This window comes from Protomyctophum bolini (assembly GCF_963924005.1).
Source record: "Protomyctophum bolini genome assembly, chromosome: 6".
NCBI lineage: Eukaryota > Metazoa > Chordata > Actinopteri > Myctophiformes > Myctophidae > Protomyctophum > Protomyctophum bolini.
The window spans coordinates 22,107,585-22,179,673 of record NC_137867.1 but is presented as its reverse complement, the minus strand read 5'-3'; the positions used below and the strand labels follow the sequence as shown (position 1 = coordinate 22,179,673).

At 42.3% G+C, this 72,089-nt stretch overlaps 2 protein-coding genes across 10 annotated transcripts; both read right to left on the bottom strand.

Annotated features, from left to right (window-relative positions):
- Nucleotides 1–4,951: 4,951 nt before the first annotated feature.
- Nucleotides 4,952–18,957, bottom strand: ndc80 (NDC80 kinetochore complex component). Its single transcript, XM_080765198.1, has 17 exons — nucleotides 18,836–18,957; nucleotides 17,936–18,034; nucleotides 17,266–17,349; nucleotides 16,837–16,963; nucleotides 14,849–15,021; nucleotides 12,632–12,734; nucleotides 12,401–12,496; nucleotides 11,999–12,092; nucleotides 11,723–11,823; nucleotides 9,638–9,782; nucleotides 9,263–9,468; nucleotides 8,867–9,019; nucleotides 8,382–8,471; nucleotides 8,030–8,122; nucleotides 6,894–7,024; nucleotides 6,448–6,550; nucleotides 4,952–5,591 (listed from the first exon to the last, which is right to left on the bottom strand). Exons 1-17 carry the CDS (start codon nucleotides 18,841–18,843, stop codon nucleotides 5,463–5,465), a joined length of 1,935 nt encoding a protein of 644 aa, XP_080621324.1. The 5' UTR covers nucleotides 18,844–18,957; the 3' UTR covers nucleotides 4,952–5,462.
- Nucleotides 18,958–23,532: 4,575 nt separating this feature from the next.
- Nucleotides 23,533–69,553, bottom strand: nipbla (NIPBL cohesin loading factor a). 9 transcript variants are annotated; one of them, XM_080765212.1, is made up of 49 exons: nucleotides 69,193–69,553; nucleotides 67,403–67,466; nucleotides 66,252–66,398; nucleotides 65,859–66,024; nucleotides 59,533–59,633; nucleotides 59,301–59,415; nucleotides 58,871–59,055; nucleotides 56,300–56,448; nucleotides 56,038–56,128; nucleotides 55,594–55,815; nucleotides 55,147–55,398; nucleotides 53,036–53,796; nucleotides 50,980–51,193; nucleotides 43,083–43,259; nucleotides 42,430–42,621; nucleotides 41,715–41,876; nucleotides 40,828–40,928; nucleotides 40,576–40,662; nucleotides 39,933–40,164; nucleotides 39,562–39,713; nucleotides 39,309–39,389; nucleotides 38,770–38,870; nucleotides 38,433–38,562; nucleotides 37,631–37,713; nucleotides 37,093–37,225; nucleotides 36,244–36,387; nucleotides 36,046–36,132; nucleotides 35,326–35,546; nucleotides 34,859–34,961; nucleotides 34,387–34,485; nucleotides 33,650–33,796; nucleotides 32,992–33,126; nucleotides 32,425–32,523; nucleotides 32,280–32,333; nucleotides 32,061–32,169; nucleotides 31,740–31,870; nucleotides 31,202–31,342; nucleotides 30,235–30,328; nucleotides 29,853–30,007; nucleotides 29,526–29,622; nucleotides 28,619–28,792; nucleotides 27,415–27,605; nucleotides 27,181–27,288; nucleotides 26,478–26,678; nucleotides 26,138–26,284; nucleotides 25,635–26,008; nucleotides 25,348–25,522; nucleotides 25,046–25,243; nucleotides 23,533–24,770 (listed from the first exon to the last, which is right to left on the bottom strand). In XM_080765212.1, exons 3-49 carry the CDS (start codon nucleotides 66,313–66,315, stop codon nucleotides 24,408–24,410), a joined length of 7,698 nt encoding a protein of 2,565 aa, XP_080621338.1. In that variant the 5' UTR covers nucleotides 66,316–66,398; nucleotides 67,403–67,466; nucleotides 69,193–69,553; the 3' UTR covers nucleotides 23,533–24,407. The 9 variants fall into 9 exon arrangements, with proteins under 9 accessions (XP_080621338.1, XP_080621341.1, XP_080621342.1 ...); XM_080765215.1 differs by having other exon boundaries at nucleotides 37,631–37,710; XM_080765216.1 differs by having other exon boundaries at nucleotides 58,880–59,055.
- Between the last annotated feature and the right edge of the window lie 2,536 nt (nucleotides 69,554–72,089).

Sequence of the window (72,089 nt, the reverse complement as noted above, 5' to 3'; positions counted from 1 at the left end):
ACCACTGTACTAAAAATGAGCAGAAGGCTGGGCCTGGAACACGCAATGTTTATCCAAGCTTTTATACTTAAATCAACTGTATTTCAGAGTGAGTCTGACAGTAATTAACAAAATAGAAATTAGTCTTGTTCTTAGAAAAATACTGGGTACTGTGGTACCAGATGCTGGGTATACTGACTGCCACATGTTTTCCTTTTTATTCTCCAAGGAGAAATACATTGCCATGACTTCTCTGATGTGGGGATGGGACATCTGGCCACATTAAGCAGAGAACGTTTCTAACTGCAGACCAAACCGTATTAGGAAAAACATCATATAGGCCTAATTTGCTTCTTGTTAAATGGAGCCTATATGAAGTAAATCATGGTGAGGCAGGATGAGCTGGAGGAACACTACAGCATACATACAGTATGCACTCAAGTCACTCAACAAGTCTTTTATTCCCCGGGAGAGACAGACAGGTTGAGTCCCTGATTACAGCCTTTCACAACAACACAGGAAACTGTCATCATGCTGTACAACCACACAGGAAGCTGTCATCCTGTCAACATGTCATCAACAGACTCAAACAAGGAGAAACCATTGATCTCAAACACGCACAGGGAGCTGTCTACCACATGCAGAATGCTGTAGGCACAATAAATGAAGCATGTAATAGAGCTAGACCACATGGATGGACATGCTCATTTAGCAGTGTTACGCAGAGGTACAGAGCTGAACGAATTTCCCCTTTAAAACAGTGACAATAAAGTTGGTCATGGGAAAGCATTCTGGTGCAGTCTGGTAGGTTCTGTAAACCACGCAGAGAGAGGAGCTGCAGTGGAGACCTGGGGATGATGGACGCTATTTTATCTGATGTGAAAACATTCCAAAGTGTCACACCAGCTTATCACACAAGTCTGACAAATGAAAACAAATAAACAAAGAACTGGCTTGATGCATAATCATGTGATTTGTTATTTATTGAAGTTCATGTTAGGCCTAGTCTGATTCAGGATCTGCACGTAATTCCGACGGAGCATTAGTCCAACATGCTTGTGGTTATGGTTAGGTTAGGGTTTGAGGTAGGTTGTCGTTTGTCGGACCAATGACTAGTGAGAGCGACTAAATGCCATAATAACTGTAACTTGTACTAGAAGGTGATGCAGCACCTGCTAAGATTGTCTAGTTTGTCACCTGTACAGAAAAACAAACTACAAAATCAGCATATACATACACCTTTAAACAGAAACACCAGAGAGTGTTCCCCTAAATTGCGATTATTACATTTTTATTTATTTTGGCAGAAATATATTATTTAAAAAAGAAAAGACTGACCAGACCATCCCACATCCCATGCTATGACAAATTAAATTAAGCCTGGGACAAAGGACAAAAAAAAGAATAATTTCCAAAATATGGGTTTGATGACATGTACTGTATGGCCAAGATTAGGCAAATGACTACAGAGATAATGTGTCCCGTTTTTTGTGAGTTTTGGAGTAGTAGTGAAAAGTACAATTTTTTTTACATACTTTATTGACATCAAATGCCAAAAAAGTAAGGTAACTACATACAGGACACACACACACACACACACACACACACACACACACAAAGATAAAACAAGGGGACACATACTGTAGGTGATCGATGACCATCGGAAAGCATTGATAGTTATTAGTCCAATAGTGAAAAATGCGCAGTTGCACCATAGCAGCCCGATATACAGAACATAATACTCAACTATTGTCAAGCATTGCCAGGAATGGCATCCACAATTTTTGGAACTTAAGCTTGTGTATTCTGTCCATTATGACAGATTTGTTCCAGTTTAGCAATGGAGAGCATCTCGTTGAGCCATCTCTTGAAACATGGAGAACTTCCAGTTTATCAGTATAGTTTTTTTGGCAGCAACCATACCTGCAAAACATGATCTCCGGCCTTTGGTCTTCCAGCCTGGCAGAGATCATATAATAGGCACATGCTAGCTAAAGCAATAAAAGTAATGTTAGCTATGCCATGCTGTTGCTTGGCAATACCTGTTACACCCTCCTGATGAAGGCTTCAAAGCTCATAAATAGCTGCGGCTATCACTGCGTTTAGTTATGCCACGCTTGCCAATTGTTACACTATACTGATTGATTTCTTCCATTTGTGAACAGAAATAAAAATGCCAGAGCTAGTAATAATGAAGACAGATTTCAGCCACATTACACATTTTGCACACAGACTAACCCCTGATTTGTACTCTGTTGCACACAGTGTCTCTTGAGTTGATATACAAGCTGACAACGTATCACAGTGCAACAAGTTCTGAGCTTGTACATCTGCTTTTTTGTGCGAGACACTGGCGTGCAACTAAGAATAAATCAGGCTTAAGAAGGCTGGAATGCGATGTGAGCGGTGAGAGAGTGAGCTTTTAGGGAGACAGAACACGCTCTCTCTAAACTCCCATCTCCCACATCTGCAGAACAGATTACTTCTTGTGGTGTATGGGTAAGATTAACCCTTAATAAGACTCTGCATTAACACCTAAGTCCTCTGCCATGACAAATCCACTCCCAGAGATGACATGGCCTTATGGCGCTCACTTGCATGGGAAGCAAGGGAGATCAACTTTGGATTTACAAGCTATGTCTTAATGGTGCCCCTTTTTTGTGAGTGAATCTTGCTTTCACTCCAGCATGACCACACACACACACACACACACACACACACACAAATCACATACAGTCTTCCTGACAGACTCGTGCACACACACACACACGCGCACACACACACACACACGCACGCACGCACGCACGCACGCACGCACACACGACGCACTGCACACACACACACACACACACACACACACACACACACACACACACACACACACACACACACACACACACACACACACAATCCCAATCCCTTTGAGAGTTACATTTCTGACTGCAGCTGCAACATATTGACTTCCAATGTGTGAGGGCAGCAAAGTACAATGTATTAAGAATTCATGGTGCACATCTCGGACTCCAGCGAGGCAGAATGCCACAAAGAAATAGCCAATACTGGAGGGACACATACACACACAAAGTCCTTGTCTTGCAGGCATCCACATATATGCCTACTTTTGTTTATGAATGCTCTAGTCTAAATAATAACAATAACAGGCACTCTATTTAAAAGTCAGTCACATTTGTGGTACACGTTCATGATGGGTGGACTGGACGCACGCACACACACACACGTACGTCAGAAGGTGTGTATGGATGTCGCTTGTGGTTAGATCACAATAACAAATGTAAGAAACCAAGCCCTGAGGTTTAGTTGGACTGCATTTCTGCAGCTATTAACACATTAACACGTCATGGGCCTTCCATGCCTTTCTCCTCTCTCCTCTCAGGACATGGGTTTCCTCTACTTGAGGTGGAAGTTATCCATCACCTTCTTTTTTTCATTCCCTCTCCCTTCATGGAGCCCCTCACAATCACCTCATCTTTCTTCATAACATCTGCCAAAACATTTCTCTCACGCTTCTAACACTCCGAGGCTTTCAAGAATTCCCCCAAAGTAAAGTTCTGGACCTAGTGACAAAGGCCTTGCATGCTTAACATTTTCACCATATGAACATATTTGATTTGATAATAAGCAGGCTTTTATGTAAAATGCACCAGTGGGATTCTACTAATAGGTGTTGGCCAACTCTCAGGATGTCACTTCCTTCGTGCTTGCGTGCTTCAAGCAGTTGTTCAAGTATTAGTGAACATCACAGAATTGGATATGGTACAGTTCCACGGAACTATCAATCAACATCACCATGTCCAAATGGAGGGGAGCTAAATCGGAAAACAGACATATTTATTTGAAAGGGAGCCTTTGGGACAAGTGTCACAAAAGACAGACTGTCAAAAACTGGCTGAGGGGCTAAAGATATGAGACATCATTCACATATGAAATGGACCTAAAAAGACAGTAGCATTAGGCCTAGAGGCTAGCCTATTACACCAGTGGTTCCCAAACTTTTTCATGTCAAGGACCCCCAAATTGACACTTATTAGCCTGTGGACCCCCATTTGAAAAGATATGTCAGCCAGTCGCCCGGGCGGTGGATTCAGATTTTACGGGGGCCAGTTTCGATTTTGCAGCCGTCTGTAGGTGCCCTTTGAGAGCGGTAGGACATGGGAACGTCTGTTCTTGCATTTACTGTTCCTTAAAACTAAAACCCGTTGCCAAAAGGATACAGCTGCTGTGGCCTACTCACGTTAACAAGGCGCCTCAAGTGGCCTCCAAACGTCTTCCACCTTCTTGTTTTTTGTTTTCGAGACACCGTCGTTGGCAATTTGGTAGCGTTAGTTAGCACAGCACAAGTGGCTATGGCTATGCCATTGACTCTACAGTCTATGCATTGACTCCGTCAAATTCAAAGGAAAAGAGGGCGCTGTTTTTCCCGTTTTGACAATCGGTACCCAGATTGATGCCATTCAAATGGAAACGTGAGTCACAGCCAGCTATAGTAAAAATGGTCAGAAAGGTTCTGCATCTGATATTAAAAAAACACCACACCTGGTCTTCAAGATTCGAGGCATGATTCTGTACTGTACGTGCTTACCGTCAGTGTAACGGTAACTATAGTACACAATTACATGTAAACTGTAAAGTAACCTACTGTAGTTAAACTACCCTTACTTCTAGCTACTCCACTATGTCGATCCAAATATTGTACTTCACGCCACTACATTTATTTGAAAACTTAGTTACTTTGTAGAACATGTATTAACCACTTCAGCCCTACACCTTTTGACCGATTTTGGTATATTAAGTACATTTTACTTTTACTCAAGTACATTTTTACATTGCCGTATTGATACTTTTACTTAAAACATTGTAGTACTACTTTCACCATCACTGGTTACCGCAATTACAAAGTAGTACAGTAGCCTATGTGGTGGCTAAGTACAGTATGTGGTCTCTCGGTTGGTCTGAAGTGGTGACGGCTACCATCTAGTGGCCATTTTAAGAACTAGTAGCAGTGCTGTATAATTATTTATGAGCACCTATATTACACTTACATTTTAATGTTATTTTTGAACAAAATACAACAAAGCAATAATAAACAATTGGTCAATATATAAAAGCATGCAAAAGGGGGAGAAATAGAGAACAAAACAAGGGGCTTGCTAAAAACAAACTGGACAAATTAGAGGAACAAATAGATCCTAAATCTTATAAATTACACAGTGGTCTTGGTTTGGTACCAAGCAATAAACAAGTTGTGGGTATAAAAAAAATAGTATCAGTACATCTCTAGGTGCAAACATTGATGACAGAAAGTTAAGAGAGGCAGCGACAGTGTCCTCCCTGTCCCTCTTCTCATTCCTTTCTGTCAAGGGGGCAAAAAAAGATATAGCAACAAATAATATTTACATATATACACAGACACTGTGTGTATGCCCTTGCAATAAAATGTAATTAGCTGGTTTATAGTACTAATTCTATACACCATTTGCTTTGGAAATGAAGGCTGTGATCATTTCCCGGAGCTGCTGGAGGTATACTAGGTTCTCTTCACTCGCCTTTGAAGTAATACGCTGCATTCTGCTGCATTGATCCTCCAGAAATTTCTGTATAGGATGGGGTGGGAACTTAGATTAGGCAAATTACAAGAAATCATTTTTATAGTATTTCAGTAATGCATTTTTAACCACATGAACATCCCATGTTCATGGGTTGAAGCAAAATAACATCCCAGAACTAAAGTCTTTTGTGTTTCCTAAACAATTAGTACAATAATATAAAAACAATTCTAGTATTATTGTTCTAATCATCTTCTTGCTGTTCAGTTCTACAGTGCATACAACCAACCAGTTGAAGAAATTCCATAAATTGAGGCTTTATAACTTTAATCCAAGCATAACTCATAATAGGCGAATATTCGGCAAAAATAGCTAATCTGCAAGCTCATGTTGCAAGCTTGAGGGAAAAAAGTAGGGAACCAAATATACTCTTCCAGGACCCCAGTCAACAAAGTATAGGGTTACGTGGTTGGTTGGAGATAGATATAAGTTTTTAGCTTATACTGAGCTTATTTTCTGTGGCCAATGTTTATTTAATGGTAGCACTCAATTAATTCAGTAATGCCTTAAAAACAGTAGTTATTGTATTATTTACTTCTTTCTATAAGAGATAAATATAGAAGACTTTATTAATCACTATAATTTAATTTAAACTTGTTTGTATTTATGTCACTGGAAGAAATCATGGCACAGTGACAAGTGAAAGGTAGGATTCATATACTGAAAACCACATCATTTGACACCTTACTTTCACAGCTAGCAGCTAATAGTCTCTGGTGTTAACTTGTCTGTCGATTACAATTCCCACTCAAATCTATGTAGTTTGCTGGTTTAGTTAGATTAATACTTCCCAGTGACAGATGGATTTCAAGTTATTAAATTAGCTAGTTAAATAATGTTGTACCTCTATCATGAATACGTGGTTGGTAGCAGTGGTGCAGACAGAGGCCAAGTTGTTTGTTACTGTTCGTCTCTCCTCACTGGTCTCCTGCAGCACCAGGTGGTACCTTGGGTACACAGAGGAATACACAAGTCAATGTCTCCTTCCATTATAAATACTCATAAATATAACTGAATGTTAGACAGACAATGCTCACACACCAAGTAATCCTTCCACATGAATGTTTCTCTGAATAGAGAATAGACACTCAACCACAACCATGCCTTTAGTTTGAAATATAATACGGTTAACATAAACATTCAATATTATGGTGATGTATGCATGAACAACACCAGGTGACTCATCATTGATCATCCCCTCCACCACAAACGTTCAGTCTGTTAAGTGTAATACAGTGGATTTGAAGATATAGCTCTAATGGTGAAAGGTAGATAAAGAAAAACACTAACTGCTGTTGCGTTGCCTTCTGTTTCTGCACAGCATCGTCATAACCATGAGTAACGTTGTCCTCAAGGATCTTCTGGTGGTTTTCAATTGAGTCCTTCTCGGTTGCAAATTTCTGCTCTTCAAGTGCCGTCTCCTACACACACCCCCACCCCCACACCCACACACACAGTTGAAGGTTGTTAAATCAATAATTTCCCCCAAATGCAACCTGCTCATTAAGTCAGTAATTTTCAGGTGTTGACGCAAAAACCTAATCAAATGCTAATAAAAGCAAGGCTTTTGCACACCTATAGGCGACAGGTGTGTAGGAGAAGGATAAAGGGAAAAAACTCACGCACACCGTCTTCAAAATGCAGTTGAAAAGATGAAGGGAAAAGCAACGTTTCGGTCTATTCTATTCAACCTTCATCAGGCTCTTTATAAACCAGACAGTCTTTTGTAGGCCGTCTAACCTAAGGTGGAACTTTCGGGTCATATGAAACTCATTTAAGGTGACAGTTATTCCAATATGGATAAAATTAGAGATAGCACGTTGTTGCCACAAGGGGTCACCAAGGCACAATGTGCATTAGTGACTGCAGGTCTTATCACTGCAGCCAGGTTGACACTGAAAAACTGGAAGAGCTCAGCTACACTAGAGATCACATTCACAGACTGGACCAAACTTATGACTAAAACTGCATCTTTCGAATACTCAACTGCCGGGAGGAACAATGTCAAAGGAAAATTCCATGAAACATGAGACTATTTTTATTTGTATATTAAAGGATGGTTGCATTAACAATTTGTAATTGTAATACATTACAGATGATATAATCACTATCGTCAACAACAGAATGTGAGGGGTGTTGTCCATTTGGGGTAGTTTTTGACTGCTAGTTGTGTTTTGTTTTTTCTTGTCTTTTTCTTTTGTGTAAGGCATGTGTAAAAAAAAAAATTAGTATTAATAAATCAAATGTTAAAATAAAGTTGTTGAGAATCAGTATGCTCAGGGGAGCTGCTCTGGATGAACAACAGGTATCAATCAGCCACACACCAAGGCAGGCTGTATAGCGAGTGGAACAATGACCACATGACTCCAGTGTGATTCTGGCGAGTTACATTTCTACCTTCTCTTTGCGTGCATGATATACTTTACCTGCATGTCTTGTTCTGATCGTTCATCCAATTTGTGAATCTGCTCTCTCAGCTGCTTCAGCCGATTGTTCTTGTCCAATATGTTAGAGGTCATCTGAGAAACGCATGTTATTTCATTACCGGATTCAAAACTAACTGCAACACATTGTTGGGATTATCAGGGTTGACCAGAACAAGATGACAAACTCTGCCGGATTGGACAGTTTGTTAAAAAAACACAATGCATACATGAGTCATGCCGAGTATACACTGTGACTGTATATCGATACAATTGTATTCCTTCCAGAGCAAATACCCGAAAGAGGGAGAGAGAGAAGAAATCAGCACAATGCAATAAATTGGCAACATGTTACCTGCTCAATAGACTCCTGCACGCAGAGCTTCTTGTTGGCCAGTCGACCGCTCTGCTCCTCCATGTCAGTGATCATCTTCCTCAGGGGGATCTAAACGTGCAGCATACACCAGTATGACTAGAATAGCAAACTCTAGCCATTTTCTAACACAAGGCGCATTAGATAGGAATAAATGGAGGAAGTCTCTACAAATGCATTTACGCTCATGAGCCTATGTTGTGCTTGTTCTAGTTCTAATGACTTTCAAATGTATGCTGAAATGAGTCAAGAATACCTATAATAAAATGCTAGATACAGGTACACATCAACTGAACAAAAGCTACACAGTACCATGTACAAAATCCACAATAAGCATTAAGCTGTAATGAGTCGATATTAATATTCAGTAAATTATATTATAATAATACAAAGATAGGTAAAGCAAGGAATATCAATGTGTCTTCAAATACAGTAAAGCTATGGTATTAGACCAAATCTAAGTTTACCTGTATCTGTGCTTTATACTGGAGCATAGCACCAGGTTGATACATGGAGGTGGTCTTCATCTCAAAATCATGTCCACAGGCATTCTCTGCAGATGCTGGGATGAGCTTCAATTTACGGGCCATCTTATGGTACTCTGCCAGCTTCAATTCAACCTGTGATGTTGTGGAAGGAGGAAATGAGAGGACTAGGTCTAGGTAACCATATTTTACTCATGACTCTTAATTTGTAAAGACTGAAATGTGAGAACTAAAGTCAATGCATACATATCACAAAATATGAAAAGGTGAATCACTGAGCTAAACTAAAACACCACCACTATGGCATCTAGTCATTTTGTCATACCACACGGTTACAAATGGAATTCATGCTTCTGCTCATGTACTGAATATACACACTTTCTCCTTTATTGTGGCCAGAGCCATCTCTTCCTGCCACACGTGTTTCTCTGCCTCTTCCTGAGCCTTGGTGAGAATGGAGATCGTCTGCTGGAGCTCTATCTTCTCCCTGTTGATCCTCTCTATGTCAGCTGGAGTGTACTTCTGATTATCCAGGAGGTGCTGCAGTTTGGCCTGCTCCTGCTTTAGAGAATCCAGATGACGGCCTGTATATGTACAAAAATCTATTTCAGCAAGGGGAAATAGACCTTTGGAAAATACTTTTGTACGATTTTCTGGTATCGAGGTGAGTGAAAAACACTGAAAACAATAAAGATATTGGTACTACGGAATGCCAAGAAACTGGCTAATTAGACGTTCTTGATGGCCATTTACCAGTGGTGACCACCTCTTCGCCTAGTCTGGCATCCTTGGTCTCCAGACTGGCTTTGTAGGTCTCTAGATTGCTGTGGTAAGTGTCCAACTTCTGGAGTTCTGTCTGCAGTTTCAATTTCTCCATCCTCTTGTTCATGAGAGGATCCTGGTGGAGAAAAGGTGAAGAAGTTGATTTATCTTCATCTTGCATTGGGAAATGTAGTGCCGTGTACAAAGATGAACTCGGTTACATCTTGTGCATCTCATCATCTGAAATCAGTTTTTGAGCACACACAATATTGGACAATGGCTGTCTGACTTGACAGATTAATCTCAACATCCCTCTTGTATATCTTCACTACAGTGGTTTAAGTCAAATTCCAGTTTAAGGTATCTAGGCTCATATTATGAGAACATATGTGATACCTACAGTATGGACATAATCAGTTTAGACTTTGGAGATCATCACATCCTAGAATTTACAGTCAAACCCAAGGACCATGGGTTCTATGATTTAATTATCATACATCCAAATTCTAAACATTTAGTTTCCAGTTTTGTTGCTGCCTTTGGGGCGTCGGTGGACGCGTTCCAAATTCCAATATCAGATGAGTTGTGGGAGGAGGGCCTGTCTAGTATTCAGAGTTGCTCCATCAATTCTGGATATAGATTGATTCAATTTAAAGTATTGCACAGATTGCATTACTCTAAAAACATAGTAACATTTACCCAGCAGTCTCTTCTATGTGTGATAGATGTGGTTCTGCCGAGGGTTCTGTCACATCATTTCTGGCAGTGTCCAGTAATACAAATAATAACCAATTTCTGGGTAAATATATTCAATTGGTTCTCCAGACAACTGGGAAAGGATATTCACTATATTCAGCCAGATTGCGGTTTAGCAATATTTGGTTGCTCTGATGCTTCTCCATGTTTCAAGAGATGGCTCAACGAGATGCTCTCCACTGCTAAACTGGAACAAATTTGTCATGACGGACAGAATACACAAGATAAATTCCAAATAATGTGGATGCCATTCCTTGCAGTACTTGACAATAGTTAAGTATATGTTCGGTATATCTGGCTGCTATGGTGCAACTGTGCATCTTTCACTATAGAGCACCAAAGTCTGACGTCAATATCGGTAGAGGGCACAAATCCACGGTTCATGTACTTTATTTGCATTGTAATCCCCATAGGGGGATTTTAGTTTCTTTCATAGAAAAACTGTGTTTGAAAATGTCATCCCGGCCGTTTCACTCATTAGGAAATGAAGAATCAACTGACTTAGGGAAAACGCTATAGTTACTGCTACTGAATTAGTTGCATTTTCGCTAGAAACAAACGATACAGAGACACCTCCCTGATAATAACGCTGAGACAGCTTGTTTCTTTTTGGACCACAATGCTTATAGAGCACCGAAGTCCTGATGTCACTGTCAGTAGAGGGCGCAAATCCACAGGTTCGTGTACTTTTTATTTGCATTATAATCCCCATAAGGGGATTTTAGATCGCCTCATATAAGAACTGTGTTTGAAAAATAAACTGATCAACCCGGCCTTTTCAATCATATGGATATGAAGCATCGACTGAAGGTGGAAATGTACAAATATACCCAAAGAGTAACAAAATAAGCGCTAGAAACGAGTCAAACAACCCAGAGACTACATTTCCGGGTAGTCGGAGTGGCTGCAGCTGCCCGTCGCACAACAGAAGCTGAATGTTAATTACGTTTATTTTTATTTTATTGATATTTAATGTTTCGTGGTTAGTACGAGTTGAGTCACTGCCAACTGAGCTTATGTCAACGAGGAATCTCAGGAACGCAATGCGTTGACAGCTGAGCGTGACGTATATTAGCAGCGACATTGCTTTAATAATTAATATGTAGTTTCAAGGCTTTTTCCCCTCTCTCTCTCGATTTTAAGATGACCTCATGTTATTTTCCATAGAGAAATTACTTCCATGAACGAGGCAGAACCAGGGGATGAGCGAGTGACGTCAGGACTTCAGCGCTCTATTGGACTATCCCTGCCCTATCCCTATCCTTGACAAAAAAAATCTAAATAAAGTATGTACAAAATTGAATTGCAATGCTTGCTTACCGATTGGTTCTCTTTCTCCAGAAGCTCCACCTGTTCATTCAGCATCCTATATTTCTCCTCCGATGAAAGCAGCAGGCTGTCATCCACATTGTAAAGTCTCTCTATGGGAGACAGGCAGACACACCAACCAAATTGCTATAAAAGTATATTTATATATTTAAAGACCTCTGTAGAACAAGCTGTAAAGTTTACTATATTAAAAACTGTTCAAACATGAAACTTCAATAAACAAATATACTTCTTTTTACAGGTGTGTAACATCCCCTGAATACTTACTTAATCTATTTAAGTGTACATGATCCTCCTCTTCAAAAGTGTCTGATCCCTGCATAAACTTGGTGTATGTCTCACCTATGTAGTCCAGGTAGAGCTATATTTTTTTAGAGAGAGAGAGAGAGAGAGAGAGAGAGAGAGAGAGAGAGAGAGAGAAGAGAGAGAGAGAGAGAGAGAGGCAGAGGAGAGAAAGGCCATCCTCTCAATACAATTCTGACAAAGCGGAATGAAGAGTCAGTGATAAGAAGCAGACAGGGTGTGATAAGACATTAATGACATAGGACAGTTTGGGAATTTGGAAAGAAATAAAAAATAAAACTATGAGTGGGGAAAAACATCTTACTGTGATATACACAGTAGTTATAAAACTTTGCCACATGACTTTTATTACAGTGTAATGCTTACCTTGTTACGCTCAACGCCATCTTCAACATTCATCCGGTCTTCAGAAAAGCCCTTGAAGAGCAGGTTGTCTCCCTCGTTCACACAGCTACAGTAGATCTGACAAACACACCATATTTTTAAATGAATTCCAGTACTGCACCAGACTAAACACAAAATCCAGGCATCATCCTTTATATTTGAATCTCGTCTCTCTCCTCTAATTTCTATGGTACGGTACAAGATGCTGCTTACATTGACTGTGTCGATGAGCCAGATGAGAGCGCCCAGCACCTGAGGCCAGGTGTGTGGAGCTCCAACGGAATACATGGAGCTCTTAGATAGAGCAAATGGATACCTAAATCACAGAGAGACACAGATGGTCAAGGAACTGGTTGGAATAACGTGTTCCTTCCACGCGCTACGTCCAACCAGGTTAACTCCCCCCTGTCAGATGTAAAGGAGTAACTTGGACACTCAGGCATGAAGGAAGCATGAGTTCAAGTCCGTTGCTCTCCCCTTGTCCCCCATATATGGGGACTAGGTTGGTGGAGGGGGTGTAGAGCCCAAGATCACATTAGATGATTGACACAGGGGTGAAAAATGGGTTACAAAATCGTGGGATAAAAAAATATATATATATATATAAAAAAAGACATAACACATGCTGACAGTTTTACAATGTAGAGGAAACCTAATATGGAAAAACCAGGAATGCTAATAATCAAATCAACCTTTATTTATATAGCACGTCATAAACACAACCAGAGTTGACCAAAGTGCTTCACAACAAAAGATAAAACAGAATACATCAAGCATAAAAACATAGCATATAGAAACCAGCGCGAGACATGGATAGTACTGTACAGGAGTGCCTAAGTATGTTAAAATCAGTTCACATTGAATGCCAGGGAAAAAAGCTGCATTTTAAGAAGGGATTTGAAAATGTCAATGGTTCGAGCAGCTCTAATATGGGGGGGTTGTTCCAAAGCTCAGGGGCTGCCACCGCAAAAGCATGGGGGGGCCAGGCCGTTGAGAGATTTAAAGGTGAATAAAATAATCTTAAAATCGATTCTCTGTTTAATGGGGAGCCAATGGAGTGAGATTAAGACGGTGTGATCTGGTCATACTTTTTGGTACCGGTGAGGAGGCGGGCAGCAGCATTTTGTACTAATTGGAGTGGTCTGAGAGAGGATTGGGTGATACCATAGTACAGAGCATTACAGTAGTCTAGCCTTGAAGGGGTGAATGAATGGATGACTGTTTCAAATTGTTTGGGGGGAGGTAAGGTTTGATCTTGGCAAGTAGGCGTAGGTGGTAGAAACTTTTATTTTCTTTTTTTATCCCACGATTTTGTAACCCATTTTTCACCCGTGTCAATTATCTAATGTGATCCTGGGCTCTACACACCCTCTGCCAACCTAGTCCCCATATATGGGGGACCTGGGGAGAACAACGGACTTGAACTTCTTCAAGTCCGTTGAACCTCTTCATGCCTGAGTTCCTTTCCCCTCCATCAGGTGCCCCGGCTGGCCAGGGGGAGGCAGTTTAGAGACCAGGATTACAGCATGTTTTTTGTGCACCTACCCTAGGGGACACGGGGAGAACATGCAAACTCCACACAGAAAGGCCCTTTCGCCAACCCCGCCACGGGCACCGATGACGCGTGCCCCCTAGAAACTAGTTTTAACAACCAAGCTGACATGAGTGAATGGTAATAAGCACCAGTCACACTGAGCACTATAACTACTATCATATTTGTTTTTATAGTTGGTATGTTTAATGTAACTCTGCCATCCACTTGACATAGAATGATTTTTAAAATGATATTTTCATAGTTATTGTTAGGGCTCAGTGTGAATGGCCCTTTAACCAGGTTAGCCTGGGGGAAAGGATTTTGGTTTTGCATTATATTTGTATTATTAATTTATTTAGCGAGAGACAATGCACATTAAGTAACATCATTATGCTGTGATGTAAATGTGCCATGTTTAGATAAAAGGCTTTCATCTGTTGACCCTGAAAAGCTTGATGTTAAAACATATAAACATATAAACTTTATATCTCTTGATTGTTTCCACACAGTTCTAGCACTTATCGAGTTTAGATTTCCAAGCAAGCAAGCAGAGCGTGCAAATACTGTGGTCGGCTGCGTATGTATGGTATGCATGGTATGGTATGTATTGTATGTATGTACTATGTAGGCCTGTCCTCGGTGGTCCTCGGCTGTTGATGGTGACGGAATTACTTGCGCAAGCAGAGCGTGCAAGTAGGCCATGTATGGCCTATTTGTGTGCAAGGCGCAAGTTGGCACCTCAACAGAGTGCATTTCTAGTTTACTCTTGTTCAGAGTTTAAGTTAAAGCCCTGTTAACCTAGTTAACCGACAAGTTCATGATAACGACAATTTGCAGAGAAATTAATACTGTGATAGTTCTATTACACATGTATGAAAAAAGCCAGACTGATTTACCCAAGGTCTTTTAGGATCCGTGGTACCTCTTCCTCTACTTTGGATTTTGGCAACTGAAAGGTTGAGTCCAGCTGACTGTAAATAAACTCAAACAATTTGAGGAACTCCTTGGTGGACGGAGACTGGAGGGTTTTGGTAGACACAGCCCCTGGGAAGCCCTTTTCTGACAGGAACTACAAAGAAAAAAAGACAAGATACAGAACCAAATAAAAGGGTCAAATACAGGCCACTTTTGAAATAACTTTCTGTCCTCCATCAAGCATACACAGTACTGACAGTCAAAACAGTCCCTTTAATGTTGGTCCACAAAATATAAGTAAACTTTGTTTTTAGGCTACACACTGCACGATATTTGCTCCGATTATGCTGTCTGGGAGCATTTTGGCGCTCGCCGACAAAACCCCCAATCTGACACAAGATTGGGCTTTGATCGCCACGGTTTTGCTCGTTATGTGTGAAAGGCTCTGCGGGAAGATCGGGAGTTGTTAAAAGTGATCGCCGATACATTCTCAAGCGTTTCTGAATATCTAGCAGGTTTGATATTTGGCTCTCTCACAGACTGGACATCATGCAGTATGGACGGGGTTGCGGCTGCAACCTGAGAAGGTCTGTACTACAGCCAATGAGAGCACAGGACAGCTGTGTCTGTGAAGACACATATTGGTAGCTATATTATCCTAATATTGCTGTTAAAGTTGGACCATGTGCACTGTGTGTGCGCACGCTCATACAGAGAGGGAGAGAGAGAGAGAGAGAGATAATTATTTCATGAAAATTAGCCTCCTGTCTTGCTCTAGCGTCTAGCGCATGTAGGCTATCACATACATTTCGCCCTGTGTATTCCAGTGTGTGTGCACAGAGAGAGAGATGACAGCCAATTTTTTTAAAGACTCCTGTAGTGTGAAATACATAACGATCTGATGACTTTAAAAGTCATACAGTGTGTAGGGTCATAACTCAAACACTGAAAGGTCAGAACTCAGAAGGGGTGGCCTAGTAAGAAGATGAGGGCTCCTGAATTTCAGTCCAATTTAATTAAATTGTGATTTGTGGAGTAAATTCATGATTCTGGATTGGAATTCAATTCTAATTTAAGAAGAGGCTAAAGGTGGACAAGCCTACCCTTGAGGAATTTATTCTCAAAGCTTATGTAGCCGGCTGGAATTGAGCCTTTGGGGCCACCATAGACTGGCTGCCCTGCCACTTCCTTGTCAATCAGTGGTGACTATTTAAAGGCCCTGCAGTCTAACAAACACAGGTTTCTTGGTGTTTGCTGTGGGTCCTGCAGAGATCATGTCTTAATTGTGTTTTATCTGTCCCTGCCTTGGTGAGTAACCTGATGGAGAGATGTTATTTAGATTGTACTAAAAAAGTGTTACTATACTACCCTACCCAGTGTGAGCTCATGTGCCAGAGGGGCCGATGAATGAACACAGACTCAAATAGGTATATACATCATATCAAATTGTTGTTGCAATGATTTATTTGTTTAACTTCATAGTGTACTAAATGTTTTGTTTTAATTTCCTTATAGATGTCACCACTGCTGTTTTGTTTTGTTAGTTTAGACTGATTTTAGTGTTTGGTTTTATTTAATTGAGCCATTTCCTCTTGTTTTGCTGCATGCTGCGTGATTCAGTGCGTGTGTTTAGTTGTGTTCTTAGTTTTTTAAGATAATTGCTCACATTTTACTGCATTAGCCTATATATATGAAATTGGACATTGGTCTAATAAATTTGTTATTCCTACTGTTCTTAAAAGTTTAATAAATTCCTGTTAATGAACTCAAGTCTCAAGTCCTTATAAATGAACTTGCATTTGTTGGGGAACCCAGTTTACTGGTCTATTCTAATTCCTTGAACGATCTCAAGGTGGCGTAGTCATACAAAAGTAAATCCTTTGGTACACTTGGTTACACTTAGATGTAGTGAATACTTGCATACACCTGTACATAAACGCATTAGAATTAGAAAAAGTTTATAGAGTACCTCACATAACTTCCGGATGCACTGCTGTACAAAGGATTTATCATGCAGAGGTCTGGTGTCCTTCAGCTTCTCAGCTCCTCCAAGCCCTCCAAAGGTACTGTTACGATGGACACCCATTCCACTAGTCCTGCAGTGATGAAGTTAAATATTCATTATTATCATTCGAGATTAACTTGGATACAACAGAAAGAATAATCTATACCCATTTTAAATCAATGTGTAAAAACACCCCAAGGAGTGGCGACTAAATTGAGCAGTTGAGACAGTAATAACATAACAGTGACTCTAAGTCCATATAAATTATCCATGTCAGGACAGATAGGCCATTTTGGGGAGGGGTCAGAATAAATGATGGACTTAGATTGTTATTAGTCTCAACTGCTCAATTATTATGATTATCTTCCTAATCCTATTCATGGATGTACATACCGAGCACCAAAGAAGGTGGTCCGTCTGTCAGAGGTCGCTGATGGGGGTTTGGTCATATTGAGTTTGCCAAATGAAGGCTGTTTACTGTAAATAAGTCAAACCATACCTCAAGTCATGAACAATGGCAACAATTAGAGCTGTATGTAAAGCACATACTTGTGATGTATCAGCACAACAAAAAAGCTGGAAAAAAGAAGACTATGCTTCATAGTAATATGAAGCAAAGTCTTCTTTAATTTCTTTAATATGTTACCCAATCTCCTATAAAAAGCCTCCATGTGTATGTCTAAAATCAGAAAAAAGTAGTTAACGCAATGTCAGAAAATAGAACAGGACACGCTAGTATACCTGCCTGGTGTTACATTGATGAATGTGTCTGAAATAACTTCCTAAATATGGCATATAAAATCATTCCCTCAGGTATGTAATGTGATATAATGCACCAACAAATAATAACATGGTTCTCAATGTGGACTCCCAAATGATTTGTGAAAAAGACGACTGCTAAATGGTTGTTAGGGACCAAATTAATGCTGTAAAGGGTCTCCCAGAGATAGAAATCATATAAAATGGTGTCTGTGAAATAGAAGGTTGAGATTCATCCTGACGTAGACAAGAAATTAAGAACTAATGGGCTGTGGCCGATTAAAAGTAGGGTGTGCTACGGTACCTCTGTGGTGTGGTATACATGCTCATCCTGTTGGTATCAGCCACGCGTAGAGGCATCATATCTGATGGTCTACTGCTGGACGCTCGGTTCATCCTCCCACTAGAAGTGATGGCATGACATGTAAAAACATATTATAGCAGAAATTCTCAGAAGTGGGGTTCAGACATTTCAGGGACCCCCAGGGCTCCTTGAAGGGATTCCAGGGGGTCACCACTCACCAGCAAAGTCAGTGAATATAGCTTTAAACCTGTATACAAAATAGGCAATTAAAAAAAGTATATTCACAAGCTCACTAGATTGCATTGTGTAGATATGCCATTTTGAAAGAAATTGTGAAAAATGTTAACAGATCTTGTATGGGCCGGGGTCCCTGAGTTCTGGGAATGAAAAGGTGACTTTACACATATTGATGTAGTTAGTTCAATGACATAATTTGTTTAGAAACTATTGCAAATGTCTGCTTGCAGCATAGCCCCAGTATGTTCCCTCAGCACTACGCTTATTCTGTAGCTCCGAGATGAGCTACAGAATGAGCGTAGGGACTAGGGAGATGGCACATATGGGGCTACTTGTAGCCCCGCTCGTAGCGCCACAAGCAGAACCCAATGGTAGTAAAGTTTCTGACATTTTTAAGACTATAGCTAAGCTTAAAGTCCAAATTTCATAAAAGCTTTATGGAGTGTTCCGAGAGGGGCTACCCCGCTCGGAACCCTGGGGCTAGGGCTACATGCAGTGTAGTACAGCACAGTGCGGATAGCTGTTTTGTTAGCATGGCTGACAAAACAAAACGCTGGAATTATAACCGCCACAATTCTATATATAGTTAATTCGACCTACATTACAAATTTTATCACAGCGACTTAACATTACATTGTTTTATTAGCTTAATTGTTTACATACCGATCCATTTCTTCTGTTCTGTATAAAGTAATCCGCCCTTATTAATAAATGGATAAAACACATTCAAAAAACTCCGCCAACACAAAAGGCAGCCAACGGCAGTTATTTGATGACGTCATAACATCAGGAAACGGAAGAGCTGCTTGTTATTCTTCTTCTTCTTGTAGGTTTCCGGCAGACTGGATGCCTTATCGGCACATTGCTGCCCTCCACAAGTTGAGAGTAATTTGGCAATGGCAATGACAATAAAGTGGACTGTGGAATACGTTATTATAATACAGGAGGAATATATATGATGATGCCCGGTATGGACTACCATCAACCAGGCCCCGATTCAGGCGACCAACGAGCGGACCACTCGTTGCCGTGTGATGAGCCCTCCCAAGCAATGCAGTACGGTGGGATGTGGAGTGGTTAAGGTCACCCAACGGGACAGCTTTGTGTAGGATGAGCCTCCATGCGGGAGGAATAACTCCTGGCCGTGGACCGTGTGGCAGTGGCACACACACACCAGTGTGGCGGAGAGAGACTGACAGCTGACAAACACGGCCGACACGTCACCTTATAAAGCCAGCTGGGACACTCATCAAGCCCTAATCAGTGGGCGGAGGACGGGCCGTGACAGCGAGGGAACGCTCACGCCCATCCTGCCGGTTACACACCGGCATTCCGACGCATCGCCATTCCGATCATTGACTTCTATTGATCGGAATGGCGGGGTTTCTCCCCTTTGGTTAAGACCCCGCCACTCCGACGATTAAACACATCGCTATTCCGAACCCTATTGATCGGAATGGCGGGGTTTCTCCACTTTGGGAAAGACCCCGCCTTGTCGACAACCATACAAACGTTTTTGAACAACGCTTATATATCCACCCATGGTGCAGACCACAAGACGTGAATGTAGCTGCATTCTGCAATGCATTATACGGCATAACTTTGCGCGGCGGCGCATACTAAAAAAAAAGCTAACATTCGAATCTGTACATATGGCCTATATGTGTCGATAGCTTGTAAATCTGTTATTTTTTCCAGCATGTTAACTTAAAACATTGAAATGTGCTGGCTTGTAGAGGGTACTGTATGAATAAGCAAAATTCGTTACTTAGTAGGAACGAACAAACCAACAGCCATGCAGCTTAAAGCTGCTCAGAGAGGAATCTCAACATAAGTGGATTTCATAATGTGCAGTATAGGCCTACATGTGTCATAATAATTAGTAAATCAGTGTACACAATCTGAAGAAAACCTGGAGACTGACATTCAGTATAGGTTAATAAAGATCAAATATATGGACTGTACAGTGCAGTACACATCGCTGATACACCTTTAGGCTTATGCTGCATAATATAACAAAGGCCTACAGCAGGGATACTCAAATAGATTTACCTGTAGGCCACATTACAAAAATGGCAAGGGGCCAGGGGCCAGTAGATAAAATTACGACATTAATGATACTTGATAACTTCTCTCTTTCAATTGCTTTATTTTCGCAAAATGTATCAAAGTACAATGTGCATGCACACAATATGTAAATAAATAAATGTGTTACATTTTCTTGCATAAACACAAAGAGCTGTTTCCATAACTGCACAAATTATTACACATAACATGAGTAGCTGTTATAATAACATAACATGAGTATAGCTCTTTGCCTGCCTGCCTGTCTGTCTGTCTGTCCATGAGTAGTTATTTGTCTGTCTGTCAATGAGTAGCTGTCTTACTGTCTGCCTGTCTATGAGTAGCTGTCTGCCTGCCTGTCTATGAGTAGCTGTCTGTCTGCCTGCCTGTCCAATTGTCCATGAGTAGCTGTCTGTCTGCCTGTCTGAGTAGCTGTCTGCCTGCCTGCCTAATTGTCCATGAGTAGCTGTCTGTCTGCCTGTCTATGAGTAGCTGTCTGCCTGCCTTCCTAATTGTCCATGAGTAGTGGTCTGTCTGCCTGTCTATGAGTAGCTGTCTGCCTTCCTGCCTGTCCAATTGTCCATGAGTAGCTGTCTGTCTGTCTATGAGTAGCTGTCTGCCTGCCTGCCCAATTGTCTATGAGTAGCTGTCTGTCTGTCTATGAGTAGCTGTCTGCCTTCCTGCCTGTCCAATTGTCCATGAGTAGCTGTCTGTCTGTCTATGAGTAGCTGTCTGCCTTCCTGCCTGTCCAATTGTCCATGAGTAGCTGTCTGCCTGCCTGTCCAATTCTCCATGAGTAGCTGTCTGTCTGCCTGTCTATGAGTAGCTGTCTGACTGCCTGCCTGTCCAATTCTCCATGAGTAGCTGTCTGTCTGTCTGTCTGCCTGTCTATGAGTAGCTGTCTGTCTGCCTGCCTGCCAGCCAGCAAGTTGGTTAACAGAAAATAAATTGTTATGGCTGAGTAAAATAAAATACAATAAACACAATTTGCCTGAAAATAGATTACCCAGCTATTACCTTTTTCATGAAAAAAAATGAGTAGTGATATGGCTGACTGAGTAAAATAAAACAATCTACCTGAAAATAGATAGCTATAAGTGAAGAGCAATTTCCGCAATTACCATTTCCGCAATTTCCGCAATTTCCATTTCCGCAATTTCCGCAATTTCCATTTCCGCAATTTCCTCAATTTCCATTTCCGAAATTTCCATTTCCACCATTTCCGCAATTTCCGCAATTACCATTTCCGCAATTTCCATTTCCAACTATTAATGGCAGCTGGGTTTCATCATTCAAATAAAATAGAATTCTGTCCGTTTAGCTATAAAATTATGTCAGGGAATAGGGATACACAGTATATGTCTTTCATTTGCATTGCATCTCCCCCCCCCCCCCAAGCTTTTATTTTCGTTCGAGTAATAGTACAACTCTAATAGTATTACTTATAATAATGTAATTAAAGATAACTTCATTCAGATTTATTTATTTTTATTTCATTTTCCAGATTTTTTTTTCTTCTTTTTTTTAGATTTTCATGGTGGGCCAGTCATAATGGTCCCGCGGGCCTGAGGTTGAGTATCACTGGCCTACAGTGTGGCACATATAGGACTTCACAGAGCGCTTCCACTTTTCACCGTCTTTGGTCATCTTTTTCTTTGTTTCCCTTCTGGTGCGCAAGTCAAATTTACTATAGGCCTACCTATGTTGCAATGACGTGGTGACGTGGGCACATAATTGAAGACACACACACAGTCACACACGCAACAGATATGTCCAGCATGTAATTATGCATACAAGTTCAGTTTTGCTAAGAAGCAAAGAATTACAGCCAGTTCAGATTTTTTATATGTGTATGAGACAACATTAAACGATAGAGCCTACACTGTTCAAAAATTGACATGCAGCCTACAGTGGGAATATATGAAATTAAGTGGGCTGTCCTATCAAAGTATCAATCATAGAAGAAGGCACTTTCCCGGAATTATTCAGCTTCTCGCTCTCTCGCTGTGCGCAAGGCAGCCTCCCTTTACATAATTACATTCCTCACCGGTTCCGGAAAAAAACGGAATCTCTCTATTCCAGATGGCAGACAAAGCAAGAATAAGTAATAACAGGCGAGACAGATGTACATCATGTATAAGTTTATTTGTATTTAATAAAAGGATAGAAATATGACCTGTATTTAAAAAAATCGTCGGAATGCCGCTCTGTTCCCCATCCGGCCACACATGTGAACGGCTGCTCTTTTGACATGTGCTATTATTGCTATACTGTCTTCCACCTCTGCATTTGTCAAATAGAGGAGTGGTCATCTTTTAAATGATTCTGCATCTCTGCATGTGTTGATTTAAATTAGAGCTGGATCCTGATGTGTTGTGTCAGTGCACCGTGTTGTCTGAAGGATTTATCACACACATTGCATTTGAACGGCTTCCCTCCCGTGTGGCTCCTCAGTCATGTGTATCTCCAAATAGAAAGGTTTGCCAAAGCATTTCCCACAAACATCACAAACCTTTGCAATCTCATTCTCGTGAGTTTTCAGGTGAAGTTCAAAATCCTCCTCTGTATTAAAGTGCATCCCACACAGCCCGCAATCATCTTTAGGGTGACTTTCCAGATGATTCATCAATGAGACTTTGGAATGAAAAGCCTTCCCACAGACCCACACACTTTACATATGATTTGAACCAGCTGCTCTTTTGTGACCACCTCTGCATCAACATCCCCATCGTCATAGGGTATTTTCTGCGTTTTAAATGAGTCCACATGTGTTTTCTTAATGTAGAGTAGGCTACCTGATGAAATGTTCGCTGCAGATGGTGCATACGTATGGCTTCTCCCCAGTGTTATGGGAAGCCGTTCAGGCCATAAATGCATAGTCAACTCGCACATACATGTATACTTCTCTTGCACCCGACCACGGCAATGACCACAGCCTACTATACTATACGCCCAGAGAGAGAATCAAGATAGCGTTCAGAGGCAGAAAAAAACTGTCCGTACAAATACACGCAGTTTTCAAATCAGCCTCATGGTGGCTACAACAGGCCATGTTGCGTCTCTCTCACTCACACACACACACACACACACACACACACACACACACACACACACACACACACACACACACACACACAATTAATACTGCTGTGCATTGTATACAAGTTGTATGCGATGGATAGTCAATGGCTGGGTTACTGGTTCAATAATAAACGTCAGTAAAAAAAGATATTGCTGTATGTTCTGCAGCTATTATCGAATGGAAAGGATCACATTTAACACTTTCAGCAGACAAGTGACAAAGAGAAGTAGAAAATTTATTGCAGTATTTGTTCCACCAAAAGGGGTATGGATCCCCTTTCCTCTTATTTCTAGGGTGACCTAATACAACAAAATCTACATTTACAAAATATCCTCCTGCGATAGGCCACATATACTGCATGCGTAGTTCGAAATAGAATAAATTATATCCAGAACTCTGCCATTGTACAGCATGGACAAATAAAAGTGAACAAAAATAAAAATTCAAATTTTTTCCAAAGATCTAAAAGCTAAAAGGAAAAAACCATCAGGGTGCTAATAGTATAATAAACTCCAAAAACACTTTTTAATAAGAACATCAAAAAGACTAATTTCCAACATTCACTTAAGGTTTTATTCTTTTTTTTACAGCTTTTTTGTCTTCAGAGATATAAACATTTTAGTTTTTTGTCGTGTTAAACTATGATACAGTGGGAGTAGAAATGAGCGACTAGAATCTGCTGCACAACAGCGAAGGAGCTCCCACAACAATGTTGACATAACATTTCCCTCCGGTTCTCTTCTCTGATAGCCTTTTTAAGGAATAATTTGAGCAAATTATTCCTTTAATGCCTTCTGGATTCTATCCTCTGCACTTGTACACAAACAAAACATGAGCAGTCTCTCTAATATAGTAAGTCTTTTGTTTTTTTTGTTTCATTTTCTTTTTTGCAAGAATAACGCATGTAAAAGTATGTAGTGTCAAATATTCTTGCCCTCTGTTTTCTTATAAAAAAGGAGGGAGAGGAGGAGGGTAGGAATCCAGTGAAGTTTGGCTGTGTTGTCGGAGGTGGCAGGTTGAGGAGGAGCCGAAGCAGGGAGGAGAGGTGACTTGATAAAGTAGAAACGGGGAGAGGGAAGTTGGGGGTCATTAGCTAGCCCCTCCCTCCCGCGCTGCATACAGCGAGCGTAAAGTCTGTACTACTTTGTTGCTCAGTTTATGGTTGCTGGTCAAGGCAACCTTTTTGCAGATGATGTCCGACTCCTTAATAGTGTCCACCCAAGGCACAAGTTTGCGGCCATCCCGTTTCTTGGCCTCGGCCCAGGGTCCTGTGTAGGAGCCAGCCATCCAGTGGATGCTGTATCCGTTGGAGGTCTTCTGAGTGACCCTGGCTAACTGCGGCCTGTCCTTGTACTTAGGGCAGCACAAGGCGATCACATCCATTGATTCAACAGTTTCGCTCATACGGCCCGGGTCCGAGTCGCCGCCCGATCGCCTTGATCTTCGAGAAGACTGAGGAGAGAAATATATTTATATTATTTATATCCTACACATACCCCCTTCAGATTAACCACAAACCCTAGCAGCTCTGTTCAGGTGCAGAAATATAGTGAAAATAGCTTTTACAACCTCACAATGTGACGCATAGTAAGCTTTCAAATGGGATATTTTCAGCCAAGAGATTTGTTGTGTACAGGGTAAAAATGAGTGGACCAAGTATAGATCATTTAAATAGTTTAAGTGGTTAAATGTCTCTTCAGTGTTTCTATGAAATGGACGACTCTCACCCCAGGGGTCCTCTCATCCCCATCGCTGTAATCATCATCCGTCTCTGGTCCCGCCTGATTCCGTGGGCTGGGTCCTGCCATGGGCCCAGGACCCCCCAGCAGGGCGTTTATGGCTTTATTTCTGATGTTAGCACTGGCAGACGCTTCTCCTTCCTCATCCTCCTCGTCTGGGTCCAGGTGTTCCATCAGAACTTTGAACTAGAGATGTAAGAGTTGAGAAGAATCAACACAACTCAATAAAAATACAATACAACAATTGATGTATACATTTTCAATCGTGGAGTCAAGTGTTACAGACTTACATCTAGGTACTGTTTGACTATCCGTCTTTTGATCTCATCCGTGAGCGTAGCGTGGGCCATATCATTGGCGATGAAGTCAAGGGTCTGCCGGGGGTTGTAGTGAACATTGCTTTTCCTGTTCACCGCCTTGTCATACACCTTTGCAGACTCCGTGGGCGAGTACTTCTGGATTTTACTGTGTGAAGATAAAAAAGACATACGAGTTATTCCCTTTCTCCCATAGCCTAGTGGTAGTGAAGGTTGAATACTTCAAATGAATATCTCGTTATATCAGCTGTGCATCTCACCTATCAGAGAATCCGTACTGGTTCTTTAGGTGTTGTTTGAGTACCAGCAGCAAGAGGATGCCCTGCACAGCATTGGAAAAGTCCCGGAGTGCTGTGGGGTTTTCTGGGAGACGTCTCATCACCTTGTCCACATCCTCCAAATTCAAATCCTCCAAGTCTGAGTCTGATTCAGAGTCCGAGGTCTCTGAATGCGCCACAGGTTTTCTGGCCTTCTTGGGCCGCCGTACCACATCTTCATCGTCTTCGCTGTTCTCTTGGTCACTCCTGCCAGAGTCGCAGTTCATCTTCTCCTCCTCGTCCTCCTCCTCATCAGAGCCACGCTTCGTCTCTTTCTTTACCTTTTTCTCCTTGCGACCGGGCTCCTTTAGCAGAAACTGGAAAAGGGAGGGAAAAGTGACAGGCGCAATTAGCAACACAATATGTTTGTCCTTCTAATTTTCATCAACATTATGAATGTTAAGTGCACATTTTGACACAAACACCTTTCAGGAATGCTACCTTACCTCTTTGAAGGTTTGCAGGAGGTTGCTGCCAGACACTGACAGGGTGATGTCTATGTGGTGCATGATGAAGAGTGGTTCCTCTTGGCTCTGGAAGGGGAAATATGCCAGGTTGTCTGCGATAAACAGCAGCATGTTCACTGCGGTCCTCTGTGTAAGGGAGGGAGACAGAGAAAGGAGGAGTGAGGGAAGGAAAAGAAAAAGACAGAATGGAAAAGAGTGGCATTGGTCAGCAGAAGCAACAAAAAAAAACTATTCTAGTCACCGGAAGGAAGCCGAGCAGAAAAAAAGCATGGTTTGAAATTGGAGACTCATCGAGCCGAACTAGTGCGATTTAACTCACAGAGCTGTCATCAAACAGGTTGAGCAGGGAGATGAGGAAGGCTCTCCGGTGCTGCCGGTTCCCCCTGACCATGCTGAAAAGGTGTGAGCAAAGCGCTGTGTTCGTCTCCTCCTGCCTGAACCCTCTGATGATCGCCTTACGGGATAACACGATGGCCTGCTGTACTTGGAATGACATCTTCAGCCCAGCAACTGCCTTCATCTTTTTTGGAGAAGACAAAAAGGTTCGAGTTCAGGCATAATGAGTTTGAATGATTTGGTAGAACTACACAGTTCAATCAAGATTTTAGTTGTGGGAAACCTGTTATGAAGTAGAAAATGGTGAGACTAACGTGTGTTGTTGTAACCATGTACCGTAACTAGCCATGTGACTTGCATTGTTGAACAAAAGGCTGAAATCTTTGCAAAGCCAATCCGTTGGCCATTCAAGTACAAGTTGTAATAGACTGGACGCTTTGATTAGTTGCTTGATTTAATACTAACAAATAGACAACCGACAATGACTTTGAAGTATTTCAGATTCACATCATTGCACCTTTCATATTGGTATCGCAAGGTTCTAGTGCTGAGATGTACGAGCAGGCACTTGTAGGTTAGCAAGAATTTTTCATTCAATTTGGTAAATACATTCTGTCCAAATAGAACTTAAATAGGACTTGGATAGGCTTCATTTTTAAATGAGCCTGCCTGCAACACCAACTTACATGGATAAATCCTGTGTACTTCTTATCGATCTCCACCAGTTGCGTGTCTGCCTTGTTCCTCATGCTGAGCTCTGGGTCTGTTCCCATTGCGACGAGGTAGGGGACACACTGCGAGAGGTGACACAAGAAGATGACAGCTGTCACATGAATGTTTTCCATATGCTGCACAGGGCACAGGGTTGCATTTTAATTTGCATACGAACATTTTCCGTCTTATTGCCTCCCTCCCCTTACCTGTACAGGGTGAATGAGGCCTTGGTTGAGTGTGAGCGCAATGACGCTGAGAGCATAGTGCCGTACGCTGGACTGCGTGTGGAAGAAGGCCTCCAGCACCTGCTTAAGATAGAGCTGCATGATGGAGCTGCTCATCCCTGATGAGATGTCCCCCATCTCCTTCAGATCCTCCTGCTTCTCCTGCTTCTTCCCTACGCCAGCACAGGACAGAACAGGATTTAAACCAGGCACTCCGATGAAGATTATGTAGGACAAAAAGTCTTGACATTAAAAAGCAAGTCAGAACATAATACCAAATTATTATGTTACGTTTTATGTTACCCCAGATTAACAAATGATGGCCTGGAATAGTGTTTGTTTTCTGTGTTGCTGTAGCATAGAGGAGAAGTAGCATAGCTGTCCCCAGTCACAAGGTTATCCCATTACATTTAAACCCTAAATACTTCACCAGTTTCCGATCAGCCATCAGCCGATCAGCCATTTTCCATATATATTATATCGCAAATGTTTGCGGATATTTCCTTCAAGAATGGGGAGGCTAGGGTTGAAGAGGTTAGTTACAAGCTAGTCTCATGTAGCCAGACAACTATTCCACAATCTCCGAATGATATATAGTCTGGAACTACACCTCCCAAAAACTGAGTAATGATATATAGTCTGGAACTACACTTCCCAAAACCTGAGTAAACAATGATATATAGTCTGGAACTACACCTCCCAAAACCTGAGTAAACAATGATATATAGACTGGAACTACACCTCCCAAAACCTGAGTAATGATATATAGTCTGGAACTATACACCTCCCAAAACCTGAGTAATGATATATAGTCTGGAACTATACACCTCCCAAAACCTGAGTAATGATATATAGTCTGGAACTATACACCTCCCAAAACCTGAGTAAGGAAGCTGCCATTTCCGTTCGCAAAAATATATTTGCAAATATCTTTAGAGCTTATTTTTTCATTTCAATTTCTGCTAAGCAGCAAGCTATATATGCTTCGATGATTTTGATTTATATTAGGATAAATATGCGCGACTGTAAAGACAAAACGGAAGTGGGGAGGAGGCTCTACTTCCGCTTTAAATTTCACTCATGACAGAACTTCCGTTGTTCCAGACTGTATGATGGAAGCATTTGTAAATTGCGAGAGGCAACGGTCTGGCAACGTGAGACTAGTTACAAGCAGGCCTGGACGTACATTCTCTGTCGGCCTCCTGCATCCGCGTGTCCTCCTCCTGCAGGTATGTCTGCAGGTTTTTGAGGATCTGGATCTTGAGGTTGATGGAGGAGCTGCTGTCTGCCAGAATACCGTTGTACAGGGACTTCACCTCAGGCACAAACATCTGGCTGGGATGCATGATGACGAGGAAGCCTGGCAGCAGAGAATGACATAAAGAATATAAAAGACCAGTTAATTAACCCATTTAGGCCTGACCTCGAAATTTAAAGTTTTCAAAAATAGACCTACAAGCTCATACAAGCTTGCTCATAAAAGCTCGCTATACAAGCTCATAGTGCGCCACCGTGTGGTGTGCTATGAGCTTGTAGATCTGCTATTTTTCAATAGCTAAATTATAACAATGTGTTATTCTCTTTTCAAAGAAAGACTATAATACAACTAAATGGAACCAAAAAGGCTGGACTGGAGTTGTTCTGGTTTAATCTGTGGCTACTGATAGTGAGATGGATTTTTATTTACACTTAGTACAACAGTGCAATTTGCAAAAGTTGTAATATGCATTACAAAAGTCTAAAAGGATCTGCTGAAATAAATTGAGTTAAGAGTTCAGTTGATGAGCATGCAGTTAATGTATCTGCAAATATCTAGCATGTACTCAGCGATGCTGTCACACATCTGTGCATGCAAAATGCCGTAGTTAACCCATTCTGGTCTTCTACAAGCTCGTAGCGCGCCACTACGAGCTTGTAGTTCTGCTATTTTTGAAAAATCGTGAAAATATTTATTTCAGAAAACTGGTGGATTTAGAAGATTCTTTTTAAATTTCGACGTCAGGCCTAAATGGTTTAATAAACCTTTTGAAAAATGTCATATGTGAGGTAACCATTTCAATAGTTCAATCAGATATAGAAGACATTCTTCTTACCTAAGCCAATGATGGCTTTGCTCTGGACTTCTTCATCCTCATGTTTGGTGAAGTAAAGCAGCAGCTCCAGTACCTTCTCTTTAATCACAAACGCCTCCTGGACATAACAAGTACCACAGCCAAGTTAGACAGTGTTTCCTCTACAATCTGTAGTGGCAGTGATAAGCTGATGCCATTTATTTATTTCATTATCTTCTACTGTGGTGAAAAAGTATTGTGCAACATGTCGCTTGATAAGAATGAGTCATCTTTCTTGATCTTTGTCAAGGGACATGTCACAAGGCACTTTTTCCACTGAACATAAATGAAGAGTCGACATCCTCCTACTTTGTTAGGGCCTTTAAACTCCTCAAGGTCAAAGTCAAAGTGTCGCCCCAGGGCACCCACAGTGAAGAGTGATCGCAGCAAGAAGGACTTGCTGTTTATCAACGTGGTGCTGTTAGGATCCTCCTGATGCTGCCCTTTCAATTTGTTCAGCGCATCTAGGGGGAAAACATGTTGATGTTGAAGGTAAAGACTAAAGCCTGATTTATACTTTGTCTATGACAGTTGTTTAATTTTTTTTTATAATAAAGTATGGATGGACTTAAGCACAACGTAAACACAAGCTCCACACAGAAAACAAACAATTTGACTATTTAAATTGGAATATTGTGGGCAGGTGTGAAGTAATAATTGAGTGGCTGTTATGTAGATATGTGCAACTTACTATAGAACTTATTGAAGCAAGCCCAGACAAATTTGTAGTTGTGAGTGACCCTGTTCACAACAGCTCCAAGACAGCTCACACAGTGCTGGACCACCTAGAAGAAAGACAGAGGTGTTGAGTGGCAGGGGTGTTGAGTCTTGATATGTACTGGACTACCCTTTAAATATTAGCCAACTCCATGACAGTCTGAATAATATCCATACACAACTGTAAAAGGTCATCAATGTTGTACAGTGTTCGTGCCAGCTCTAGAAGCACACAAGTTTAGAGCATTCCTCTAGGCTGGCATTTTAAGTGTAATGGAAAAAAACAGAAATTAGGCGTTAGGTTCCAGCCTTCCATTGTCTGTGCAATGTGCATTAAATAGCTTTTAATATGCAACGGAATATACTGAAAAGCCTAAAGAACTAGCTAAATGTGTTTCTGGATACAAATGTAAAAATCACACTTGTGTGACGTGAGGGGCGCTCTTATGATCATACATCATCCCATTCCGGCCAATTACTTTTTCCGTCCTCATTTTTGTCCTAACTCGTGTCACATTTGCCATTGACAATGAAAGGAGTCATATGTGTGTGAGAAAATCTGCTTTTTGTGCTAACACAAACATTAAATGCCATTGACAATGAAAGGAGAATTTACGTCATATGTGTCTGAGCAAAACAACAATTTATGTTATGATGATGTACGATGATAAGAGCTCCCCTCATTTATCCTCAAATCCTTGATGCTCAGCCAATCAAATCATCGCAATGGGGTACACACAAACACAGACAGCTGGGCATAGGAGGGGCTAGCGCATGGGGGGGGCATGCTTAACCTATTTTGGGCGGGAACCCCTTTTGTGTTTTAAACATTATGTTATAATTTAGCTATTGAACAATAGCAGAGCTACAAGCTCCGAATGGCGCACTACGAGCTTGTAGGTCTGCTATTTTTGAAAAATCGTGAAAATATTGTTACCTACCGTCATGCCATATTTGATGATGAGCTTCATAAGGTCTTCTTCTATGGTGGCCAGGAAGGTCTCACTAGGGTGCTCCATCAGAGGAACCACCAGCTCCAAGATCTTTGCCACGTTACAGATAACCATGAAGTCATTGGCAGTCTGCAGAAAATAAATCATGTCAATCATAATTATTATTAGTAGTCAACAAGAATGCATACAGTAATGTGCAGATTTCCACCAACACCTAAAAAGCTCCCAAATGTAATCATTTGTAAAGTTTGGCCTGATAGTGGCTCTAAAAGAAACACCATGAGCTCATTGCTAGCCTGAGGGGAAACATGGGGTTGCAAGCCATTTCTTTTCAGTGACAACATGACATTTCGCCAGGACAGCGTGATGCACATGGAGGTTACACCATCTACCCTGCTTAAACCAGCAGGTCAGTAGTATCGCAACAGAATGAAATGTGTGGGTACAAGGTCAGAACAATTCCCATTTGTGCAAAGTATATAATGTAATCCATGTAAGGATGGATAAGGAGATGTAAACAACTTACATTGCACTTTGTAGTCAGGTAGGGTTGCATGGTCATGGCATGTTTGACCATGAGCTGGGCCTTGATTTTGCTGAACAGGTACAAGGTTGTGATACAAGCCACCAATCTGGTCGAGTTTACACCCTTGTTATCTATATGGGAGGGACAACAAATATGATATGCTGATAATAATACAGCAATTAATATTGTTAACTGCCGACCTCAACATTTGGAGCAGACATCGTTTCGAAACTTAAATGATTAATGTTCTGGGCATTTGTTCATAAATGTGCTCAAAGAGTGGCAGCATTTGAGGTGGTAGTCAGGGGAGAGCCTATATACCTGAAAGAGATTCTTCGTATTTGAGGATGTGCTCCACCAGATTGTCAACAAGCTGACCACAAGCCTTTTTGGCTGGTTTGTAAGACGCGTCCTCTTCAGACTTAAAAAGCTGTAATGAGAAATATTCAATTTCAGGAGACAAAGACTTGGTGAGGACTCTGAGGAGTAGTACACAGATGTACTCTGCACAAAGTGATTCCTCGACACAACAGTACTTACGTTCTGAAGAAGCTGTTCCAACCAGTCATAGCCAGTGTCTCTGCAGGCAGAAACCTGAGAAATAAAGAGCGCGAGTGACTAAATACCAAACACTCAGGAATAATGTTTCTATAAACACAGAAAGGCCTTTAAAGATGCTACTCACCACATCCGTGATGTTGAGGATCTTTCTCGTCATGGTCTCTTTGTCGTGGCCGGGCGTTGGAGTAAACCATAGCTTCTGGAATGTCTCATTTACCAGTTTCTGCAAAGGACGCAGAGCAATGCATCAGGATACAAAATTACAGTGGGAAGCTGTCAGCTGGTCACATTCCCAAAACCCTGAAGAGACCCTGAAAAGAAAGCTCCCCCTTCTGCTTGTGTGAGTGGACCTATATACCTTAATGCCCTCCTTGTGTGAGTGGACCTATATACCTTAATGCCCTCCTCCTGTGAGTGGACCTATATACCTTAATGCCCTCCTTGTGAGTGGACCTATATACCTTAATGGCCTCCTTGTGTGAGTGGACCTATATACCTTAATGCCCTCCTCCTGTGAGTGGACCTATATACCTTAATGCCCTCCTCCTGTGAGTGGACCTTTATATATTTATATACCTTAATGCCCTCCTCCTGTGAGTGGACCTATATACCTAAATGCCCTCCTCCTGTGAGTGGACCTATATACCTTAATGCCCTCCTCCTGTGAGTGGACCTTTATATATTTATATACCTTAATGCCCTCCTCGTCATTGACCCTGCGGATCATCCTAACACACATCTCAGTGATCTTGCTGAATGTTGGCTGCTCCAGACAGATATCTCTCAGGATCTTGATCACACGCTTCCTAACACTGATACCAGTGTCCTGGAGATGGGGAAAAATAATGAATAAATAAATAAATAGAATCAGACATTATAGGGACTAAACTTAGCAACAAAGTACACTTAGCAACAAAGTATAATTAACTATGTCGGCAACTTTGGTTACACATTCTGACAACAACACAGGCCTATTCTGCTCAAACACACAAGACAACACAACACAGTGCAATACATATATTTCACCAATAGGTGGCAGTGTAAGACCATACAAAAAGCACTGAACTTTTGATGAACTCTTCAGGCCATTTCCATGACAACAGGCACAACAATTTCCATGTATTTACCACCAAGGCAGCATGTACAAAGACTAACAAAACCTTGTGCTAGATAACGTTTGCTAAATCAAGCCATCAGTGCCACAATAAGCTGCATCACAATGTACCAGTCTTAAACTGCAATGCATATTTAGTGGTTTCCTTATCTTTAATCCCTTAAAGGCAAGTATTTGATCTAAATCACCAACAAGTGTAATAAAATGTACAATAAAGCATGCATGTTCCATTTACCAGTATTCTTTCTATGAGCATATCATAGTACTGCTCTGTGAGTTGGGGTCTGCTGAGCACGAAGCGACCCAGAAGCTCCACAGCTGCCTCTCTCACACTGGTGGAGTTGTCCATCAGTCGACCATGGACACCACGCTGCATGTCCGACTGCATGGGAATGGAAGAGGACAGTGGAATGTTATACAATATAATGCAACATACAAGGGTTTACCCAATTCTGGGCGGGAACCCCTTTTGGTGTTTTAAGAATTATGTTATACTTTAGCTATTGAAAAATAGCAGATCTACAAGTGCAGCACCGAGTGCCGCGCTACGAGCTTGTAGGTCTGCTATTTTTGAAAAATCGTGAAACTGTGTCGCAAATCTTTGAATATAATATATTATATTCTTTCAGAGCGAACATTTTTAACTAAAATCTTTGCTTCTGGGGCATCCCTGGAACTACATATTTTCAGATGGGGCCAGTAGCCAATTACATATAATCTTGGGGGTCCTTGACATGAAAATGTTTGAGAATGACTGACATAAAAACATAGGTTTTTCAGAAAACTGTCAGGATTTAGAAGACATTTGTAGAATCGTCCTTAGGTCTAAATGGGTTAAATGTTCATTACACATTTTAGTTGACTAGCATAACATATAGTAGACATCTATGAACAGACGCAATGTTGTATATAAAGGGGGTTGACATGAGTGTCGAATCAATGCGCAGACACAATTCAAGTAAACAATCCTACCCTTGCTAGGATGCTGGGGTCCACGGCCACCACCTCAGACAGACACTTCATGGCTTTAGTCCTGACAGCAATGGCATTCTCCCCAAGGACTCGCAGAATCTAAAACACAATTAGGAAATTGCCATACAATATAGCTGTGAATGTATAATAAACACACTACATTAGGGCTGCAAGATATGGTAAAAATAATATCTTATTGCGATTAGTTTTGACAGATATAATGACTGCGATGTGATTCAAAGTAGTATTTTAAATAACAGTTTAAAATGGTGTGACATTTGTTGGGGTCTGTACCAAATATGTTTTTTTCATTTTACATTTTGAGAAGACAATTTGTAGGTCAGGGCAAACTCACGACACATCAGCTATTTTCAATGGAGGGAATAAAGGAGGGGGACTAGTACAGACCCCTTTGGGACTCTGGTCAAAGAAGTAAATGGGGCTTTAAGTGTTTAAAAGTGCCATGTCTTACCTGTGTTAAATAAATATCAAAGCTCTGAGCGAACGGCCTCATGGAGGCCAAATAACGCACGATCAGACAGGAGTCGTCATAGTCCACAGTGTCCGAGTTCATTCTGGGAGAGACGTGAGACAATTAGGACATGTTCAGGATAATACAACCACCCAACCCAGAGTGAGATTGTAACAAACTGGAACTGAAGTAAAACTGTGACATGCCAGTTGTGTCTAGTATTATCAATGAGCCAGCAAGTGTGTGTAAGAGGTGAGTGTGTGTGTGTGTGTGTGTGTGTGTGTGTGTGTGTGTGTGTGAGAGGTGAGTGTGTGTGTGTGTGAGAGGTGAGTGTGTGTGTGTGAGAGGTGAGTGTGTGTGTGTGTGTGTGTGTGTGTGTGTGTGTGTGTGTGTGTGTGTGTGTGTGTGTGTGTGTGTGTGTGTGTGTGTGTGTGTGTGCGTGCGCGTGCTTTCATCCATGCTCTTACTTTAGTGTGGTGAACTGAGCTGGCGAGGTCTTAATGATATTGCGGAGGAACTTCTTGCGCTTCTCAGCACGCTGCATGATCTCCCCAGTGGTCTCTATGTCCTTGGCATGGTGCGGTCCATCCGATGAGTCGTCGTCCTTCTGGTTCTGGTTCCTCATGGACTTCTCAGCCTCCGTTGTGGCGTCCCGGAACCACTGAGCGATGTAGAACTTCCGGGCAAACTGGGAAGAAAGATGGGACCCGGGTTTCGGATGAATCCAAGTCGAAGGCTAACTGTTTACCATTGTTGTTTTTTGAACAAAGACCCATGCAGAAACAGTGTTATAGGGAATTATTTTCAAGTTGGCACTGCTTTTTCTGATCTGAGGTATGAAAGTCCTTAAAATCAATTCACTCTCAACTGAAACCACAGGGTCAGTCAGTAAGTAAACTTAACACACAATGAAAAATAAATAAATTCAAAGGAACTGAAATAATTTAGATATATTCTTTTTACCATCTTTATGCTTTATTTCATGTAGGTCAGGGTAGAGAGACAGGAAACCAAGGGCAGAGAGGAGAAACATGCGAGACAAGATGGGGGTTGGATTAGAAGAACCTAACGTCCTCCAACACACCGCATGACCATGTGTGTTTAAGACACCAGAGGACGAACATTCAGTCTGTGCATTACATTTGTGAGTGTGCTGCTCATGAGCTCAGTACGTCTGGCAAACATACCACCAATGAAGCATCCGTCTCCGCGTTCTCCTCCAAGTAGTCCAACAGGGCCTTCTGGAGCTTCTGTGTCTCATCGTTACCAGGGCTCTATAGGAAGACAGAGCAGCCAGGACGTCATTAAATTCCATAAACTCCAAGATGTACAGCAGGGTAGTCTGAACCAGAATTCAATCTCCCATGTTTCCAGGCATTCTCTACCTCCGCCAGGATACGGTCTATGGACCTCTGGTCCATTTTGCTGGTCACTGCATCCTTCCTCAGACGGGCAGCCACTGTGCCCAAGTAGTCTAGAGAGGCCACCCTCAGGGCCATTTCTGTCTGCTTGTTACTGAACTGGTGCACCTGTGGGCCGGCGCATAAGAGAACAGGATGAGAAACATGATTACCACAATATGCTACATTTCCCTAACATACACTGAACCCTAAAACCATTGGAGAAAAAATAAAAATAAAAAACTGCAAACAGTGCAAATATGTATTATTCCTTTAAGAACAATTACACATGTCCATGCCAGAAATTGCTTCTATTCAAATTGTGTCTCTTTTGTGTAAACTCTAACAAATATATCATCATCCTGACTCTGGGCCTGGACAATACAGTATAAATGCCATGACTGAAACCTGACTCCTGAAAAAAGCACATCCTTTCCAGCATGCACCCCTAGTGGCCATTTGTGGAACTACAAAAACAATGGCTCAAAACAAGCTCCTCATATGGGAACATTCATTCAGTCTCAGTGCTGTGGACCATTATTTTACCCATCATCTACATTGCTCCTTCATAAGCAAAATAGATAATATGATGTGTATCTGGGTTCAACTACCTTAGTCTAGTCTAGTGCAACAGCACAAGATTCTGATATTTTGTGCATTTTGTATAACCACAAATACTAACAAGTGTCAAGTAAGACGCGCAAACGCGGGAAGCGAACGCAGCTCGTACATATTTGCGTTTTGGATGTATAGCTGCTTTGGGGACTTGACATTTATACACACATTTGTCCAGTGAATGGTGTGCTAAGTAACAAGTGTACTGGTGAAACTAACCAATAGTCTGCCAAGTAGACTGAGGAGAAGCTCTGCAGCAGGCCACTCTGGTTTGTTGACTGTTGACAGCAGGTCTTGGACAAAGTTCTCAAACAATGGCCGATAGTCCTCCTCTCCCTGCTTACTTCCACATCTGAGAGAAATAGAGGACGGAGGAAGACGAGGTGGAAGATTAGATGGAAAGCGGGAAGAGATGGGGGGGGGCAGTGACGTTGAGATTAACGGTAAAGACAAGAGAAGGTCAACAGGAACAATGGGAGTACAAAGTTGAGAATTTGACAAATCGGTAGTAAAATCTAATCAGTAGTCATATAGCATAATTCTAAAAAAAAAAAGAAAGAGCTTGTGTGATCTAATTTGATAAAGAACACATTAAAAAAAATCTAGGGCAAATGAAATGCTAGCAAAACACCAAAAAAGAGAATACATAAAGATGGAAATCATACAGTAGAGTAGACTGTGTTCATTAGAGCATGGGCAGCCACAATACAAGGATATACATATATATGTTTAAAAGTAGAAAAGAACATGACATTACTTCTTGAGGAAGACTGAAAGGAAGTTCTGAGCGGTACGCATGGCTGTCTCATAGGAGTTGGTAATCACCAAATCCTGATCCTGCTGAGGGGGGAAACGCAACCATGGGATTAATTTCTTAGCAATGCTATGCGTTTGTACATGAGATACTGCACGTAAGCCTATTTCCACCATGATTAATGTTTACTTCAAAGTATTACATTATTAAATTAATTTCTTTGTATATTATACATTATTGCGAATGCAGTGAGCACTTACTATGAGACCTAGCAGATCATGTCTGTCTGTGTGTGTGTGTCTGTCTGTGTGTCCCACCTTTGTGCCCATATATGGAGCTGAGTGATTTGTTTGTGATTGATGCAACACACTCCATATTTGGACGTATAGCTGCTTTGGGGACTCCTTATATGGTTATGGCTAAGTTAAAAACTTAACTTAAAAATAACTTAACTTAAATATGTACGAGCTGCGTTCGCTTCCCGCGTTTGCGCGTCTTACTGGTGTATTATGTATATTATTATTTGTCATATCTGCCCTGTGCAATTATTATTTCCAAAGCTTCTAAAGCTAAAATAAGTATTTAATCACAATAAATTGGAAGACAACTAATCATCAAGTAACCCATTAAGACCTAAGCACAGATTCTACAAATCATCAAATCAAGACAGTTTTCTGAATGTTTCTATATCAGTGGTTCTCAAACCGTTTTATTTCAAGGACCCCAAAAATTATACATGTAATTGGCCACCGACCCCCATCTCAAAATATTTTGTTTCAGGGACCTCCAAGAAGCTTGTCTTTACCTTGCTGTCGTACTCCTCCAGCGTGTCCTTGTCACAGGCTAAGTGGACCACACACTGGATGAGCTGAAGCACCAGAGCTGTCACCATCTGGATGTACATTGGCTCACCCTCCTGGTCCGAGCTGTTCAGCCTGGGACACAACGGGCCAGAAAACATCATGATGACGTGTTGTTCACTATGTGCCATCATGCAATGAGCATCAGGCGTCTTTCTTTAATACTTATTAATGATTCTAGACCGGCTGCTAGGACCCCTGCATATTTGACAGTATGTCTTCATTGCTGCCTAGTAATAATAAACATGCAAAACCAAGTCATGTACACATTAAAACACATACCGAAAGTTCCTGAGGGACCGTTTGCTGGTGGGCAGTCTAGCAAGAGAAGTGAAGATCTCTTCCAGGATCAGTTGCCGATGTTTCTCATAGCGTGAGAACACCTGGAGATGGAAGACAGGTGAGGTTCGTCTTAAACTTAGTAAAGATACTTGGTAAAGAAGATAGTTCATAGAAACTGCTTGATCATCTGTTCAACCATTCAGCCCAAGTAATGTAACAGACCTATTGACAGACAATACATATTAAGCGATACATTAAGAACCTTCTTTTATTCTTTTCCAATTAATTTGACTTGAGCCCTGCGCTGTGCCTTTTAGGGAAAACCTTGAATTCAAAGTTTACAAACATAGTAACTGATCATCATCGTGTTGTGTTCATCTCTGAGTTGTCCACACAGCACAAATAAAGTTCAGATAGGAAAATACATTTCATTGAATTTAGCTGAATTAAATTAGATTTAATTCCTTTGCTTTTAGAGGTTATGAAGCACCAAGAAAGTTTCAGCACCAGTGCTCTGCTATACTTGGCACAATACTTACTGCTGTAACCAGTTTGATGCCACACAACTGAAGCTCACTGACATTCTCCACAAAGAATGGAGTGATCCCCATTGAAGAAACCTAGAACAAACCAGAGGAAATAGATGAGAAAGGAGAAAGCCAAAGAGTAAAATAAAGAAGAAAAGTTCAGCAGAGAGAGGTTAATATTATATCATCTGCTTTCCATTTAATGTCTGTTCAGACAAACAATTGATGAAATAAGTGCCGTCATGGTATTGTGCCCAGTAGTTACCTGGAGGATGGTGGTATCTGTGAGCAGTTGAATCTCCAGCAGTTCAGAGATGTTGCTGACGATGTCACACACTTTGTTGTACAGCATGATGATCACACGCTGCTTATGTGTAGAGCATTTAGCTCGCTTCGCTCTAGAACTCAATATACCACCTGTAAGCGTAATAGAAGTCATTTTCAAGCGTAGTTGCTCTGGACAAACAGAGTACCGGTAGACATTTTCTAGACTACTCTGTAGGATGCTCTGGTAATGTTTTTTTTGGGTTAATAGCTATATAATAGCCAATCTGGGAACCCATCTGCAAAAAAAGACAATATTGCACCCCGTTTTCATTTGAATTGGGGAAAAATTGCACTTTTCCCTATTCTCACCTCCATGAGGGTCAACCCTGTAGACGGGGTCATACTGCGGATACAGTGTGTTTTGCAGGTGAAACTTGGTGTACTGCAGCACACGCTCTATAACGTCTTCTATGTACACGGCCTTGGGCATGCGTGTTGAGGTCATGATGTTGAGTGCAGTCAGACAAGCGTCAGCCGACTTGGTTACTCTTTCCATGATCAGGTCTCTCCAAAGCCTCTCCTCATCTTCCCCATCGTGGTCCTGAGCAGACGTAAAAACTCAGGTAAGAAATTGTTTAACCTTTCTAGTCTTTGATGCTATACATTTTGCTATACATTTTGTGTAAAGGATCTGCCCATTGAAGTCCAGCACACCCACCATCCACACTGCAGAATGTGCATTATTCTATTAGTTGTGTAGGTTACAGACGCAAAACAATACCACATTATAAACAAGATTATGCGGGGGGGAAAACAGAACAATTAGCCTGGTACAAATTTTCTTTTGACGGACGTCAATTTCAGTGGGCAGTGTGTAAACGTGTTTGACACAACATGAGGTCGTATTTCTTTTAATGTGCAACAATGTCAGATGAAACATTGGGGCTCAGTGGGCACGCTCCTGTACAAAGAGCAGTGTAGTTAATGTAGATAAGAAACAAGAGGAGCTCACTGGGTTCATCAAGGTGCTGAGCTTGGATCCATCCTGGATGTTCTTCTCCAGAATGTTCAGTAGCTTAACCAGTTTGTCTGATGGGATCTGCAACAATAGAGAGGAGTTAGGAGGAGGTAGCCTGACATCTGAAGCACTACCCCTGAGCAAGGAGACATCCATCTAACACAGGGAAAATAAACACTAAACACATTTTTGCATTTTGCTTAAGTAAAGAATAAACAAATACTTGGATCAGATAGTAAATAGTACCCTGCTGGAGATGCCCATGGCCTTAATCTTGGCTGACTCACTGCCCAGCTCGCTCAACTGGTGTTTGCCTAACAACAGTTCCTGAGGGATGTCATCGTCATCTGTTAGACAGACAGACAGAACAGACACACACACACACACACACACACACACACACACACACACAATTGGAATTGTTCAGAGTGAATGAAATCAAATGCAATATGATAAATTTTATTATAATAAACTCTTAAATCTTTTTCTTCTATATCCGTACCTAGCAAATAACGTCCCATAGCTGGGGGGTACGTATGTATACGATGAAATAAGTGCCGGGTACATATACGTACCCCCCAACTATGGGACGTTATTTGCTAGGTACGTATATATTCATACCCCCCATATAACTCTGTGTATATAATGGGTGAGCTCCAGAGCAGCTTTTAACATTGATCCGGTTGCTATGCAACGCCTCCGTCACCACTAGCTATGGGACGTTACAACTCTCCATTTACTTCAGCGCAAAGCAGGATTTTCAAACCTCCATAACTCGGAAACTAAGAGAGCTCTCCTTGGTGATCATCAGCCATCCAAAGTTCAGATTTGTTTCGTGTCGCTCTCGACATGTAAACATTTCTGACGACAGGTAAACAGTGTGCGCTAATGCTAATGATAGCCAATGGTTACAGTGAGTGTGTGCATGGGGCTGCAGCGGGGAGGAAACCGAGACTCTTAAAGTGGATGCTGGCACAGCTTAACTACATTTATGCTAGCAGCTAACAGCAAACAAACATTTAAGCTTTACATGGTACTTTTATGAAACATGAACTATTCAACACAACAGCACAAATCTATTGGCGTAGATATAATTTATGATTGTGACTAAATAACGTATCAATATCATTTACCTGCATTAGTAAAGTCCATGTCCTCAAGATTCTCCAGTATATTATCGATACTGTTCAAGAACCTCTTGAACGTTGAGGAGTCCATCAGTTCTTCTTGGGTCAACTTGGGCTCATATGCTTTCCTTTTCTTCTGCTTCTGCTTCTCCTTCATCTTTCTGGCAACTGAGACATGACAGATGTTTGGATTTATTACTAGATTCTGTGCATTTGATACAAGATCCATTTGATAGAAGACCGCACACAGTAACTTCGTAAAGCTCCCTGTCAAGGATGAATTGATTAAAGTTTCGACAGTCTTCATCAGACTGAGTCTTCATCTCCATTTTTTGCTTTTTGCCTTTTATTATATATAAGTGGAGATGGACAGGAAAAAGGAGAGAGACATGCAGCAAAGGTCGTCATGAATGGGACTCGAACATGCGACGCACTAACAGGCCAAAGCCTATATGTGGCATGTGCCTGGACCGCTAGGCCAGTGGGCGCCCCCTTCATCTCCATTCTGATGAAGAGACTCTGTCGAAACATTAATCAATAAAGTTACAGTGTGCAGACTTCTATGTTTTATATTTCCTTATCCACTGTTGGTCTTGCACCTGCCGTCCAGTGGATGTGCCAGTTCTATTCTTTCTTTAGCGTCAGCCATTTGACATACATGCCATATTAAATGCAATTGGAAAATGAGCATAGCGGTCATGAATACTGTTTCGACACTGACCTTCACTCATGCTGGGTGGTGGCGACCGGGATTCCTCATCGGAGGAATCCCGGAAGCGACTGCCTGAGCCTCGCCGGCTGTCTCGGAACCCTCCGCTGCTTTTCCGATGCTCCCCTGAACCCCGACGCTCCCGAGGCTCCTCAGTCTCCCAGGCCTTGTCCCCTTTGTCACGACGATGGCGCTTCCTTGCAGCTGCAAATATAAAAATAAAAAGGTCAGGCTGTCAATGAAGTCAACAATTCGCATTGGGAACCGTTTTTACCTAATGGACAAATAATCAAAATCAAAATGAGGTTGAGGGGCAAGCGTAATCAAATTAGTGTAGTTTCTAAAATGTCACATTTCAGCACAGATAGGCAAACAACATTGCACACACATTTCAGCATTTCACAGTTTCTATGACACGCGCACCGCGGAAGTGTGCACCCAGACCACACTCTGCAACCATAGACGCATATAAACACAGCAGCGCGGAGCGCCTGATAACACCGGGTAATGTTATGAGCTAACTGCATAGCAGGGGGACAGATGCAAAACGGAGACAGCGCTTGTTTCAACTGACAAATATGGCTATGTCATAATGTCTTGTTTCTCCAATACTTGAAAGACAATAACATCAAGTTGATAAAATCACGTTTTAAGCAGATACTCACATTCTCCGTTGGCGTCATAGTCATCATCTGAGCTGACCTCTGCATACTTGGGCTTCTCATTGACAGTACTTCGTTTCCTCTTGTTCATCTTGACCCTTTCACAGAGTGGCATGGTGGACTCAATTTCTGCCAGCAGTTCTGGGGGAAGGTCCTTCAAAACACTTGGGTCCATACCACCTGTTGGTTGAGACAGGATGTCAAATGTAGGTACACATACGTGTCAAATTCAAAGCAACTTTGTTAATCGTAGGGGCAATAATTTACGGGCAGCTTGTTTAAAGAGAAACTCAGTAATATACAAATACACCAAACGGCTAAATGTAGAATGTGTGTGTGTGTGTGTGCGCGGCTGCGCGCGCGGACAGACATCTGTGAATCTGACGAATACACAGACCCCCCCCCAGGGGATGCTTTGGTCCGCGAACCACCTGCCTAAAAATCATACTATAATTCACTCAATGTCTGTCTGAATGAATGAATGTCTGAAACACTGTCGCTGCTCCTCACTGCCTGCACCAATCGCCTTCACTTTTCACACAGGCATTGCCCATAATATTATGGAGGTCTTAATGAAGCCCTTTTTTAACAAATTATAAATGAATAATTACTTCATTAGTGAATAAAAATGTCTCCATCTACTTACATGGGAAAACGAGCACCCTCACACCTCCGCCCCCTAGCGACCCCTGCATGACAGGCCACTGTTCTCGGCGTTACCCCACTGTCATGCTTCCTCTGCTACCGCCACAACACCACACATTTTGTGCCTGGCCCAGCGCCACAGCGACACATTGTGACGCACGCACTAGCCACTCAGTGGCAGCCAAGTGCACATTTTGTGTGTGCGTGTGTGTACGTGTAGCCAGATGCACATTTTCAGTGGGGCACTGGGGCTGCAACAGTCTTCAGTTCGCTAAAACATACATACATGTGTCTTGATCGTGCTCACAGCGCATGGGTTTGCTCACAGTGTGTCTCTCCCTAGCTCTCAAACTACTTTCGCTGTGCGGGTGTGTCTCAGCGAGTGTGTACTGCGTGTGTGTGTACGCGTGGCCAACTGGGATACAACTGTCTTCAGTTCACTACAAACACAACACGAGATACAACTGTCTTGAACGAGGTCACAGCGCTCTGTCTCTCTCCCTAGCTCTCTACCAACTCCTTCTCCCACCCCCCCAACACACACACACACACACACTGAGCGTGAAGTGGCTACAGCGTGTGCTCTAGCAAAAACAGATAATCTACAAGCTCACAACATCACAGGTTGCAAAAGCCATGACTTTTCTCAAGCCCCAGCTCAAAATTGGGACCATTTTGGACAGAAATGGACCTGCAAATGGATCTATGCGACTTAAAGGGTAAGACCACTTTTTTAGAGGTTTGGGTTGTTTTCTTACCTTATTATGGGCAAACTATTACATTCCATGAGTTATTTCGCTTCGTTGTGTTGTTTATTAGCAATTTAAGAAAGAAAAAATAGCTTCCATTGTAGCGGGGAAACAGCTCTCAAAGTCACTCTTTTAGCACATAAACGAACGCAACAAAAGGAAAACTCATGCGGTTTTATTTTTAATAAAAAAATGTCGACTTTGTCTTGTTTTGACTAATTTGTGTAGAAAGAAGATCCGGAGGTATGCCTACGCCGACCGAATCACTGCTGTTCGCCTCTGATCTGATCGGACCAAAACTGTACACCACTTCCTTATTGAAAACGACTGGTAAGTAAACAAATGGATTTGATCTCGTCCACTTGTCACTAAAAACATACACAATGGACTTGTTTGAGGGAGACACTTTATAATTAGTGTGTAAAGTGTCTGTGTCTGGGATTGCTCATATGCGAGGGTGTATCTCAAACAGCGTGGAGACTTCTGTTTACAAACGAAACCTCGCAAGACGGCCCGCGAGAGTTGGGAACGCCGTATTACTGTTGCAGTCTATCTCCGACTAAAATAGTAACTTTACCAGTAAGACGCGCAAACGCGGGAAGCGAACGCAGCTCGTACATATTTGGGTTTTTTAAAGATTTTTTTTAAAGTTATTATTATTATTTGAAGTTAAGTTATTTTTAAGTTAAGTTTTTAACTTAGCCATAACCATATAAGGAGTCCCCAAAGCAGCTATACGTCTAAATATGGAGTGTGTTGCATCAATCACAAACAAATCACTCAGCTCCATATATGGGCACAAAGGGGACACACACACACAGACACACAGACAGACATGATCTGCTAGGTCTCATAGTAAGTGCTTTCGCAATAAATCTATCTTAAAAGACGAAAATAAAACCGCATGAGTTTTCCTGATGTCATAAACTGTCAGAATCAGCTTTTGTTGCATTGGTTTATGTGCTAAAAGAGTGACTTTGAGAGCCGTTTCCCCGTTACAATGGAAGTCAATGAGCGACTATTTTTATTTCTTAAATTGCTAATAAACACAAAACGAAGAAAAAAAAAAAGCGAAATAACTCATGGAATGGAATAGTTTGCCCATAATAAGGTAAGAAAACAACACAAACGTCTCAAAAAGTGGTCTTACCCTTTAAATATATATATTTGGGAGTACCTGTGCGACTGTCCATACTTTCTGTTTCTGTCAAACTGGGGGTCCTTCATACTTTTCAAATGAGCGTCTGTGGGCTATAAGTGTAAATGTTGCGGTCCTTGCCATGAAAACATTTCCCTACCATGCATTTGTAAGAATACTTGAATGTTATAGTGCTGTTTTTATTCATTACAAGTTAAAATATATCAGAACAGGTAAGGACTAGTATTATTCATTTTGTGCCCATCCCAACTTCCCAGGCTCATCCCTTAACTCCCTCCCCCAGCCGCAGACTATGTACACCTCAAAATACATACATCAATAATATGATCTATTACATCACATTACCCCACACTGTACATATATAAGGACTAGTAATAAAAAATAAAACAATGGCTGTCAGGGGCCAGGGCATGAGGAAACTGGGGTGAATACCATTTCTACAACATGCGGTGCAATATGGTGGCCCTTCTGGGCAGAAGTGAAAGTGCGTGAGGCCGGGCGCCCCAAAACATAATTCCAATTTGGGGTTCAATGGAATCTGGTGACTAATTAGAGACAATGTCAGGAACTATAAAAGAAAAACTGTTAGCTGGTCACACACATTTAATGCTAGCTTTTATGGGTTGCATAAAGAATTCAGACATCTTTGTTTGACTCTTGATCTTACAACAGATTTGAACAATGTTGCCGTTTCTATCTTTTACCTGTAAGGCTGAATCCAGCCGATACAACACAAGCTCACTCACAAATGTTTAGTTTGCCAGAGGCCTTTCTTAATGTTTACACTTAAAAGGCCATGGACATGACGTTGATTCCCCTGCAAGCTGCTACTACTGCATTTATTAATGTTCCACATTATCCCAATACATTATTTTAGCATTTCTTATAATTCCTCTCGTTTTTACGGAACAATAATGAAATGCAGTCAACCAGGTCACATTTGGTCTCTATGCACAGCTGCCACATTGGTCTTCCTTCACAGGTCTTACTAGGCTCTGTTCCAATTAGTGTAGCACAGTGGTTCTCAAACTTTTCAATTCAAGGCCCCCATAACTAAATAAGTGTACAAATCAAACAAAATGGACCATCACAGGTCCATTTAGACAGAAATGGGACATTTTGAACCCTCTCAAGGAAACATGAGGGTAACTGGGCCTCTGATGTAGCACAGTGTTATCAGTGAGCCAACATGCTCAATATCAAAACAGTGACTCTCTTTGACCAGAATGGAACAGAGCATTCATTTAGTATCAATGGTAAAGCACCTCTAAAGGAAGTATGGAAGAGTTCCAATGTCTTTCCAATATGGCTGCTGCCTGTGCATAGAGCAAAACATGCACATTTGAAGATTTGAAGCCATTTGAGTGACTCAGTTATGACTTCCTTGTGAGGCGTTTGTGCTTTGTGGACTCTCCAGGAGCAACTTGGGCCGGGGGCGGGGGGTGTTGGCGTGCCGAATAGGAAGAGACAAGGACGGGGCAAGCTCGTGGACGGTCCCTCAAAGGGACCGGAAAAACGGGCACCCCTCGTTCCGTTTTTCTCACTTTTACTGTACCTAACATACAGTACACAGAGCAGTTGTTGCACATTTTCGGGGGCTCAACACTGCTGGTAGCAGCTATTTCATCACACTCCAGCTGTCAGTTAATCAAGAGCCCAAATGTCTGACAGTTTTGTTCGTTTTCACAGCAGAAACACTACAGCAACACAGGTTCTTGGACAGAAACAACACTACAGCAACACAGGTTCTTAGACAGAAACAACACTACAGCAACACAGGTTCTTAGACAGAAACAACACTACAGCAACACAAGTTCTTAGACAGAAACAACACTACAGCAACACAGGTTCTTAGACAGAAACAACACTAGAGCAACACAGGTTCTTAGACAGAAACAACACTACAGCAACACAGGTTCTTAGACAGAAACACTACAGCAACACATGTCCTTAGACAGAAACAACACTACAGCAACACATGTCCTTAGACAGAAACACTACAGCAACACATGTCCTTAGACAGAAACAACACTACAGCAACACAGGTTCTTAGACAGAAACAACACTACAGCAACACAGGTTCTTAGACAGAAACAACACTACAGCAACACATGTCCTTAGACAGAAACAACACTACAGCAACACAGGTTCTTAGACAGAAACAACACTACAGCAACACATGTCCTTAGACAGAAACAACACTACAGCAACACAGGTTCTTAGACAGAAACACTACAGCAACACATGTCCTTAGACAGAAACAACACTACAGCAACACATGTCCTTAGACAGAAACACTAGAGCAACACTAGCCTGGGCAGGGCTCGACAGTGCGACTAGGTCAGGGATATTCAATTGGCGTGGCCCCTGGAAGAATTTTGAAAAACTTTTTTTTGAGAATAATAATAGGGCTAATAAAAGTTACAGGTATGGTTTGTGCGATATTAATTGTGAGATTACCATAATGACGGTAATCATTAAAGGACCACTTTTCAACCTATCTTCATAATAGGTCCTCACTAATAATCATGATAAAATGACACGTTTTTTTCTACTCTGTCTGTGTCACATAGGAGGGCTGTGGGCAGTTCAGAAACCCACAGTGACATCAATGGAGAATCCAAGCTAATAGAAACTGCAGGCCTTCTAGTCCTGAAAAGTTGCGAAAATGGAAGCCATCATTCTCACAATAATAAACCCTGTTAGGGTCCATTTGGTTCCATTTGTACACTCTCAGAGTTACAGACCCATAAGGGTCCATTTGATTCCAAACCATTTCCCTGGGGACCCCCTGGAACTGCCACAAGGACCCTGGGGGTCCCCGAACCCCACTTTGGAATCACTGCTCTATGTAATGTTTGTGTGTGTGTGTGTGTGTGTGTGTGTGTGTGTGTGTGTGTGTGTCCGTCCAGCTGATGGTCGTTAATGTCAAAGCAATGCCGTTTATGCACTGTCAAATAGGTCTAGGCCTACATCTATTCTAAGGTGGCATATACCTGTATAGACATATTACCCTGCTCATTACTGTGCGGAAATATACATAAATCTTCGTGTTTGAGCACAAAAAGCATTTTGAGAACCCACAAATTTCCGCGCTTCGCGCGCACACTGTGCGGCCCCCCACACACAATCATTCTACAGTTGTGGCCCCCGGCCTAATCTAATTGAATACCCCTGGACTAGGTACTCGCATTTGCGACTAAAAATATCACTGTGCGAGTTGTAAAATTCAATTTGTAGCACAGGTGCGACTACAGGATTTGACCATTCAATCGTGATAAAGACAAGTCTCTGTCTACAGCAAGTGCACATTCTATAGTCGTGGTTCTATACCTAAATTTATATTTCTGAACGGCGGTGTCGTTCGCCAAAAAGAGAAGAGCTACAAGCTAACAACGTTCATTTGAAGATCTGTCCCCTTTGCTCCCACCGCCCCTCCCCTCCCTGTGTTGCTGCTCCGTGCTCTTCCCTGTCAGCGGCAGACAGAAAAGAAGTCAGAGCGAACTCAACGGGATAGCATTAGCATGATAGCACAGATTCAGAAGGAATTGCTTGCAAAGTTTGTTTGTAATGTTCAAAGCCCTGAGCCTGGGCACCATTTCATTTCGGTATATGATCCGGGCTGGAGCCGGATGATATGCTTACGTCATGTTGTAGGCAATGGTTTGCCTACAACAAACAGGAAGCTGTTTGTTGCTTCCCGTTTGAATAAAAGCAATAAAAGCTCTCGTAAGCGAGAGCTTTTATTGAGGGGGAAAAGGAAGTTGTCGCCGCCTGTTCATCCTGTCTGGCGACTACAAAACAATACTACAACATGACGTAACCACATCATCCGGCCCCAGCCCGGATCATACGGACTTTTGAAACAGAGACCAGGCTTTCCTCCGAGGCGGTGGAAAACCTGGTGAGGCGAGGTTACAGCAACACAGGTTCTTAGACAGAAACAACACTACAGCAACACATGTCCTTAGACAGAAACAACACTACAGCATCACATGTCCTTAGACAGAAACAACACTACAGCAACACAGGTTCTTAGACAGAAACAACACTACAGCAACACATGTCCTTAGACAGAAACAACACTACGGCGGGGCTCCACTGGACGCGTGTGACACGGGTCAAAAAACTAACCGGGGCAATTTTAAAGCAGTCACCGAACGCAGCACAGCGCAACGCATCGTAGGCAGTGGAGCCACCATTCATTGATTAAAAAGGGAACATTCCCTGACGGTGACGGAGACGCAACGCTGATGCGTCCAGTGGAGCCCCGGCGTTGGACAGAAACAACACTACAGTCTACAGCAACACATGTCCTTAGACAGAAACAACACTACAGCAACACATGTCCTTAGACAGAAACAACACTACAGCAACACATGTCCTTAGACAGAAACACTACAGCAACACATGTCCTTAGACAGAAACACTACAGCAACACATGTCCTTAGACAGAAACACTACAGCAACACATGTCCTTAGACAGAAACAACACTACAGCAACACATGTCAGACAGAAAACACTACAGCAACACATGTCAGACAGAAAACACTACAGCAACACATGTCCGCCCATATTTCCTCAGTCGGCGTTGTAGTGCTTTTAGCAGAGTATAGTGCTTGTTGCAGAATTGAAGGGTGATGCACACACAGATTAGACAAACCAACAGGCCGACATGTGGAAACAACGGTTGGACATGCGGTTGGACATGCGCTTCTCCCGTGCTTGCGGTTAGGTTTCTGGTTTAAGGACTTCAGTCGATCTAATGACAGTTGTAGCTACCAGGGGGAGTGTACATAACATTGTAACTTGCAGCCAGTGGTAAAAGGGCAAGAAGTGATACACACTACAGCTGAGGGTAATCCTAGTGTGTACATCCTTGCTGCCGCCAAAATGATGTATCCATACTAGGCACTTCAACTTAAGATTCCAAATCGCAGCATAGACCCTCAAGTACACTCTCTCCCTTGTGATTAACACACTTCCGGATAATAATAGGCAATGAAGGTTACAAGTTAAAAGGTGCACGTGAACAAACATTCTGAAGAACAAACTAACAGACTGATCCGTATGTTAAATAAAAATCACACCCATGTGAAGTGAGGGGCGCTCTTATCATACATACATCATCTCATTCTGGCCAATCACAATTTGCATCCTCACTTTTGTCTTCAATGTTTGTGTTTACACACTTTTGTCTTCAATGTTTGTATTTACACACTTTTGTGTTCAATGTTTGCGTTCACACGGACCCTCAAAGCTGGACATAGGAGGGGTTAACGCTCCTCAAAAAGAACATTGTCTTTATGAGAAGAAATGAGAAAGACTATGAAGATTTGTCCTTACTTTTACTGGACTTCCCCGAGGAGAGCCTGTTTCTTCCAGACCTGCTATGCCTGATGATCCTCTGGACCTGCTCGATGGAAAGCTTCTTCAACACCACCACAGGCTTAGGCCTCTTCTTAAAGTCCTCGATCAGACCTAGTCTCTCAAGCCTAACCTTGGGTTCGGCCCAGGTCTGGGGTACCGTTGCCAAACTACCATCCTTGTCACGTTTGACCTGAGAAAAAGAGAAAAGCGTTATACAATTTTGTATAATGTTTGAAAGCCAGAAACAAGTTGGATCCTCAACTATTATGTTAGTAGTATCTGATGGGAAGCTTTGGGACAAATCACTTTTGGTTGAACCAAGGACAAAAACGGATGTGTGTCTGACAACATGTTAAAAGCCATGATTCTTTTACTTTTTCTGGTTTGTATGCGTCTATGGAGTTAACATTACTTTAAATAGACACCAGGTGTGGTGTATTTTTGGTTTCTTCCTGAAAGCTGAAAGTCTTTGAGTCAAAAGGACAAATTTAAATACACCACTTTAGTGACATCATAATAATAATAATAAGTGGGTGTTGCAAAGGTGAAAACCAGGTATACTTAAAGCAAACTATTACATTCCATGAGTTATTTCGCTCCGTTGTGTTGTTTATTAGCAATTTAAGAAAAAATCAAAAATGGATTTGAGCTCGTCCGCTTGTCACTAAAAACATACACAATGGACTTGTTTGAGGGAGACACTTTATAAGACACTTTAGAAGAAGTGTGTAAAGTGTCTGTGTCTGGGGTTGCTTATATGCGAGGGTGCATCTCAAACAGCGTGGAGACTTCTGTTTACAAACGAAACCTCGCAAGACGGCCCGCGAGAGTTGGGAACGCCGTAGTACTGCTGCAGTCTATCTCCGACTAAAATTGTAACTTTATAAATCTATCTTAAAAGACGAAAATAAAAACGCATGAGTTTTCCTGATGTCATAAACTGTCAGAATCAGCTTTTGTTGCGTTGGTTTATGTGCAAAAAGAGTGACTTTGAGAGCTGTTTCCCTGTTACAATGGAAGTCAATGAGCGACTATTTTTATTTCTTAAATTGCTAATAAACAACTCAACGGAGCGAAATAACTCATGGAATGGAATAGTTTGCCCATAATAAGGTAAGAAAACAACCCAAACCTCTCAAAAAGTGGTCTTACCCTTTAATGAATAAAATAAAATAAAATAAAATAAAATAAAATAAAATAAAATAAAATAAAATAAAATAAAATAAAATAAAATAAAATAAAATAGAATTCCTAGTATAATCATAGTACCTGATGATCAGGGGGAGAAATGATTATTATTATTATTATGGTGATTAGGGGGAGAAAACTCACGCCACCCCATCTTTATAATATATTATTTTATCCCACGATTTTGTAACCCATTTTTCACCCCTGTGTCAATCATCTAATGTGATCCTGGGCTCTACACACCCTCCGCCAACCTGGGGAGAGCAACAGACTTAACTCATGCTTCCTTCATGCTTGAGTGTCCAAGTTGCTCCTTTACACCTGACAGGGGGGAGATTCCCTGGTTGGACGTAGCGCGTGGAAGGAACACGTTATTCCAACCAGTTCCTTTCCCCTCCATCAGGCGCCCCGGCTGGCCAGGGGGAGGCAGTTTAGAGACCAGGATTACTGCATGTTTTTGTGAGGGTATCTACCCTAGGGGACACGGGGAGAACATGCAAACTCCACACAGAAAGGCCCTTTCGCCAACCCCACCTTCGGGTATGGGCACTGATGACGCGGAGGAGGAAACACGCCGCCAGCACCCACAGCGCCCCGAGCGGGAATCGAACCAAGGACCTTCTAGCTGTGAGCCACCCCATCTTTAACCAAGTTTTCTCCAAATATGTAAATTTTTACTAACTATCCCTATGCAAACCAAACGTCTTAAAGATGGCAATGATTTAAAATGAAAACTGAAGCAAATGAGCACTGAGCAGTTGCATGATTTTGGTTAAATGAGTTTGCAGGCAGTAATGGCATAATAATCAGTGGGTATGTATTTCTTTGAAGCAGTCCAGCTCACCTTAGGGATCTGGAAATTTTTCAACGTTCCACTTTGTCCTCCCAGGAGGTGAGCAGGAAACGAGTCTGGAATCTTGCCACTAGAACCAGAGGACGCCGGCTTGGGCACGTCTGGCCTGCTGCTACTCCGGCCAGGATCTCCAGAAGAAGAGGACCGGTACCCAGGCCTGTCTCGATCATTCCGGTAGCGGTCCTCAGGCGACCGCCGATCCCGACTGTCTTTACCAGTTTCACTTCGATGCCTCTTCTCTCTGTCAGAGTCTCTGTCCCTGTCTCGCCCGTGTTCCCCACGGCTGGACGGCTTGTTGGGCTCGCCCCTTCTTTCTGAGGAAGGCTTCCCATCATGCCGGTGCCTTGATGAGTCTCTGCCATCTCGTCTGCCATCGTGTTTATCCAATCGGTTCTTGATCACTTCTGGTCGCCCGTCTGGTTTCAGCCGCAGAACGGTGTCAGAACCTTCTGCTGCTGCGGGTCCACTAGCTGGTTCTTCAGGCCAGCGCTGGGCCTCCAGGGCTGGGATAGGGGCAGCCAGACAGGGGTCTAGCTGGCCATCAGCCCTGCCTGCATGCTGGAGGTCGATGCTCACCATGAGGGGAGGACGGCTTGCTCCATTGCCAGCAGCGGAGGCCTCTTGAGGGGTCAGCTTTCCGGCGTTGCCTCCTCCCGCCGGTCCACTGCCTGGGGCTCCAGTGGGGCCACCTGGCCCCCCTGCTCCCGGTTCCAGGGGGAAATTGTCCTGCTTCCTCTTCTTTAACGGCTTGTCTGCAGAGAGAGTGGAAAAATGACCGGAAGGCAAGACATAATTAAATAAATAAAGAGAAATCAGATTGAACAGTTAATGGCAAAGAAACACCCAGAAATGTAATAATGATTAGAGTATAAGGTGGGACGATAGGACGAATATATCGGCAATCAATGATTAGATGAGTCCATCGCCGAATATTCTTATTAACAGTAACAGCATCTGAGAGGCTGTTACAGTAGTGAGACACGTAAGTGAGACACGACGACCTCTTGTGGCTTATTGCTTTATCATAATTAGCCCGTCACTAAGCCCCACCCACTCAACTCCGTGAGGGCAAGCTGTCCTGTCACTAGGGGTGTCCAACCGATAACCGTTAGCCGTTTATTAATTTGTTTACCGACAACACTAACGGCTAATGGTTTACCGATAAAAAAAAATATATTTTATTTTGAAGCGCCGAGAGCGGGCACCGCAGACAAAGCACCAAGCTCCTCTTTCCACCTTTACTGTCAGTGCAACCACGCATGTGCCGTGACTTACTTTGGAAGTCACGGCACATGTGGAAGCAGGAGGGAAAAAGAAAAAAAGACGAACACACACAGCATTGCGCGCCCGCAGATCTGCCCTTCATGCAACGAACGTTGGTTCCTTAAACGGCAGATCACGTTGTGGATCTGTCGTTTTATGGATCATAGAACGAACGTACCGGTATGCTGTTAGCTTGTTGCTAACGGGACCCCACCCCCTCTCTCTCTCTCTCTCTCTCTCTCTCTCTCTCTCTCTCTCTGACGTTCTCGCTCTCTCTCGCTCGCGCGCGTTAGAGAGACGCTCTCTCTAACACGTCCGTCTGTCTGTCTGTTTTTTTTTCTTTCTTTCTTTCTTTCTCTCTCTCTCTCTCTCGCTCTAATCCTTCCTGATCGGTCCGCGATACATGTGTGCGTATAGAAGACTGTAGCCTACGCACTAGTGCACTGATTGACAGCAGGCCGCTTGTAAACGGTGTATTTGTCTATTTTTAATGCGCAAAACAGCGCTTTTTTTTCTTAGCGGATAACGGTTAATTAGCCGGCAAGTCCTGCCGGTAACCGGTTAATACAATCTTTCCTTTTGGTCATCCCTACCTGTCACCCATTGAGATGCATGTTAAATGACTGGATTTCTCCATATAAATAATCGATCATTTCAGTAGAAAGAGCTTGAAAGAGCAAGAGCCTCTAAATCTAGTCAACAAAGCCTGCAGTAGGATATGCACTGGACAAATGTGCATGACATTATTTCAATAAACTAGAAATTTGAACGAACATGAATATTTTGTCTCTTAATTTCTTCCAGAGCCGTAGGTGTATTCCATTGAGTGTCTTACATACCTTTGTCTTGCACCTCCTTAGAGCATTTTTCACTAGCCGACTCTCGCTCTATCCTCTCAATCTCAGCCAAGGCATCCAACTCAGCCTCATCATAAGGGGAGGAGGGAGGCTGGAGGACACTGGCGCCCCCTGTCTGCTGGGAGGCCTGCTGCTGCCGGGCACCCAGGTTCTGCTGGAGAACAGGTACTTGCTGAAAACCCAGTTCTGTCTCCATGTTGTCCGAGTTCTGGTCCATGCCTGGCACAGCGTCTCCTGGAGAAGATTGTAAAATGCAGTTGTCAAGTGCTGCTTTGGTGGTATTCAATTCATCACTGAACATACTTTATGAAGTCAGTGAAGGGAGGTATGAAATAGAGGTAGGGTAAACATGGGATATTGGACGCCAGCCTGAGCCAAATCAAACTCTTAAATGGACTACATTTGAAAGTTGTTTTACAAGAAACTTACCTGGTGGGTCAGACTCATTGGATTTGACCCTGGATAGCTTGAGCGTGAGTTTGGTGGAGTCCTTGTTTGGAGAGCTTACAATGTCATACATGTCTTTCTCCTCTTTCACCGCAGGGCCTTTCTTCCTCTGTTGGAGCTGCTGTTTCTGGTCAGGCCCGCCCTCCCTCGGTGAAGCAGCATAGGGAGGGGGCGACTGTAGGATCAGCGGGGGGCGAGAACCCGCTGGGAGAGAACAAGGACAAGATGAGATCAGGTGAAATACTGTCACAATAATAAAAAATGTATGTGACATACAGACCACTAAAGAAAAAAACTAAGCAAAAGATGACTATGATTACAAAGATGACATCAAACAGCTCTTTATTTGTGATTAATGTGAGCTGTAAAGAACAGATAACAGCTGTTCCTATAAATGTGAGAGGATATGTCTATATTTGTACTTACATTTGGGTGTTCCATCACTCCCTGCCGGGGAACAGCCAGACTGTGGCGACCTCAGAGGAAAGGAAGCATTCCTCATAGCCGAGTCTCCCTCCTGGACACAGACACAGACACACACACACACACACGCTGAAAGGGCCGAGCATAAAACAATTCCAACACCCAAGATTGACCACAGAAACGCCTTGAGGCAGAAGCAGGCCAAAATATCCATCCTCAATAAAGATTAGATTCTCAACTCTCTTTAGAAGGGTTGCCCTCTTACCTCGTTACCCAGTCGGTGCACAATGTTCAGGTAGTCCTCAGTGCCATGTCTGTCTGGGTGGTGGTTTGCAGCATTGGCCATCTGACCAGACACCTTGCCCTCATGGATGTTTCTTATGCCACCAGGAACCATTGGGCTGGCCACAGACACTGGCAGATAACGGAGAATATGTTAAAAGAAATTGTATTGTATGTATTTTTATTGTTCATTTATTATCTGTTGAATCGCAATATACAATACTAATAGAACCACCCAATTTTTTAAAAACAAATACAGACAAATTAAACAGACTAAAAAAAGGAAAAAATTAAAGAAAATAAGAGAATAGTGACAAGACAAACGAGTACACCACAGTCTTGACATGATTGTACATTCCAGGTTATCGGAGTCCTTTTGCTACTGATCAATAAGATACATTGAAGCAGTCTAGAGGGGTCCAGAATATGTTTTTATACAGGGGCTCATAATCTCTAGTAAGACAAATCATAGAATAAAGTGGAAATGGAGCCACCTCCCCACTTCCGTTTCACCAAACAGATTACTCAGATTTCAGGAGGTGTAGTTCCAGACTCTATATAGCATTCCGAGATTGTGGAATAGTTGTCTGGTTACGCAAGACTAGACAAATCGGGATATTATATCAAACAGATATACACTCACTAAAAAGTAGAGTCCACACACTGCACAAGTTATTTTATTACCACCACAAGCTACTATCATTGCAAAATCTTTGGTCTGAGGAAGAGCTAGTAAGCTCAAAACCTCCCTTGTGGTGGTAATAAAAATAAATCTCTTGTGGAGCAAGATACAGTGTGTAGTATTTTCCTTTTTTGAGACAGTCTTTCTCTCCGGCACCTGATTTTAATCACTGGATGCTTTGATTTTTTTGTTTTTGTTTTTGAGTGGTGCACCCACTCCAAGGCAGCATTGTCTGTCTGTCCCCATGTCACTCCCTATGTCTGTATGTTTAGGGCGCTAAAGTGGCGCGGTTGAGCTAGAAGTAGAGAGAGTGTTGCACTGTTTGGGAAGCTGAGAGGGGTTGCGCACGCTTATCCGACACACCATAGGACCGACATGCGGAAACAACGATCGGATTAAGGTTGGCGAACATGCACTGCTCCGTGCTTGTGGTTATGGTTAGGGTTTAAGGTAGGTTGTCGTTCTAATGACAGAATGACCAATAGTATGTTGAAACTAAAGCCTGTACCCGCTGAGAGAGGGAAGCTAGTGGCCAACAAACAAGAGTCAGACACCCACTATAGTCAGACACCCACTATAGAGTGTCGCAGTCCCGCCCCCTTTCATGACGACGCCAGGCCCAGGAAAAAATTCCCAATGCATTTTTCCCATAGACTTTTTAAAACGTATTTATTTAAAGACCTTATAAGCGTCGTACAAAGCCAACTCGATTTGTGACAAATCATGACAACAAACTATTTTGGACCAAACAAATAATTACAAAGAAGAAAAACAACAAAAAGTGTTGTAACTTGTAACCTGCTGTTTTCTTCTTGTCATTATTTGTTCGCCCCGAAATATTGTGTTTGTTGTCATGATTTGTCACAACTCCAGTTGGCTTTGTACGAGGCTTAAAAGGTCTTTAAATAAATAGTTTTTGAAATGTCTATGAGGAAAATGAACGGAGAATATTTTCCTGGGCCCTGGTAGGGGACGGGACTGCGGCGCTCTATAGTCAGACACCCACTATAGTCAGACACCCACAAGACCCATCATTTCTGAATAAAACAAAACCAGCAAGGGCTTGTACTTGTACTTGTACTTGAATTTGACGGGTAAAAGGTATCTCTAATGAACATGAAAATAGGCTTTTAGGGACAATAAATTAGGTATGTGGGTGATGGCTGATGGGATGAACCAGAATCAGAAATTATCTACCACTCATACCCTCACAGCTACTGCTAACTTAACTGCTCCAATCTCCAGCCTCACTGTCACACACATGCATGCATGCTCTCTCTCTCTCCACCTGCAACTCCCTACCCACAAAACATACACACTGAGCTATTCATTAAAGAGCTATGCTACTTTTATAACATCAGGAAATGTTGAGTGAAACGTTAGTCATGACTAGAATGTCAAATTGACTTTAAAAATATGTTTTTAATTCAATTACGCCAGTTATGAAGCAATTTTGTTCCCATTACAAAATCTCATTCACCATCACTACAGCATTCTGACATTTTCATTCCCACTCCAGCTGAGAGGGAAATGTTATGTACATTATACAAGGTCGAGTGGCAAGATTGACTGAGTGAAATACAACTGCAATCGACACCTGCTATTGTTCCCACATGACGCCAATATGGAACATCGCCAGTGGATTACCGGCTTTATATGCCTGCGGGAAATAGGCTTATTACACGACGGACCAATTGGATCTATGCCAGAACAAACCTTCATCACCTACATTTTATCCTACATAGTTCTTAGTACTTGCAGCATCTACAGTATATGTCTGATACGATCCAAAACACAGCAGCAAAAGTATTTGCATGTATCCATGCTATGTCTCATAATATGCACTCACATATACTGTACATTACAACATACCACACTCACTCCCATCACCTTGCTGTATCTGTTGGTGCTGGTTGTAGCTGGGTGGTTGTTGGTGAGGGTACTGCTGCATGTAGCCAGTGGCAGGGCTCTGAGGAGTGTAGGGGCTGGGCACTGGACTGTTCTGCTGGCCCATGTTGTATCTGCTACTGGTACCGCTTTGGGGAGACACAAAACGACTGGGGAGAGTGAAGGAATGGGGAAGAGGGTGGAGGAAGTAGAGTAGTAGAATTTTGTTTTTTTTGGGGGGGTATTTTCCAATCTTAAATATATTGTAGACACCATTCAATAAGTTTCTTCAATAGCACTACAGATATTAAATTGGATACTGCTAAAGGAATCAGGAAAGAGGAACTGAAAAAGTCAAATAAAAGACTAGGAGAACAGGAGGAAGGACTGTGCCATTCAACACATGCTGCCTTACCTCGAAGGGTTAGGAGAAATGGCTGCCTGCTGGAAGTTCCCAGATTGGGCCGGGCTATGCATGGAATTCTGGGACATCTTGTACGGTGGTACCAGTGGCTGCTGCATGACATCTGCTTAGGAAGAGGAAAAACAAACTAGTTCAGATGGAGCCATTACATTTGACGACAAAAATAAATGCACATGAGGACATCTGTATGAATGTGCGTGTTCTTGTCAGTGTCTTGCCATACTTTTCTCCCTGAAGATGCCGGGGTTCCTGGCCAACATGGTCTGCAGCAGCAGTGGTGCATCTCCCTCTGGCTCATCACTACCCAGGTTGTCCTTTAGCTCTCTGGAATTCAGAGAAAGGGTTTGATCGCATTATTCAAATATCTAGAAAGCCAAATGGATCACACAAAGTATTAAGAATGAAAGGAATCCTCAACGACAGGCAGTACTGCACGATTCTCAAATGTGAATCTCGATTTTCCTCCACGAGAATTGAGTTCACGATTCTCACACAACTCTTTTTGTTTCCATGAAAAATGTATTGTCTTTAGTCCGTAGTTGCTGAACATTACTAGATTCAAACTGTGGCACCTGTAGCCAACTACTGTGGCTTAATAAACAGACATCAACGAGCTTGATTTAAACCGCTTAAAGTCGCAAAAACATAAGAGTAACTCAAATTAATTGGACAGCCAACTAGTGCTGCACGATTCTTGCTCAAATGTATTAATGTGTCTGAATCTCAATCTAGATCTCAATAATTTTTCTATTAATTGTGCAGCACTAACGAAAGGTGCTGTAGTCTGCATCTGCAGTCTGTGTGCACTACATTCTCCCTTCAAAGTTCCAGGTAAACTGAGGTTAATGCCGGAAATCCTGATTCATTAACTGCTGGTATAAAAAGAGGGGCCAACATTGAATGTTTTGTTTACAAAAGGCAAGTGACAAATCATACTCGTTAAACATCTGCATTGATTGTGTTGAGTGTCTGTGGCCAAAAATCGGTTGTAATGTGTGCAGTGTGTATGCTGTGTGTACACGGCTGTCGGTTGTAGCAAGGCATTGATCGTCAGATGTTGATAGCAGCGGGGTGGCAGACAGGGGACAGAGCTCTGTGATTTTTCTCGTTGTTGCACTCTCTCGTTAGTTTTTTTCCCTATTACAGCAAGTTTACAGTAGATAAGCTCGTCACCCATTTAAAATATAAGATAATATGTGCTCAATAACCAACTCAAGGGTAATGCAAAAATGCTCCGTCTCTTTTTGTCAATCAGCTTCCACTTAAGACTGCAGACCACTGCCACCTCCTGGCATGGAGTTATTTCCAATTATTTCTTTGGACCAGACTGATGTCGCAACGCCAATAATAAGTAGTCAGGAGTCAGGACAACAAAGTTTGTTGTGTAGACATCTTTAAAACGGCAATCCGTAGCTTTCATGTCCTACCCGGGATTTGAACCTGGGTCACCAACACGGGAGACATAATCCCTGCTTGTCCTGGGTGGGACCATGTTCTACATTTTTCAATGGAAGTATAGACCGATCAAGTCCAACCAAAGCAGATGCACAAGTTACATTGTAATAACATACGCTCCATTTCCCCCCGATGTAAGCATCCATCTGTAGTTATAACTCTATACTGCCCAGTCACTCAAAGTATGTTTAACATAGCTTCTAAATAATACAAATATTAAAGGTCATCTGCATGAAAATGTTGCCCTTGTTGTCTGCACAAAGCCTGTTGCTTTTTAACCAGACAAAACATAATAATCTTTTATTGAGCCCGTTTCACATCCCCAGTTTGTACCTAATTTGAACAGCTGTTTAAAGCACATTGGTTGGTTATTAAAAAAAAGATCTACATACAAGCTCTGTGAATATATGGCTGTAAATGAGCTTGTCATTAGCTCAGCTGTAGAGATATGGTCAGTACTAGCTGTACGGACGTGTGGCAATGTGTACATCAAGTAAAGTACTTCAACGCACCACCCTTGACATTTTTCAGACTGAGGCCAATTAAATTCAACACCATCAAGCAGAACATTAAAAACGATGATGTACAAGATGGGTCCATTTACCGAGGTTGAGGCACATTTTGGTGACACAGGCAAGTCAAGGGCTATATTTAAAGCTAAAGAGAATAATGCCAGCACTCACGTTCTGTACTTCAGGTCCTTCTTCCCTTCCAACATAAAAATAAAATAAGTACATGAAGAACAGAACATGTGAGTGCTTGCATTATTATCTTTATGTTGACGTGCAACCAGTTAGGTTTATATAACAAGCACATACATGTGCAGTGGTTGGAGGTCGTCTCCCTACTCTTCCATTGAGATATGTAGACCGTGGTGCCAGGTAGGGCACCTACTGGTTGACAATGATATGTATATGTATGTATATGCAGATATGTAGACCGTGGTGCCAGGTAGGGCACCTACTGGTTGACAATGATATGTATATGTATGTATATGCAGATATGTAGACCGTGGTGCCAGGTAGGGCACCTACTGGTTGACGGGCGGCGGTGGCTCAGGGGTAGAGTGCCTGGATGGGAACCGCAAGGTTGCCAGTTCGAACCCGGGCTCCCCCAGAGTTACTGTCGAAGTGTCCTTGAGCAAGACACTGAACCCCTAATTGCTCCCGGTGTGCTAGTTGGTGCCTTGCATGGTTTCCGCTGCCATCGGTGTATGAATGGGTGAATGTAATGCACAATCTATGTAAAGCGCCTTGGATAAAGGCGCTATATAAATGCACCATTTACCATTTACAATGATATGTATATGTATGTATATGCAGATATGTAGACTGTGGTGTCAGGTAGGGCACCTACTGGTTGACAATGATATGTATATGTATGTATATGCAGATATGTAGACCGTGGTGCCAGGTAGGGCACCTACTGGTTGACAATGATATGTATATGTATGTATATGCAGATATGTAGACTGTGGTGTCAGGTAGGGCACCTACTGGTTGACAATGATATGTATATGTATGTATATGTAGATATGTAGACTGTAGTGCCAGGTAGGGCACCTACTGGTTGACAATGATATGTATATGTATGTATATGTAGATATGTAGACTGTAGTGTCATGTAGGGCACCTACTGGTTGACAATGATATGTATGTATATGCAGATATGTAGACTGTAGTGTCATGTAGGGCACCTACTGGTTGACAATGATATGTATATGTAAGTAGATATGTAGACTGTAGTGTCAGGTAGGGCACCTACTGGTTGACAATGATATGTATATGTAAGTAGATATGTAGACTGTAGTGTCAGGTAGGGCACCTACTGGTTGACAATGCAAATAAGTCTAACGATTGTACTCTGGATCAGTGGTTCTTAAACTATGGGTCGCGACACAAAGTGGGGTCACGGGGAAGTGCTGTTGGGGTCGGTATTGGCAACAATCTTAATTTTTTTATTGTCGCTGGACGGTGTGTAAATTTTACCTACTAGACCTGTATGTGCTCGTCGGCCACCGGCCTACTTCAGCCTGACCAGAGCTTTTTGTGGTGGTTCTGGAGAACCGTGGGTCTGAATTTGAAGTCGGTGGGGCAAGCGGTTCTCGAGTTACGTGCATTACAACCGTGCACGCACGCAGAGACGTGGCGCATTTATAGTAGGATTGTTTGTAGCCTGTGAGCCAGAAAACACAATAAGCCCCCGAATCGGCATTTGAGTCAACTTAGCCTAGACCCGCCTGTGTGATTTCCGGTCTAGAGGGGCGGATTCAAATTTGCCAGCGAAAACAGCCGGTGGATCCTATTGGTTCACCAATCTGTGGTGTACTGTAGCTAGATAAAAAGCAGTCGTTTTCAAAGGGAGATTTGGCTATTGACTAGAGGGAGAGGATAAATATTGTGTGTGATGTGTGACTACTGCACTACCATCCTCGTCATATGACCAGCACCAAACATGACATGATATATACAACTTAATTATCCACCCATTTCTGCCACACGTGACATGAGCTTGTACAGGGCGAGTGCTTTTTCTCACTACCTTTAGTCCAATTAAAGCATTGCATGTTGCCCAATCTGGCAGCGAGCTTAAGAGCAAAGAAAGGGGGTCATCAGACGTCATTTCTTTCTTTTTTAAACTTGCATTTTTTATCCCAAGACTTTCACCCAGTGTCAATTGTCTAGTGTAATGCTAGGCGCTACACTCCCTCTGCCAACCTGGGGAGAGCAATGGACTGACATGTTTCCTTCAATGCATGAGGAGTCCAAGCCGCTTCTTTTCACCTGACAGGGGGGGGTTTCCCAGGTTGGAATAACACGTTGGAACGTGTGTGTTATTCCAACCAGTTCCTTTCCCCTCCATCAGGTGCCATGGCTGGCCAGGGGGAGGCAGTTTAGAGACTAGGATTACTGCCCGTTTCCTGTGAGGGTACCTACCCTAGGGCAGGGGTTCTCAACCAGGTGGTCCCCAAATTATATATAAAAAAACTGTTTACAGCACATGCATAAACTTTCCTTAATGATTATATCTGGTTTCAGTATTTATTGCCAACCACAGCAGAGAACACGCCCCCAGCGCCTAGTGTCCCCAGCGGGCATCGAACCAAAGACCTTCTAGCTGTGAGGAGACAGTGCCGACTGTGCCCCTCAGACCTCATTTCTATCAGTGCAGAATCTTTTTCCATGGTGCTGTGCTGGCCAGCCAAACCGTGGGCACACAATGCCATATTCAAGACACTCATGGACATTTCGTGGGATGGACAAATGGCACATGCCTGAGACGAAACATCCATGGACGAATGGCGCATGGGCAGAACATACTGTACTGCGAATGGCCACCCCACTGTGCCATAGGCTTCAATGCATTCATGCTTGTTTTAACCGTAATACCGTATACAAAACCAGCAGGTTACAAATTCTACTCACTAGTCAGTAACAAGTAATGATGACACCCATTTCATGACACCAATGACACCAATAATCAAGTTTGCCTTATCACACAAAAAATAATAAATACAAAATAATAATAATAAACTTTGCTCCATCGTTTTCTCAAATCCCATTTTAGAAATCTCATCAGGAATGCTGGGCCATGGCTGGCAAGCGAATAGTCAGGAGGGCCTACCAACTTCACTGATTACAGTGAAGTAATCTGGTACAGTTTTTCTTTCAGAAAGTTCAATACATCAATCCATTTCAATATGCTACCAATCAAAATGTCCAGCAAAATAGCACCAAAGGTAGTTTAGTCATGTGAAAGTTAAGTGTTTACTGAAGGTCATAACTCATAAGCTACATCAAACGTTGCCGAAATAATTATATAACATCAGAGCATCAGCATAAAAAAGCAAGAGTTTTGCTTCTTGTCAAATAAGAAAAAAAATCACACCCATGTGAAGTAAGTGGTGCAACTCTGTGTGGGGGTCCCCAGGGGGGTGGGGGGGTTCCAGACCCACAGGCACACACCCAGGGTGCCGGCCCTATTCCGGCGAGCCGCCCCGCGTCCGAAACGGTTGAGAAATGACAGAGTTACCGTGTGGGGGTCCCTCTACTGTACTGTACTGGCACACCCGAAATATATACAGTTAATATGTGTGTGTGTGTGTGTGTGTGTGTGTGTGTGTGTGTGTGTGTGTGTGTGTGTGTGTGTGTTTGTGTGTGTGTGTTAGGTTGCGCAAGGTGGTGAAAAACAACCATGCTGTTTTCGTGCTCAGACGCACCAACACACCCACACACATAGTCACTTGTGTGGTTGCACCACTTAAAAAGCAACTTGGACTGCATACATTGTCACTTGCACAAAGGTAAATACTATTTCTAAACCTACTTATAGCCTATACTATAAAATGTGTTGAAACATTTTATTTAGGTTATTAAGCTTGCCTAAAATCAAATGGTGTGGCAATGTTAAAACAAACCAGTGTCGGGCTCCGCACAGTCACATTCTACCAGTTATGGACTATACAAAAGTCTAATAGATTCAATACCATGCATAGCTTGGCAGCAGCCAATTTTGATTTGATGAGAATAGCATTGTTTCAAAACATCCTAATGGCTCGTACCGAAACTGGAACCATGATTCCCAAGACAAACCTTCTGACAAATGTGGTACCTGTTCTACACCGGAGCAACTGTAGTGACATTGTGATATGAGACTAAATATCACATAATTTTGGTTGTTTTGATAGCTCTTTTCCTGGAGTCAAAGGCTACATAACATTACAGTCAAGTCAGTGATACAATTTCCTGAGCTGTTAACCCATTCTGACCTGAGATCAGATTCTAAAAATGTCTTCTACATCCTGACAGTTTTCTGAAAAAGATATGTTCCTATGTCAGTCGTTCTTCGATTTAAAAAAAATAGCAGACCTACAAGCTCGTAGCACACCACTCGGTGGCGCGCTATGAGCTTGTAGATCTGCTATTTTTCAATAGCTAATAACACCAAAACGGGTTAACAATGCCTCCGTTTTGTCCTCGTATCCACGTTACACGAAAAAACACAACCAATTGGTTTGACCACTGATGATGTGCTTCTTAATGTGATACACGTTACTATGACAACACTAACAGAGATTCCTGCTCACATACTCACATGTGTTCTGTGGAGACCTGGTTGAGGCCGTGGGCAAGCTGAGAAGCCAGGTTCTCATCCCGACAGGCCAGCAGGCAGGTGACATCCTCTGCGATCCTCCCATTGTACAGCAGGCTCTTAGTGGTAGTGGCCGGGAGAGGGGAGGGCAGGGGCAGCTGGTTCAACACTGAGGCAGCGAGAGAGAGAAATGATGAATGAGATAGATGAATGATAGGGGGAAAGCAAGAAAGACAGGGAGGTATGGAAAATTGTGGTATGAAAAAGGAGGTCGACAAAGATGAATATACAATCAAATCTATATATTTAAATTAACCTGTCATGGCATTTTCCTGCTCATATTCTAGACCACATGAGAGTGTTTGTTAATGGGCTTTTTTGCTTTGTTTAACTCACAGTCTGTGAGGCTAGCGATCCCAGCAAGAGTGGTGATGGGAACATGAGGCATATCCCCATTCATGCTGAAGGTGGGGGAGTGTGTCGATACACAGGTAGATCAGGGGGGTCGATGGACGACACACCCGTCCTCACATCTCCTGACACCTGGGAGAAAACAATGTCAGAGGAAAGACAGGAATTAGGTTGCAGGGAAAGAAGGAATGGAAGGAAATTGTAGAGATAAAATGAAGACACAGAAGAAGTAAAGGAAGTAAATGTAAAACACAAAAAGTAAACACGGGTTGGAGATTTTAGCCTAAAATTATCCAAACTTCTCATTAACTGGCCGGCCGCCGACATCTACCTAATCTCCGATATTTAAAATCTGATTTGGTTCCATAACAAATATCTGCATTTCAACACCACATTTTCCGGTCTACAACCTGTCAGTGCATGAGCTTCTTTTCTTACTCGCATATCTATTCAAATAGAAAAGATTGCCTTTTATTTTTTTATGATGACCTGCTGATGCAATTGCAATATTAATATAGTACATCTTAGTCTATTCCATCTGTAGATACAATAAATTCTAAACATTGTGCAGTTTGAAAAGAAAAAAGGAGGACAAAAGAGATTCTATTCTGAGGGTTCTACACAGGTGAGGAGATAAGCATTTCAATAGCAGCAACTACTGTATACAATGTGTGTCTGGGGGGTGCATACTATGTTGAGATGTTTCCTACAGTACAATAGTACAATAAATTGGCATGTTAGGGCCCTATGCTGCATTCAAAAGGTCAAAATATGCCACTGACCTCCCAGGTGGGAGGAGAGAATCTGGTTGCAATTTTCTAAAAATCAACAACCAATGCTATAAGGAAATTACCAGAATAACTGGGATACTGCATAAGCCTGGTTTCCACGCCGAATAGCAGCGAGGAGCATTCTTATGCAATGCTTTGGCTGTCAATATAGAGGCAGGCAACGCAACAATAGGTCCCATATTTTACCAGAAATATAACCTAAATAGTTTCCCTAATGATGTGTTACATATTCTGAATCTGCTCCGCTACATCATCAAGCCTCTCTCTAAATAATCTCCATTGAGTGCTTATGGCAGCCTAGATGATTGAAACCACAGCCTAGCCACTGGTTGCTGGTGGAAATACCTTTCTGAAGAACTCTGTTCAGTCTTGGTTGGACCCACTGACATTTCGGAGAAAAGTCCTACTCCTACAGAAAAGAAAATGTCACTAAATTAGACACCACCGAACAGATTTCTTTGGACAATTACCAATGTCCTGTCAACAGCAATTAGGCTAAACATCAAACCAGTGTATTATTCCAAAACACAGATTACATTAATTGACAAACATGCATGGGATATCAGCTGTAATAGTGTCTAGTACAAATTATAGTGTGTAGTAGATAGGGATACTGCAAAGGTATATGAATACTATATAAAATGTCTGCATAAACACCTACATTACACACACATGCATGGGACAATCAATCAGCAGTAATATAGTGTAGTAGGCCTAGATGTGATAGGGCACGTCAGATGTAAAAGCTATACGATTACTATGTAGTGAAGGGAAAAAAAGTATGGATAAAACCAAAATTACACACTTAATGTAGCTTATGTTGTGTTAACATATGAAAGCATGCTATTTCGGACTCATTCACCAAGGACGCATTTGAAATACTCAAACTTCACAAGCATGGCCATGTATACAGTAGGGTGGATAATGTAAACAACACCAGCTACAGCTAGCTTTCGAACGCGGTCTTTCTGCCCTCTCTCTCTCTGTAGGCAGCGAGGGGCTTGGCTGACAGCTGTGAGACTGACAGGCAGGAGGCAGCACAAAGGAACAGATGCACTGTGATGGTGGTGATGGTGGTAGTGGAGAGGGGGGCTGCATCCTCCTGTAGCTAACAGTTACCATATTTAATTAGCACGCTGGCTAACGTTAACAGTGAGCTTCATGAATGTTTGTTGTGGTGGAGACGCAGCGACATTTGCGTGGTAGAACGTCATTATTTAACAACATTTCCTTGCCTACCAGTCTAGACTCAGATGTAGCTCAATGTTGCATGTACTCAGTCAGCCAGAGGGAGGTCAAAACACTTCAAAACAGGACACCAATCAAAACTAACATTAGCCGACCCAACCAATCTTGCAAAGTCAAAACATAGCCTATTTGAATTGATCATAAGGCTAAATGTAAACCTAGAAGCCCACCAATGACCATCCACCTAAATTTATCATCTTACGAAAGTTGCAGAAGCAAATCGCTGCACACTATTTTGCAAGAAAAACGACCAGGGTACCACGAAGTTATCCGACTGTAATAGCTGTGGAGCTACCGTTAGTAGCTGCTGGTAACAGTCGCGCTTAGCAGCTAACTAACTACGCTCCCTGGCTGCTAACAACAATAGTCGAGTTTTTGCGGCTAGGTGGTTAACGCAAACTAGCACGGCACTGTTGTTATTTAGCCACTAATGCTTTCCGTCTATAGCTAAACACGCTAACTAAAAACATCAAATAGGGCAACCGCTGTGCAAAGTTAACATAGCTAGCTACCCTTATGTTAGCTGAAAAGAGAGGCAGAGGACTCGGCCATGTAATTCCGAGGCAAACGGCCCCGGATCCTCGGGCTCGACAAATGACATCCAGTTGAGGCCGCGAGCCTCGGCGCAGCTAGTCTCGCGTAGCTAGACCTCCGTCTATGGAGGACCCCCGGCGACACGGAGCGCTAGCTACGCGAGATTACAGCGGGCAGGCAAAAACACACCTAACGCTAGCCCGCTCAGCTAGTTGGGTTAGCTTCCGTTACCTCTCAATCAGCGGAGAACGACGCTACGCTGGTACGCAGCGCCACATTTATTCCACGATGTTGTTAATTATCCCGATTTGGAGGGTTTAATGCACCGAGGTGGATGGAATGGGTGAATGTACCTTCGGATGTTGCGTTCAAAGGGAGGGAGGGGGGGGGGGTGTTTCAGCTCGATCCGTGTCCGTATCTCTAGCTCCCCCTTTCTTCTCTCTCGCAGCTCGCAGAAAGGAACTCGACTGGCTCGCCAGCTAGCCTGTCAGCTAGCTCGCTAGCTATCAACAATAATCCGGGTCGGTCCGATTCGCTCTTCTTCCGTCACGCAAGGGTGAACGTTTTAACGTGAATGCATGGGGAAACATTCGTTCTTCGGTGTTTTAGCCGCTCCACGGCGACATAAATAAAGAGCGTAGCCAATTTCTCCAGTAAATGATAAATATGACGATTGTTGCGATGATCAAGAGGCTCTCCTCCTCTCGCAGAACAAAATGCCGACCGGAAGTTCTGCCGTCTGACTGAGCGAACCAGCATCTCTGGAGTGACTCCCTCCATCGGCGCCAAACGAAATGCCATGCCACACATGCCTATTCAGGACACTAGAGAGCGCTATAACATAAACTTTCGATCCGACCCTTGGTTGGATCTCTGTGTTGTGTGTACAGTGTGTACTGTGTTTACAGTATGGTGTGTGTGTGTGTGTGTGTGTGTGTGTGTGTGTGTGTGTTTGTGTGTGCATCATGGGTACAAGAAGAGTGGGCACTAAACATCATTAGTATCGGACCTACTAACCTACATTTATCCTTCAACTTCTTGTTTATTGTAGCTATTGTAGAAATATTAGACCTTAATTGGTGAATGTTCAAACGTCTTATAAACCATGTGTATAAGTTACATTAATTAACACATTTTTCATTTTTTTGGGGGGAAATAGCCAATTTGAAGTGCCCACTTTTCCTTAGTGCCACTCTTCCTGTTATCATTTTAATTACACACATGCAGCAAACCATCTCTGACCTGACCCCTGTGGTGTTAACAGGAGGCACTGAGGCAGTATATTAACAGATGGTTTACAGGAGATCACATAAGATTAATTTGATAAAATATATTGCTTTGACATAATGTGTTCCTTCAACTTGCTTCAAGGGACAGAAAAGCCATGTTATATTCAGAATTTCCAATAGAAATCATCAAGTGTTTGTTCAGTAACAGGGATCTCTGTTACTGAACAAACAGCTCTTAGTAAACAGAAAATTAATGTTCAGGTCAGCATACACATTTTATGATGCAGTCATGGGAGAGAACTCATAGAATACAGAATAAACAATTGGAGGATGAAACTAAAAGAATCTGGAACTGTAACACAGTTGATGATCTTAGGTTTCTCTTCTCTCTCTCGATTGGATCAAATTGGTATTCCGACCTGAAAATGTATATTCAAGAGCAGGACAAATATGGGATACCTTGTTACTGAACTTACTGGAGTAGAATTATTGAAGGAACATGAAAGTGGCGGCACACACTGATATCCAAAGTGCCAATATTTTATTTAGGACGCAGAGTAGGACAGAAAACCCATGTTTTGGCTGTGAAGCCTTCTTACAGAGCATAACCAAATATGGGAGTAAACTAACTAAATAAGACCTGTCTCTGTGGTTAAGCAATCGGAATCAAGGTCAGGTGATGTCTCACGTTCAGATTAAGGACGAGTTATTATACCCCAATAATAACTACAAGGCCTATGGAATGCCTCTGGAATATGAATTCCTTGCCTGAGAGACAACTAAAAGTGTAGCAGATACATTTATGGAACCATTCAAAAGAAAACTTAGCCTGTGTGTGTGTGTGTGTGTGTGTGTGTGTGTGTGTGTGTGTGTGTGTGTGTGTGTGTGTGTGTGTGTGTGTGTGTGTGTGTGTGTGTGTGTGTTGCTTGCGTGCGTGCGTGCGTGACGTGTGTATGTGTAGCAGAGTGGCTCACAGCCTCAAAAGTCTAATATCCCCCCCAAATCATAGGAATATCCATTTTAATTAGTGGTTAAGATATTGGCTTTCCACACGGGAGACCTGGGTTCGATTCCTGGGTGTTACAATGGTGATGTGACCTGGATCGAGGAGGAGGTCAAAAGAGGGGTGAGTGCAGTAGAGTGGTTCACAGCCTCAGCATGATGGCCTCAAAAGTCTAATATCTTCCCTGAGCCATAGGCAATTGCCTTTGGCTTAGTGGTTAAGATGTTGGCTTTCCATGCAGGGGACCATGGGTTTGATTCATGGTTGTTATTATATGTTTATATGTGTATGTATGTCTTCTGCTTCTTGTACAGAAGACTGCTGCTACCTGAAGAGGTTTATCATATTTGCTGTGGTCTGTCACTCTGTCTACTTTGATTTGATTTCTATCTCATCTATAATTGTTTTTCTTATTTATTACTCAGTAGATTTGTTAGATTGTATTGTGTTAACATACAGTCTCTGCAGAACTTAACATTTTGATCTTGTAGCTAAGTGTGAATAAGTGACACTAATAAATCCCCTAAATTATAAATAGTGTAATCATGACCCGCGCCTGAGCCACAATTGTGTGTGTGTGTGTGTGTGTGTGTGTGTGTGTGTGTGTGTGTGTGTGTGTGTGTGTGTGTGTGTGTGCGTGCGTGCATGCGTGCGTGTAGGGTAGGTAGGTAAAACTAAATAGATTCTCCTACATACCAGTAAATCAACAATGTGAAATGCTCCAGAAGTATTTATACAGTGGTGTCTACACTTGTTATTCTGAGTTAAAGTCCTTTAATTGACCTCCAGGTGTCAGCAGAAGCACTTGTAGAATATTGCACATTTGGTCCTCATAAAATTATGTAAAATGACCTCCATTAGAATTGTAAATATTACTGGACAGTGGAAATCCACAATTACACTGTTCAGTGTTTACTACAGTGAATGTGAGAATGCCAGTACATGATGGAGAAGTCCCTCTAATATTTTGCTGTTATTGTGTTAGTACTGGGTAATAATTCCCCATTAGTCCTGCTTC

Excerpts from the sequence above, each read along its gene's own strand:
- ndc80 (XM_080765198.1), bottom strand. Across the intron at positions 9,783-11,722 it reads TGGAGAAAGAGAACCAATCG|GATCCTCTCATGAACAAGAG; the intron begins GTAAGCAAGCAT and ends TTTCTCCACCAG. Across the intron at positions 5,592-6,447 it reads ACCACGTATTCATGATAGAG|AAATTTCTGGAGGATCAATG; the intron begins GTACAACATTAT and ends CATCCTATACAG.
- nipbla (XM_080765212.1), bottom strand. The coding sequence starts at position 66,315 with ATGAATGGGGATATGCCTCATGTTCCCATCACCACTCTTGCTGGGATC. Across the intron at positions 40,929-41,714 it reads CATGGACTTTACTAATGCAG|ATGACGATGACATCCCTCAG; the intron begins GTAAATGATATT and ends TCTGTCTAACAG. Across the intron at positions 36,133-36,243 it reads TAGACCGTATCCTGGCGGAG|AGCCCTGGTAACGATGAGAC; the intron begins GTAGAGAATGCC and ends GTCTTCCTATAG.